Genomic DNA, 64,392 nt, shown 5'->3' on the forward strand with positions numbered 1-64,392 from the left:
CCAGCTGTAGAAAGATTTTCAGCATTCAACGTATAATCTTTTTTCTCATTGTAAATAACTCCAAGGTATTTATATTTGTCTGTAATTTGCAAAATGTTTCCTCCGATTCTGAACTGAAATTCACTTCGTTTTTTACGAGATGCTCTGAAATGTACAACTTTTGACTTGTCTGTATTTATTAAGACTCTCCATTTTTTGCACCAATCATGTAATTTATCTAGCATCTTTTGCATATCACATTCATTCTCGGTCATCAAAACAATATCGTCCGCATATGGAAGTAAAGACAATTTCGATTCTCCAATATTATATTGAACATGAAAATAATCGGTGCAGGAATTCCATGCGGAGCGAGGTAAAGTGTCGACTGCACCGTATGTACCACCAATAGTGCTATCGTAAAGTCATATCATGTAGAAAGAGTCAAACCCAGAAGATAGTCCGATTATATATTAATATCAGATGAACAATAGAGAGTTAATGTCTCTGGTAACTTGAGAACCTGAGACATTGTAACAATCGGCCAGCTTTCCATGGCGACCACAGAGGACTTGTGAAGTCCGAAATTTCATTTGTTATTAGTTTATTACGTTGACAGTATACCTGTGTTAGTGAAACCGCCATAATGAGAACATGTGAACATTTCATTGATCTATAAGATGTCAAATATATAAATAGTTTATAGCCTTCGCAATTTATTTCAGTAAGTTTTAAAGTTTTCTACCTTAAATTTTACGCTAATGGTAATGAATTGAAAATATTAATTTTCGTTCAAAATTCAATTTCTGACCTAGCTATGGAACCGTAGCTCAAATATCCTTATGATATTTTTGACAATTTGTTGAGCTACGGTTTCGCAGCTATCTCTGACCTTGAATCTGCCAAAATTGAGTCGCTATTTATAAGTCGATTATGAAAAACGAAAAAAGTAAAAAAAACATATATCGAACTCTCTATAAATGCTACTTTCAGAGCAAAGGTAAGGATATAACAAGCCTGTCACGTTTACGTAGGGTTGTACACTTCTCTTCACATTTGTTCGACTTTCGGATTACTCGAAGCTGAGACTTGAAGTCACTAAGTAACCATGATATAACTTAAAATTTCTACTGAGGAACTAATAAATTAATAATATAGGCCAAATTTACGTCCATTTTATTATGAAAGTTTTCGGTGAAGTTTTTTTTCTATTAATCAAAGTTTCCTTGTGATATATAGAAAAAGTCATTTGTGTTCCTCAATATATAACCATGGAAGTATTATACTACTTCCATGGTATAACTGAACAAGTTCAAATCAATTGCAGAGTATATATATATATATGAGTTCGAATCCCGACAAGGGAAGAACAATAATTTGCTTCCGCAAATTTGCAGATTTAACATTGTTGTGCTGATATTTGAGTAGTTATGTAAATATAAATATTGTAAATCATAGGTTTGAACGTTGTTTTCAATTTAGACTCGTTTATATTTTTTCGTTTGGGCTTGTATTATATTTGCCATACTGATGTTCTTAAACCCTCTGGCTGCCATTGGCGATTGCCAAATAAACGGATCACCAGATGTAACAAAATGGATCTTATAATAATTTATTACCAAACAGAAAACAATAAACTTGCGGAAAAGATGGTATACCGCAAACATGAGGTACAAAACTTTTTACACCATATCCGGATTTCGACAATTAATGTATCTTCAGTGATGTTAGGAATCGAAACGGTATTTGGAAGGACATATAATTTACCTCAATTTAGGATAGTCTCTTGAATTTGGAAGAGTCGAAATAGGATGAACGGATCATATAAACCCGAAGGCAAATATAATACAAGCCCAAACGAAAAAATTTAAATAAGTCTAAATTGAAAACAACGTTCAAACCTATGATTAACAATATATATATTTACATAACTACTCTAAATATCAGTTCAAACCTATGATTGCGTTGGATAAAAACCGCAATTTTTATACGTGTGCATATTTTTTCGTTTGGACTTGTATTATATTTGCCTTCGGGTTTATATGATCCGTTCATCCTATTTCGACTCTTCAAAATTCAAGAGTCTATCCTAAATTGAGGTTAATTATATGGCCTTCCAAATACCGTTTCGATATCTAACATCACTGAAGATACATTGATTGTCGAAATCCGGATATGGTGTACAAATTTTTGCACCTGATGTTTGCGGTATACCATCTTTTCCGCAAGTTTATTGTTTTCTGTTTGGTATCAAATTAATAATAAAGATCCATTTTGTTACATCTTGTGATCCGTTTATTTGGCAATCGCCAATGGCAGTCAGCAGGGTTTAAGAACATCCGTTGTCAGACCTGTTAGTCAAATGCGTTTTGTTCTAATATACTTTTTCACTTTTGTTGGTCTTTTGGAAAATGTTGTTTGTGCTGTATTTAGACCCCTCTACCAAGAAATTTGTTTTGCATGCACACGTATAAAAATTGCGGTTTTTATCCAACGCAATCATAGGTTTGAACGTTGTTTTCAATTTAGATATATATATATATAGCGTAAAAACACTGTTTCCCAAGTGTGAATTGCAAAGAAGAATATGTGAACTTTTCTTTCAGGTTAAAAAAAAACTAATTGAGAAACTTTCGAGACACAAATTCAGCACATAAAATAGAATGAAATTTCTGGAATTCGATAAGACTGATTAAGATTTTGAACACCTATTTCAGAGTTGATGTTTTTCTACAGTTTAGGCACCAACAGTATTGTATGTACATCATACAAACCCTCGACTATATATTTCCTTTTCCATATTGCAATCAAAAAATTTAAATCGGAAACGACTTTCTGACCATTACATCTGCATGTTACGTCGGGAATGTAGATTTCATGCAGCAGTTGTTGTTTTTAACAGTTTGTTAGACATAACATTCATGCCCACGAAGATTTTCGCTGTCTGAATCATAGGGCTATTCGTTGACTGTGACGACTTGGCGTATCTGTATATGCTAAAAATAAAATAAACAGAACTTAGATAAGGTAAATAGACTGTACAAGTTTTTAACCCAGATTTTAATAGGGATTTGACAGATACTAAAATAAAATGATTAACAGGACAAGCATTGCAATATCCGATCAAATATAAAGAATTTTGAATAATTGTGCAAGCAGTGTAAACAAATATTGACCATTTCACAATAACCATAATAATTTATCAAAGCGGTTTTCAATAAACAAACACTTATTTGGAGTACCTGAGATATATAGTCTCCATTCTTGTGTCAATTTTTAGATATCAATCACTATTAGACCTTTCATTTCGTTTTATACTCTGGCCATGCGTGTCAAATATCAATTATTCGATTAACCTGTTACTTCTTTAGAAAGAACAAAACAACAATGATAGATTTTTTTTAAAGAAGTCAATAAAGTATTTTTTTTTAAACTTTCAACACTGCCAGTACATTTCGTTTTAACTATCTCCAGTTTTTTTATTACAGAGGTAAAAAGGAGCATACGGCTTTATGTATATTTTAGTTGTGTTTTTATCACAGATTGTGAGTTCTTCCATATGAAATAGAAATGCACTATTGAGGGCTTTTTAATTTAAACATATTTTATTTGCAAAAAAATACAAGTTAGTTCTCGTATCAAACATAAGCTACAAGAACTCGTCAATGAATTTGTTTTTGTCCCGGCTGATAAGGCTGCTCATAATATCATTATTGTTTGACGTAAATTTTACATTGAGGTTCTGCAAAAGGAAATCACGAATTCACCAACATTCCAACTGACTCCATTTTCGGAAAATGACATCTGTAACAAACATAAACTTTTAGCTACCTCTTTACAAGCAGAACCAAATACAATGAAAGTTCCAACTATGTATTGGCTTCCGAAGCTGCACAAAACACCTTACAAATATAGGATTATTTCGTCTTCAAGCCATTATTCCTCTACTAAACTGTCTATTCTACTTATTAGTACACTTGGTACAATCAAAAACCTGGTAATAAATTGTTCAAATAAGGCCTTTGAAAATAATGGAATAAATTACTTTGGAATGTCAAAAATTCGTTGGAAGTACTTGATACATTGCATGCTTATATTGGTGATTTCGAATCTGTTAAAAGTTTTGATTTTTCTACCCTATATACCACTTTGCCTCATAATCTTATTAAGAAAAAATTCACACACCTAATTAAATGGGCATTTTGAAAAGTCAGAATGCGAATATATATGTTCAAACTCTTTATGTCATTTGTTAGTAACAACAAACAAAAGAACTATGTCAATTGGACCTGCTTTGATACGATAACTGCCCTTGAATTTTTACTAGATAACATTTTTGTTCGATATGGAGATTCCGTATATCGTCAAGTTATCGGAATTCCAATGGGGACTAACTGTGCACCACTTATTGCGGACCTGTTTTTGTATTGTTATGAGTTACAATTTATGACTGATGTGGCGTGGTCAATTACATCAAAGAGTTGATGGTCAATACTTAATCAGTTTAATGATCTTTCATCTTGATTAATGTGACAGTTTATACGGTACATGGGTTGCACAGTAGAGTTGTAATAACATTGATAAGTTTATCAAAATATTTTAAGACCATAAACAATGTTTAGCCTAAATTAAGAACAGTTGTAAATAGCACGATCTTGTGAGAAGCTTTATATTGGTCAGTTGTATTACAGATGAAATTGAAGTAACAAGTTGTTTTATAGAGTTTGAAGTAACAAGTTGTATGCACGAATATTACACAATGTAATTGGAAATTATAATTGTGAACCTTTTATTTATATTATACATGTACTGTTATATGAAGATCTATAAACATTAAACATGTGAACATATTTCACATGGAAAGATAGTTCAAGTGATATGATGTTACAAACAAAAAATTCTTTTTTAAAATGATCTTTTTCTCATATTCACTCCCAATTGAATAGTTACAAAGTGTTTTTATAGTTTGTTCTTATGTTGTACTGTTACACCACTGTTCCAGGTTAGGGGGAGGGTTGAGCGCTCACAAACATGTTTAACCCCGCCACATTCTTTATGTGCCTGTCCCAAGTCAGGAGCCTGTAATTCAGTGGTTGTCGTTGGTTCATGTCTGTCCTATTTGTTTTTCGTAAATTGTTTTTTTTTTTTATAAATTAGGCCATTAGTTTTCTCAATTGAAATGTTTCATATTTTTCATGTCGGGGCCTTTTATAGCCGACCATACGGTATGGGTTTTTCTCATTGTTGAAGGCCGCCGTACGGTTGCCTATAATTGCTTACATCCACTTCATTTGAACTTTAGTTGATAGTTTTTAAAAGTGTTCTGTCCGCTGAAAATGATTTTATTATATCATGGAAATATTATATTGGTGATAATACTTACAGCATTATATCTAGAATGTCTCATTTATAATAATTGAGAAAAGATTTCTAAGATAAAATTTTAATAACTTGTGAAAATGTCGAAGTATTAATAGTGCTTGCCAGTTCAATAAATAGCTATTTATCCACGAAAACCTACATGTATTACAAATTATGAAAATTTTTATAAATAAATGTTTTGAATTGAGAAAATTTCTCTATAATACAGAAATATTTACCGAACGGAGGTGAGACCATGTATGCCAACGGACTTAAAATGTCCTTTTATCCATCATTTTCTTAATTCATAACATTCAGTTTGTTCTTATGTTGTCCTTTTACACAACTGTCCCACGTAAGAGGACGCAATGGGCGCCAAAAAAAACATGTACAACCCCGACACATTATGTTTGTGACTGTCTCGAGCCTGGATCTAAGTGGTTGATGTTTGTTTCAGTATATCATATATGTTTTCCGTTTGTTGTTTTATACATTAATCAGGCTGTTGTCTTTTTTTGGTTTGAATAGTTTTACATTTTGACATGTCGGGGCCTTTTTTGCTTGCTATGCGGCGTGGATTTTGCTCATCGTTGAAGATATATAGTTTCTAACAATTTGTCATTTGATCTCTGGTGGATCTAGTTAGTTGTCTCATTGGCAAAATACTAAATGCTCTTTGCACGTTAAAGAACCCGCGCAGCAACCTTTTCAGGGGTTCGTATAGTACTAGTTTGGTCAACAGAATTTATCAGAGTCGGCAACCCATGCCCAATAAAGGTGCAAAATGTATACATTCCTTCGGAATTGGTACATTAAATCCGATGCGTCGTGTAGAGCGTGCCACGCCCTCTGCACACTACGTAACCCTTGTAACTACTCTTTGAAGCGCCCGTAGTTGGTCTATTGCAAGGTTAAACCAGCTGAAACTGCGCCTATCAAACATATCATTATAGTTTCCATGCAGCGGCGTCATAAATCGCCACCCTTTGTCCAGCTCGACTCACTTTGTAGAACCCATATATCTATTGTATTAACTGTTTATTTGTTTTCGTCCAGGTTATGCATGAAACATTTGCCATTTGGCGTCAAGAAAGCAACATTCAACCTTAAGAACATATATAATAATAACTTTTTACAAGTTAGATTAAATGATAAACTAACAGATAAACTTAAAGCAAACATTGGAGTTAGACAAGGGGATCATCTAAGTCCCAATCTTTTCAATATATTTGTCAATGATTTGCCGTGTATTTTTATGATTACTGTGTACCAGCTGAAATAGGAAGTACAAAACTTAATTGTTTAATGTATGCCGATGATGTTGTGCTTCTTTCTACTTGTCAATCAGGATTGAGTAGATGTTTAAATAGATTAGAAGAATATTTTAAAAGTTGGTGTATTCAGGTTAATCTTAAGAAAACAAAAATTGTAATTTTTAACAAAGGTGGTAAAATGATCAAATGTAACTTTTATTTTGATGGTGAACCAATTGAAAATGTTAGAAATTATAAATATCTAGGTGTTATTTTTTCTGCTTTTGGAAGTTTTTCTACGGCTCGATATGATTTGTATCAAAGGGGGTTGAAAGCTTTCTTCAAGTTAAAAAGTACTTTCGGTGAAAACATCCCGAAAATTGATAGTTGTTTACATATCTTTGACCACACAATAAAGCCGATTTTAACATATAGCTCAGAAATTTGGGGAACTTGTACTTTTAATTTTTCGAAATGTCAAACAAACAAATAGAGAAAACAATTAGTAAGTTTGATTGCGAGAAATTAACTTTAAAGTTCTACAAATACATTCTCGGAGTAAATAAACAGTCATGTAATTTAGCTGTTATGGAAGAACTAGGTCGTGCTGCATTGCATATTGACATTATTTGTTTTATTCTTAATTTTTTACAAATAATTAATGGTTCAGAGGAGGATCATTTGTTAAAACAAGCCCTGGTCACGAGTGTGGATACTCACAAATGTAATAAGTCATCTTGGTATTCTATTATTGTTTATATTTTAAGATGTATTGATGTTGATATGAAAAGTTTTGACATTGAAAAGGTTAAAAATATTTTGATTAGTAGATATAAGATTTACTGGAAAATACTATAGACGATAATGCAAATGTTAAAAAAGGAAAATTGCGTACTTATTTCAAATTTAAAAAACATCTTCAAAAGGGAAGCATATTTATGTCAAGTTAATAAATTTCAGTTTCGAAAAAGCTTAACTCAATTTAGAATCAGTGCTCATCAGTTAGCTATTGTGAAAGGTCGATATAAAAAAATCGAAAAAAATAACAGATTTTGTGGGCAGTGTAAAAATATGCAAGTTGAAGACGAGTTTCATTTTTAATGGAATGCACTGCATACGAAAAGGAAAGGAATTATTCTTAATGAAGCATGCATTCAATGTAAAAACGTCCCTTAAATTTCAAAGTACGAACAGTTTATTTGGTTGATGTCCTGTGAGTCTGAAAATGTTAATATGTCAATGTCAAGATTTATTAGGACTTGTTTTGGAATAAAAGAAAATTTGCATTCCATAAACTAAATATACATGCAGTAATGGTGTAGTTTATTTTTTATGTATTAGAGAGGGTTAATATTCTATTTTATTTATTTTCAAACACCATCTGGTATGGAGTATAGTTATTTAATCATTTATTTTAAATGTAATATATCTTAAAAATTACTGTATAATTAATACTATATATATATGTTTTTGCTCGGAAACGGGCCCTTTAATTGGATTCAATAAATATTCATATTCTTATTCTTATTCTATGAATAGGATGTGACTAAGGCAATCTGAATTATGTAAATGTATCACAGAAACGTTTTTTGATGACCAGAATGAGACGTACGTCAGAGATATTTTCTATACATTATTGGCATGTAACACGGGAGGCGATCTATTCTTCCTGGCTTTTGTGTTTTTTTTTTCTATGACAGTGTTCTATGTATATACTTGATAACTTCTTATCATAAATAAATTTCTAACACTTTTATTTAGGAAGACTTCCTGCAGAAAGTTTTCAGTTGTGTACATGAACTTTCACATTTTGAATTGTATTTTAACAAAATAAATGTCTATTCACTATCTGTAGATAATAAATAACATGTTTCCTTGTCAAACCTTAAATTATTACACCCATTCAATCTGTGATCTAGTAGACCTATCTTAAAACCTTATAGTTAGAATTAGATATAGACAATGTAGATAATCTCAGATGGTTGTTTTGTTCGACACGATGTACAGTTTACATGCAGTATTTGTAATGTTGCTATAAACATTGTCTTCACAAATTTGAAAATGTAACCTTATATTCAAACCTGCTTTTGGGATTATATTTGATGACTTAATACTGTTATCAATATAGATTTTAGAGGTATCTATATTGAATAAATGAACTTGAAATAAAGTATAATTCTCAAAGGTTTCGTTAAATACAAAATCAGTGCATAATTGATTGTTTATAGATGTAATGGCGATTCTTCCTCACATTTATTAATAACTATTGCTCATATATTATACTTTCCTTATTTGTAGTATAATATATAGTGTCCTTAATCTGCAGTCATTGATAGGGAAATCTTAAACTTTTTATCTGATATACTGTAACGAAGAAATGTGAAAAAGTTATTATATTACATTTGAATCCTGATAATCATAAATTTATTTTATAAACTAATTTGAAATTTTAAGAAAAAAAATATAAGAACGTAGTGATCGATTGGTATATACTATAATTAAGTTGAAAGCGAAAAACAAGAGACACACTGCCAATAAAACAGTTATCCGTCAAATACTTCATCAGTTGCTTTGAATAACGTTGCACTGTTGGATTACTGATATTTACGTCTTTTAAAAACGCACTTTATGCGCTTCAGTCGACGCGACCGTATTGATTTGTAGTGTACAAAGTGAAATATTAGCCCGTCTGTTTACCTTGTTCACGTCCCAAACAACATTAACGATGAAGTATAGAAGTTTAAGATACTTGTATACGAGTACTTGTCATGATTAGAGATATATAAAAGAAAAGGAAAACAACATTTTATAAATTTCATGCGTCCGAGGCGCTTTTCTGGAATAGCGTTTATCAGGAACGCCCATAGCCGAATACATTTGTATTTGAAGGCCAAGGATGTATAAGAACCGAAAGAGTTGAAGAGTTTTATGACTATAAACTTTACATAATTATTCTTTTCCCGATGATTACTCAATTGATTCATTGGTTGAGTTACAGCAACAGCAATGAATAAGCACGTGATAGAAATAAGTTGCGTGATATAAAATGAACATGAAGAAAAACGGGCTTGGTATGGTTTGGCAACTCTGTGGTTGACGCTGTTTCTAAATGTGTTTGCCTAATTACGATGGTGGTTGCAGGTGTTTTGTTGTTTTGAACGAACTTAATAACAGTTTAACATATGATAAGGAAATGTATCTGCAACTTAAATTTGTATGTTTTACTTGTTGTTGTGTCATTGTAGTGTTGGGTTGGTGTCCCATTGATTACTCACCTTATATATCCTTTTCTCGTGAACTTTTAATTATTTTGGTTGTCAGTAGCAGACTTTTTTTTAAATATTCTATGCTTGAAAGTAGCTCTAAATTTCGATTATTCTATTGAAATTTAAAAAGTAATATTTCACAACTTTTCTTCAAAATGTTCGTTTTGTACAGTAAATTATATATTTTAAGGACTTAAAATGTTGAACAAACAATCAATTAAATCGCTGTTCTGTGCAAGATTTGTACCAGGAACCACTAAAAAACGTTGTTCATTATTCTATTAATCGTCATACTGAAAACATAAAGGAACTATTTGCAGTATTTTCAAAAATATATAAGAGGGTCTGGATGACTTTCTATTCTACATTCTTTAATGTTTTTCTATTCTTTATAAATATTGCCCATTTTTCTCTATTCTTTATGTATGAGCACCCCCATTATTCTGTTTCCATTATTCTATTGGTATATTTTTCTTTATTCTATTGGTATATTTTTCTGTATTCTATTGGTATATTTTTCTTTATTCTATTGATATATTTTTCTGTATTCTATTGGTATATTTTTCTTTATTCTGTTGGTATATTTTTCTTTATTCTATTGGTATATTTTTCTTTATTTCTATTGGTATATTTTTCTTTATTCTATTGATACATTTTTCTTTATTCTTTATTGTTTGTTTGGCTCCTTTTTTGCAATATTACCACTTTGTTCTCTATTCTGTAAACTCCATCTAGACCCTCGTATGTAAATTCAACGTTTTAACTATATGGTTGCTAATGCTAATTGTTTACACTTGACACACTATAATTAGGACCTATATATATACATTCGTGTCAATCGGCAATTACTTGGTTTTTATCTTCGACAAAGGTCATGTTTGAATACCCACCAACAAAAAACATGTATTAGGTTTTTACCAAAAGAATTCAGCAAGTGGGTTTTTTAAAGTTCAAGATTAAATTTATTTATTACTGGGAACTTTATATAAAGATAGTTGACTGCATAATAACGTCCAATTTACAAGTGCAGTCAACAATGTAAATATACAATATATGTACATTGTCGGAAAATATAAAATTTATTTGTATGAGCTTTAGAAACAGGACGAAAAGCGAGGCTCGCCGAGCTTTTCTCCTGTTTCGCAGCGAGTACAAATAAACTTTATATTTTCCGACAATGAACATATATTGTTTTTACCCTGAAATGTACACCCAACACTTGAAACTTTAGTTGTTAAAATCTAAATCATTGTCTCTAACTTTTCAAAGAAATCGACATAGTTTAAACGCGGACCGCGAAGAGGACCCCAAAATGAACTGGTACGCAAAAAGAAATATCCACATAACCGCTTGCTCAACATGGAAGAGGTGTAACAGGAGACTTTATTTGTACAAGTACAAATAAAGCAAACATTTATTTGTGTACCTGTTATTTGCACAATAGTTGGCTGATTGCAGGATAATATGAATTTTGCAGCGAAGTATTTCAAATAAAACAATAAACAGTAAAACCGAAATATTAATTCATTTCGCTAACAATTTGTTTTCTAACCTTTAAAAGTGGAACAATTAATTTACAGAAATTCATATTTACATTAATCTGAATGGAATTTTGGTAAAGCTATATCTAACATTGTTGAAGTAGCTTAATTGCTGTGTCTTGCATTTGAGCTATTTTAATATGATTTAAGTATCCCCCTGGTTTCCGTAATAACTTGAACGTTGACAAAGTGGTTTTCTAATTTGACAACTATTACTCCGATTTTTCACCTTCAATCTTGAGTGATCTTGAATAATTTTAATTTTCAAAAATGTAGGCATTGTATATTAATAAAGAGCAAGTTGACGACTATTGAAATACAAAATTTGCTTTAATTTGTGAAATGAAACACTTTTTTTCTCGCAAAAATACCCCACAATATTCATTCTAATCTTGATTTTCATACAATATGAACACATTATTACAAAGAAACATGCGCTGAAGTATGTTATATCTGGTTCGTTAATGTAATTATACAGAATGCGTTCGTCCTTGCAAATATAAAAAAAAAATGGAATAAATTGTGTCTATGGTAAGAACCATTCCTCGTGACCCTTCAGTTCTGAATAAAAAATATTCAGATGCTCGATAGACATAATTTCACTTATATACTTAGTTACTCCATGGAATAGTGTCGTCTGTTGATTTATCATGATTGTTTTTGTGCAAAACCAGATATGTCATCTAAATAAAAAGAGCAGGTGCTTGTACATTGTGCAAGCTTTTTAAAAAAAAAGGAGACAGAAGACAGTGCATGTACCAATGGGACAATCTAAAACCATAAGCTGAAGAAAAACGACAAAAAATGCAAACAACAGTCAACAAAAGGCTTCCCAGAAAATTTAAGATTAAGCAACACTTACCCACCAAAACCAAAAATAGGGTAAGCAGTTACAGCTCCACAAGTGACAGATAAATGACTTTTGACGATTATAATTTAATGTGCATACACAATCATTGCAAATTAAAACTAAATGTAAATGTTCTTGGCTTTAAATTACTGAATTCGTATTATCATGGATATATCAAGATATAGCTATCTCCATTTTTATCAAAAGTGGATACATAAAACTATAAGATTCACACGACGATATGTTAAAGCTTATACGCAATTTTAATATTTTCCTTGTCTTATCTGAAAATGATATCACATAGGTTTGTTTTCTCATTGATTTCTAGATAAAAATTGGAAGAGGCACTATTGTATCATGTACTTTATGTTCTCATTTTTTCTTATATTGTGTTATCATGATGGATCGAGACAGACATGATGTTTGCAGAATTTGGCATCCATGTATGAAATTGATTTGAAGGAGATTGCATCTAACGATATTTTGACGACAGAGAAAAACATAAAGTAAAGAACATTTGCCTATCTTTGTTGAAGACCATGTGTTGACATCTAGTTGTCTTCGGGTTTTTTGGTGTTTTGTTGCTGTTTCATTGGCGTATACACCAAATCTCTCTTTTTTTTCATACCTCTAACGGTTCATGATATAGCCGTATGTTAATGTATAGTCGTTTATTAAACGTCTTCTGGCAAAATGTCAAAATGACCCTACAAAGAAAGATTTTATCTCTGACGAAATGTGTGCTCAACGTCACAACTATAGGTTTAAGTTAACGGCTAAGTTTGAAGAGCAGCTGGTCCAATTTCATATTAAAGGTTGCGCCATATTTCATAAAATATTTGAATAGTTTCGAGATCAGTGGTTTGAAACGAAAACCTATCTTTAGAAGATCAATACAAATGAACGTTATGTTTTCTTCTTTCATTGGGTTTCCCAATTTAGTTTGCGTGTACATTTCAATTGAATTTATAATTATCCTTGCGTCAGACTGCAAAATAAGGACGTGTTATCTTATATGTTTGTGTTGTTACTACAAACAATACTTATAGTAACTTAGGAACAACATAAGCAGATCCATGTTACTACAATAAAAAATATAAACATCAATTGTAAAACATTACCGCAAATCGTTTTTTATTATATTATAACAAAACAATTTTGAACTTATTGAAAAAAATGTATAGCCCTGTGCATAGAAACTGTTTGAATAGCCTGACCTGAAGTTGGAATGTATTATATTAAAGATCAGTCTCTGAATGAGAACACAGATAACAAAATAGAACTGGGCTGATATACATAAAACTACTTAACGGACGGATATTTATACATGTCCTACAAAAAATTAGTACTAGGATTAGATACTATCTCTAACTTAACTGGTTTTATGCATTTCAGCCCAGTTTTCTCTGGCACTATTGTGTAATCTTTACTGTACATTCATTTTGTAATACAACAGCAGCTGTGAGCAAACAATCAAATTCATTTCTTCAGATACATCTTCTTTCAAACTTATTTTCACTTGGCTTTTAGATATTTACTTTTCTTGCAAAATTATATATTACATGTTTAGCAAATGAGTTTTATTGTGGTACAGTGGTGGAAGGCATTGTTGTACAAATCAATATTTATATGGCAGTAGTTATATTAATTGAAATGTTGTTGCTCCTTTGCTAAATTCGTCTTTTATTTCTTTGGTGGAGACATTTGTCTGACGCACAGTTTCATCATGCGAAAAACCAAACATGAAATATGTATAATATTGGCTAAACGAAGTATACCATTGTAACCTCCAGGCGGTAATTACACCTCCAGTTATGTGTTTGCCACGGTCGTGCTCAATTTTTAGTTTCGTTTCGAAAACTTTTGTGTGTCTTTTCGTCGTTTTTCGTTTTGGCAGTGCTGTTGTCAGTTTTTCTACCGACTTATGGTTTTTGGTCATCCTTTTGTTAGAACCACTACCTCCTTTTTATAATTTTAAAAGTGTTTTGTCACAACCCCCCCCCCCTTTTTTTGAACGACTTGAATGCAGACCACATGCACACAGTATTGTCAGAAGGACTTTGAAACTAGACTGGTGATTGGAAAATTGCTCATCAAAAGTTTACAACATTATTCATAAGTATTTTTGACACGCAGGATCCACACACAAATATTTTACACGAAAGATTCATACACAAATCTTTTACACGCAGGATCCACACACAAATCTTTTACACGCAAGATTCACACACAAATCTTTTACACGCAGGATCCACACAAAAATCCCTAAATTCTTAATCGATATAAACATGGCTAAATCGTATCTTTGATAAAATATGAACCAATATCTGGAGCTTAGCAACCTTATCTCTTTTTTTAGGTTTTAGAACTTGGTATTAGGAGTTGTATAGTAAGACTACTATACAAATGCTTGGTTGATCATAATTATATGTATTTTGTCGTTTAGATTGTCGTGTTTCTTCGGTGTATACCGTAAATCTCCTTTTATTCATCTACATGTATATATGACAACTTGAAGAGGTCAACACTGAATACAAAAACGTACCGTATATCTCCGCGTGCAAGATCATTAGCCTAATATATATATACAAACTAATTGTAACTTGGATGGAGAGTTGTCTCATTGGCACTCATACCACATCTTCCTATATCTAAATTAATCTATTTGTCATGTTTATATATTAGGGAACGAGAATTGAATACAAATAAAGTAGGTAATTATGGACTATAAAATTCATGTTTAGTCAACTATTTAAAATACCCTAAACATACTTATTACTACGCGTTTGATATAAACCAAGGCTGGTAAGTATTTCCCGATTGTTTCCTTTTTTTTGTCTATGAACATCCTGTTATTTTATCAATTATACACATCCTGTAGTGTTACAATGTTTGTAACGCAGTTATTATAATCAGATTTACAAAAATTCCGTTTATATCTTCTAGGTATATACTTAGAAGCACTTTGATATAGTAATGTTTACTAAAGTCAAGTTTAAGTATATTTGCTTTACATTTTTCATTTTGGGATAAAATCATTGAAATTCTTGGCATTTTCTTGATATTGATTTGAGAAACCAAACCTGTTTTTTTCACAATTCTTTTTGTAAAAATTAATTTAAAACTAAAATCAAATTAAATGACCGTTACAAAGATTATAAAAGAGAGGCGAAAGATATCAAAGGGACATTCAAACTCATAAGACGAAACTAATCTGACAACGTCATGGCTAAAAAAGAAAATAACAAACAGACAAACAACAGTACACAAAACACAACATAGAAAACGAAAGACTGAGCAACACGAACCCCACCAAAAAACTAGAGGTGATCGCAGGTGCTCCGGAAGGGTAAGTTGTAAAATAACGCAAAGATAAACACAAGAAGAATGTTTATTACATGTATGCGTATCTGATGTTTCTATCATTTAATTAGGGCACACTGGTACCAAGTGTATATTGCATTTTATAAAAATTGACAAATTGTTTAAGGTAAAAGAAAAGGGTGATGGTTACTGACATTTCTTGCTTACACTACTAATCGAACTTATTCATTTTGTGTTGTAAGGAATTATATCTATCTGGTTCCAAATGATCCAGATCGTACATCAATGTGGGAGACCATGTTTACAGACGTTGCTACAACAATTGTAACCATACATAGTATACGTATACGTAATCTTCTACTGGTATCCATCCATGCAAATAGCCATTTCCATTATATGTTTTTTTCTTAGGTTACAATCATTCATGTGTCCTTTAATAGTTCAATTAGATGCAATATGATACTGTTTAGTTTATTTCTCAGTGGATGTGCTATTTTTGGGGTTATGTTAAATGACTGTCATAACATATTTTGCTGAATAATTAACATTTTATTCATTTTTTCTACTTGTATGAAGATCAGTTTTTGATCATTAAAGGAATTAGGTATTGATAAAAAAATTCGCATAGTCTGTTTTAAATGTGCAATGCTTTTTCAGATTGTGGGCAGTTTATAGAGATTGACATTGTTGAAACCGAATGTTGACCTCAAGATGTCGTTTCAGTTTGGTGTCGTTGGGTTGTTGTCTCATTGACAGATACCAATATTCCTTTTTATCAGGAAGATATTACAATAAAAAAAATTTAGCCTGTATATAGATTCATCCTTAGTAGTATTATTTTTGTTTTATTTCCATCTTTCTATCCTTTCTGTTGATATGTTTACTCTGCATTTAACAACAGGAACTGAAGAAAATGATTTACTTCAATTCCCCCTTTTTGTGTACTGTCCTCCAATTTGTTTCATGTGTATAGTTTAAGGAGCTATTTAAAGCCACTGAATTTAAGTTTAATATAAACGTTTACTGAAATATAGCAAATTTTATTACAAAAACAAAAACTTTAATTTGTAATTAATTACAAAATTAAAATCTATATAGTTAGAAATATAAAAATACTATAAATTTGAATGACGCATAGAGGAGTTCTTTATGGTGGTGTATAATCCATAAATGTCACTAAACAATCCCTTATAGAAAATGTAGTTGTTCTTCTAAAAGTAAAAATTAATTCCAAATTTAAATGAGTAAAAAGTCCAATAAAGTCCAATTCATAGAATACATAAAGAAATCGAGTAAAAATGTTTATATCACAGTTAAAGAATTCCTGATTCCATCCCGAAGTTCAATCAGTTCCACTTCTTCGTCTAAAGGATTGCAGTGCTGAAAAGAGAAAAATGAAACTGTTACTATCGAACGTTAGATAATGAACGCTTTTGTGTCCCTGCATTATCTATTCTGTATCATTGTAAACCATGGTCAACAATGTAAACTCTGTCATTACTGGTAAATCCTGCAAGAAAGAGAGAGAAAGAAGCATTTTAAGTATGCTTATTTGATCTTGTCGGAGAGGGAGAGAGATGATTCGACGACTGAGTCTTGTGTCTTGAGCAGCATTTATGTATGCTACGTACTGTGACCTATAATGGTTTACTTTTATAAATTTTGACTTGGATGGAGAGTTGTCTCATTGGCACTCAAACCACATCTTCTTATATCTATTATTTGATAGTGTAACTATCTAGTCTATTCGTTTTACTGGTGTTTGTATCAGTGAATTCGAATTTAAAAACGTCTTTTACAAGTGTACCTACATTTAAAATTACTATCATTCACAAAACCATCATACTGTAACAGATTTAACCAAGTAATTTTATCAGGTATTACAATGGTGTCTTGTGTACCATACATATCTCATGTACAAGTTTTTATGGATTCAATGAATCGAAAACCTTCACTTAGCCCAGCTTCATGCACAGATGAACAGTTACCAACTGTAACAAAATATTTATTGAATATGAGTCTTGTTGTCGTAGTCGTTCATGGCGACCCAGATGGGATGTTTATCAAGTTATTAAGAATAATATAAATGGATTTATTTTCATTTACGATCCTTTGATAAGAGTGTAGGGTGTTCTAAGAGTATATATATGTATTAAATTCTTCAACTTCTACATACAATATCTCAATACATTTTTTTACAAATTTTTCATTTTTTTTCCATTTTGAATCTTTCTTCCTCTAACATTTTAACACCCCCCCCCCCTTCCGTTTTTCCTCGAGTTTCCTCATGTCTCCATGAAAAGTTCACTCATCTAAAGGTCATTTAAAAGTCGAAGGTTAATGACCCGCCTTATACAATATCGTCTTTCATCTACTGTGTTTAAGTCCTAAACAATTTATACGTTCTCTATTCTGTAAATGTTGAATATTTGAATACTTTTTAAAAATCTATTTATCTATTTTACAGAAACCAATTTTTCGATTGAACGGATCAAATATACACTGAGTTTTTCATCCACATTGTTGTAAAATGATTGACTTAATGGTAAAAATGTTTAACTAGTTTATGACATGAAATAGTAATCGATTTCGAATAATAAAAATATTCTTTTGTTAAAAAATGCATCCTGTTAAATTGTAAATACATCAATGTTCAATGTAAAAACATAAACCAATTTGGGAAAACCTGCATACCAGAAAGGAAATTCACACCCTTACATCGGCATTTGGTACTGCATAGGCAACAGGTATCTCGGATCAAAAGCTGCTGTACATGGTGCAAATGCCATACACAACAGTAAATACAATTGTTTCCAGTGGTAATTGGTAAAAAAGGTCCAATCGTATCTGCCGTAATAATAGCCGCAGTAATAGGGTGTGATATTCCAAACTTTTGATATCGACCATATTAGATGGAGACTATCCCAGTTATAGGTCTTAAGCGAATACCAACCATATCTTACTTTTTAACACACTAATAAACATTCAGAGAATGCATTTTGTCGCCATTGGCAATAACATCACAAAACATGAAACCGAATGAGGATAACGGATTTTACAGAAAGTATGGTTAATTTGATGCAGATATCAAAACAAAAAACAAATTCAGATACAAAAATAAACCAATCATAATACTCTCTAATTGATATATTCATAGATTTTTCAAACAGTCAAACTACTATCTCTTTTTTTCTTAATTATTGTGGTCGCGCGTATTCAAGGCTAACATGTTTCAATAATTCCTCAATATTGTTTTGCTGTGCGTACCATCAACACGCGATTTAAAGTAACATTTAATCGAAAAATCAAGAAGCACATATTTAGATTATAATAACAATAGTCTAGATAGCCTAAAAGGCTGGGTTAAATCATGGAAAAAAATATGATTGATAACGCTAAAAGGTTTAAAAGCTAATTTTTTTCTAACCGTCACGTTTGCGCGGATTTGATGTATATTTGCAATGAAAAAACTTAATGTTTGCTCAGGAATTCACTTTTTGTATTTGCTATTTTTAAACAATTATAAATCAAAAACCTAGAGTAATGTTTGACATATACAGCTATAATTGAAAAATAATTTACAGGGCACCTGCAATGATCAAAGCATATCCTTCAAAATCAATAACGATCTGTCACTTGTTGACATTTGTTGTCCTTATTACTATTGGTAACTGTGTTATCTATTATTTGTTCAAATACCAGTAAACATCGCATCAAATGCTGCTTGCCTAACGTGTCTTGACACGAGGCTTAAAATCAAAATGCCGGGTTAATCACTTTATATGTAGAGGTTTGTTTGTATTATGTATAGGTTAGTATCTTATCAAGGAGATGTCAAGATATTAAAAGTATGATCATCCGTTATATGGGGTTTCAATTATTTATAACGTCCAAGGCTATGCAACCTAAGCAATCAAGAGCTACATATGTAGTTAATTGGTGTGCGTCATTATATTAATACTCTCAGCACATGTTATATAAAACTTCACATTTGCTAAATGCTATTTGTGCACACAAGTTATTGTTATTCAATATAGTGATGTATTTGGGTTGTTCATTCTTATTTATTGTGATACATTATTGTCAAGGGTATATCTTTCAAAATGTTAGTTTAATTGGCATTTGTTGTATTTATGATAAAGCGTTAACGTTGTTTCTGCTGTATGGAACATTATATTTTACACCAAGATGACGTTAAATGAAATTGGATACCCTGCATTTATCATGCTTTTCAAAAACATATGATAAATCGCTGCAAAACCCCCTCCTAAAATATTGAAAACATTAAAATCTTGGTGTAAATTAGATACACCCATTCGGGCTAACGCCCTCAAGGTGTGTCTAATACATATTACTGGTTTCTTATCGTTTGGTCATATAACTCCTTATGTATTCAAGAACTTGTACATCCTTGGCTTTCAAGTTTTTTTAGTAAGAACGTTCCTGATAACGGTATATCTGAAAAAGTGCTCCGGACGCACCATATTTATTTAGTACTATATTCATTTACAAATCTTGCCATGGTCAGTTTCACTGTCATGTGCATGTATATATATCATCTAAGAACTTGTGTAGATTTCAAGTAAAATTGAGAATGGAAATGGGGAATGTGTCAAAGAGACAACAACCCGACCATAGAACAGACAACAGCAGAAGGTCACCAACAGGTCTTCAATGCAGCGAGAAATTCCCGCACTCGGAGGCGTCCTTCAGCTGGCCCCTAAACAATTATATATACTAGTTCAGTGATAATGAACGCCATACTAAACTCCAAATTGTACACAAGAAACTAAAATTAAAAATAATACAAGACTAACAAAGGCTAGAGGCTCCTGACTTGGGACAGGCGCAAAAATGCGGCGGGGTTAAACATGTTTATGAGATCTCAACCCTCCCCCTATACCTCTAGCCAATGTAGAAAAGTAAACGCATAACAATACGCACATTAAAATTCAGTTCAAGAGAAGTCCGAGTCTGATGTCAGAAGATGTAACCAAAGAAAATAAACAAAATGACAATAATACATAAATAACAACAGACTACTAGCAGTTAACTGACATGCCAGCTCCAGACTTCAATTAAACTGATTGAAAGATTATGTCTTCATCATATGAATATCAGGCACAATCCTTCCCGTTAGGGGTTTAGTATCATACCATCATAACATATATGAGAAGAACATAACCCGTGTCATGCCAACAACTGGTTTTTAAATAAATGTGTTTAGTATCGATGCAAAGACCTTATAAGTGAATCAATATTAACGCCAAAATATGCAATCTTTAATGACCTGACAACAGTATCGTAACTATATCCCTTCTTAATAAGTCTATTTAAAGGTTTTGTTAGCTTCAGAGGTGAATACTGACATTTTTGTGCTTTATAAAGAATATTTCCATGAAAAATTGGATGTGAAATACCTGAACGTATAAGAAGTCTGCATGTTGAGCTATATTTACGAATGATGTCCTTATACCGATGATAAAATTTAGTAAATGTTTTGACTAGTTTGTGATATCGAAAACCCTGGTGTAATAATTTTTCAGTAATACATAAATTTCTCTCGTTAAAATCTAAAACATTGTTACATACACGAGCGAATCGTACAAGTTGAGATATATAAACACCGTAAGATGGTGACAAGGGAACGTCACCATCTAAAAATGGATAATTAACGATAGGAAATGAAAAATCATCTCTTTTATCATATATTTTAGTATTAAGCTTTCCATTAATGATATAGATATCAAGATCGAGGAAAGGGCAGTGGTCATTGTTAGTATTAGCTTTATTTAAAGTAAGTTCAACAGGATACATTTCTTTAGTATACATACTGAAGTCGTCATTATTGAGAGCCAAAATATCATCCAAATATCTAAAAGTATTATTAAATTTGTGTATCAGATGTTGTTTCGATGGGTCTTTGCTGATTTTTGTCATAAATTGTAACTCATAGCAATACAAAAAAAGGTCCGCAATAAGTGGTGCACAGTTAGTCCCCATTGGAATTCCGATAACCTGACGATATACGGAATCTCCAAAGCGAACAAAAATGTTATCTAGTAAAAATTAAAGGGCATATATAGTATCAAAGCATGTCCAATTGACATAGTTTTTTTGTTTATTGCTACTTAAAAATGACCTAAAAGAGTTTGAACATATATATTCACATTCTGACTTTTTAAATGCCCATTTAATTAGGTGTGTGAATTTTTTCTTAATGAGAATGTGAGGCAATGTGGTATATAGGGTAGAAAAATCAAAACTTTGAACAGATTCAAAATCACCAATATATGCATGTAATTTATCAAGTACTTCCAACGAGTTCTTGACACTCCAAAAGTAATTAATTCCACTATTTTCGAAGGCCTTATTTGAACAATTTATTATCAGGTTTTTGATTGTACCAAGTGTACTGGTAAGAAGAATAGACAATTTAGTAGTGGAACAATGGCTTGAAGACGAAATGAATCTATATTTGTAAGGTGTTTTGTGTAGCTTCGGAAGCCAATACATAGTTGGGACTTTCATTGTATTTGGTTCTGCTTGTAAAGCGGTAGCTAAAAGTTTATGTTTGTTACAGATGTCGTTTTCTGAAAATGGAGTCAGTTGGAATGTTGGTGAATTGGTGATTTCTTTTTTCAGAATCTCCATGTAAAATTTACGTCAAACAATAATAATATTATTAGCAGCTTTATCGGCCGGGACAAAAACAAATTCCTTGGCTAGTTCTTTTAGTTTATGTTTGATACGAGAAATAGGTTTATTGTGGTTATTGTTAAGAGTAAAATGTTCTTTAAAATGTTGAATACGTATATCAACTATGTTCATTACTGAATTAAAAAAAGAGTCCAAAGATTTTTTGTCAGCTTTTTCCCGTTTTATCCATTTCAAACAGTAAGTATGGAGTGAGTCGTGGATGATATTGCGACACTCATTCCAATTAATAATTGACGGGGGACGATATTTAGGTCCTTTACTGAGGAATGATTTTAACTCTCGGTCTTGAACGATGTTAAGATCTCCTGTTATAACATGGGAAATGGGTCCATAAATGTATTCGGAATTACTGCAATTACATGAAGTAGGTGTATTTTCACTGATATTAACATCTTTACACAATTGGCTATAATTAAACACAAATTTCCGGGTAGATTTCTTGTAAATATAACAAATAAGAGGGAGCTCAGTATTATCAAAATATCCCGGAATTTGTTCTTTAACAGAATGGTCGTTAAAAATACCGGCAATATTTACAAAATCAAAACCTTTATTGACATACTTTATTTTAATAAACTGTTTTTTATGATCTTCAGGGCGATCAATTTTGGGAAACAGTTTAGAATAACAATATGCCATTATAATTTGAACGATTTCATACTTAGGACTGCTATATGAAATTGTGTTGCAATCCTCTAAAATTTTATTTAACTTATTAACCGGTAATGAACAGAGCTTTGTTAACAGATAATGTCTGCCGTTGTTTTTTGAAATAGAAATTAGGTCCGAAATATTGGTATGATTGGTCCGAAATTTTCTTTATATGAAGTTGAGCGTATATTGGTACTTATACACATGTCATTATTGGTTTATATGTACCAAACATTATTTTTTGGTTGAAATTTCTAAAGGCAAAAAGTTTGTTTGAGTAATTTTCTGGGTTGATCGGTTGATGTCTTTTAAACAAAAAACTTGAGGAAAACCAGACCACAAGAGTAATTTATTATGAGTTAAAACCCATTCAGTGCAAGAGTACTGAAAAAGGGTATCAATCATTATTTCCAAATGTTTACTTGTTTATCAAAACTTGCCGCATATTTTAGACATTTTCAATATTAATATAGTACACATTTTTTTCTTATTAAACTTGTAATTCCCATGGACAAACTGGTTTTTGGGGCATTGGGAAGGTGTCTTCTACCACAAGTGACCCGTGTTTAGAAGATACCCGATATCTTTATATCAAATGACAAACATTTTAAATGATAATACACACTGACTCTTAACATACCAGCCTCGATATCACCCAGAGACTCCCACAACAGCTGGAAGCGTAGGCCGAGGATCTGGTATGTGGTCAAGGTATGACACCTGACATGATTAACACAATGCCGAATAATAATCTCTTTATCATACTTTACCCACTTTGTCACTTTATATACCGTATCTACGATAGGTAACAGGGAAATATGGTATAAATCTACCATAGATATCATAAGGAAATATTTACTTCACTTGAATATAGGTTTTATTGTTTGGTAAACGCGTTTTGACTTTGAAATCATTTGCGAAGGAATACTCCCCATGTAACAAACGTGAGCAAGATGGTGAAACTTGTAAGAGCGTCACCTGTCGTGACTTATTGAACCACACCGTTGCACGCAATGCGCCTTGTACGGACAAATTACCACAAATTTGTATAAATTTGAAGAGATGCACTTTCTACGTTTAAGTCAGGATTGTCGGTTAATATATAGATTAATCATCACGTTGTTGTTTGCTCTGTGGTTAAGATTAAAGACTGGTAGGTTAAAAAAAACAGGGTAATGTGTTCGGGGTTATAGTTGTCATGCCTTCCTGTCTACTACCGGTTTTACTATGCACTAGCACGTGAAGACTCACATCGACCAATTTCATAAACACATCAATATATCGTCCTAACAGGGATTGATATATGTAAAAATCCACTCTTCAATATGTTTCACATTATTAATTTCAATTGTCCGATCGATTCTTTAAAGAAGACACAGTATATATGCAAAAAGAAGAATTTCTCAACTCTTGAGTTCTTTTAAACAATAACGTTCTATTGATTTCCGATAGCATGATACAGTTTTTAAAAAATAATATCCTACCCCTAGCTTGAAGAAGGGGATGTTTTAACAATCTCCTATTACATATGTATTGTTTCAAATTGGAAAATTAACAAAAGTCTTTGTTCTATAACACAACAAATTAAACACAAAGAACGCAAAATCTATCGTTAAGATAACGAATTTGCATTTCTTCTCTACATGAAAACATCGGATAGGATTCTCTTTATACAGTGTTGATTTGGTTCACAATAATATCCAAACCGCAGTCTTTGGAATAATTCATAAAAAGTATAACATAAATCCCCAAGAGTACTGAACAGAGGAACAAAACACATCAAAATAGAAGACACTACTAAGTTGCAAAACTTGTTTCTGACCCATTTGTACTTTTGAACAATGAAATACGTCAAAACATAACTTTTTTTTTAAAGTTTGAAGTAAATATGTTTTTATTGCACATCTACTGTCTTAACGTCTTAACGCTGGTTTTCTAGTTTCCATTTTATTTTTAACATTATGTAATGCCGAGGCCTAAAACTGACTATTCGGTATGGGTTTTTAGTTGGTCTAATTTAACGATGAACGCACAGAAAAATAAATATTTTAACGTCGCCGTCATCTTGTTTACATTGGTTACAAAAAAAACGGTGACCGATAAATGTCATAGTTGCTTACATCCACGTTAATCGGGCTCTGGTTAGTAGTTGTCTAATTGGCAACCATACCACATCTACTTATTATATATATATATATTCAATGGAGTATTAAGTTGGCAACGTGTCTGTACTTAAGCAAAACAATGCTGAAGGAATAACTGCTCTGTCTTATAAAGACGACCATAGCTTTAACTTTAAAAATATAGAGACGATATACCCGTTTCAACTAAGATGTTTTCAATTTAACCTCAAGAAATATTTAATAAAAAATTAAGTTAATAAATCGTAAAAACACCAACGCATCTCAAGTGAAACACTAATATTCAATGAAAAGTTCACGATCTACGCCCAGATGTAATTGACCTCTTTTACCTTTTAAGTTGAGTGAATAGTTGGGAAAAACCGGTTTAGAATACTATTTTGTTAAAATTTCGATTGTACTACAGGAAATTAATATGCATGCAACATGTCAGTATGGAAATGTAGAGTATTCACTTTCACATAACTGTGATAAATCAACTACTATTAAAATTTACAATGCGTAACATGACTTTGCAAAGTGTTATTCTAAATAGTTACCAACCAGCGTCTCATAATTCGTGTTAAGAATAATTTGCTAATCAAATGCAACATAGTAATAGATTGCATAAAGAAATACCATTTTACTTTTTTGATAACAGGAAGTTTTAAACCAAACGCAGTTACCGCTACACTATGATAGCGCTCATCCACAGGCTTCATGTCATATTAAATCCTATTAAAACCCCAATTTCCAAAATACTCTTTAAAACAAAAGAAAGTTTTAAACGAAATTAAGAGATCTTTCTACAATTACCTGTAGACATTTATTTTACTCTCTCGCCATCAGTTGGCCTTCCTGATCCCAGCCAACCTCTTGGGCCTCCTGTACAAGAGCACAAATACCACAGCACCACCACATGATCAAGTCATTGAAGCAGCTGCCTTCTATTCCCCGTTTTTCTCGAATCAATCCTCGAACTTTTGTTACAGCGTAGAAATTAAGAAAGGGGACATATAAAGCTAAAGCACACATAATACAGCTTTCTCCAACTTTTTCTGCATTTTTTCCAAAGACATAACAAGGAACTATGTATGCAATGATGCAGGTTTTACAATCATCAAAGCATCCGAATAAACCGTGCTGCCATTCACCCATTTTGTTCAGTTAATAAATGTACACAGTCCCGTGTATGAAGCTTGCAAGACAGATGACACCTATCACCTAAAGACACCACCTTATTTATACCAGTAGTTTACGTGAAATTTGATTGGCTTAAAGAAGAAAGTCAATACTGATAAACTGAAATGTTTCCAGTCACATGATTAACCTGGTTAATGCAGATTGGGATAATATGTGGGAAATACCATAAATAAGATGAGTTTTACAGTAAACTGTATTATTAGTATCTACACAATTAGCCCTATTGCGATAAAAGGGAACAATGATTTTTTGACCTGATTATATGCCATGCTCAGTGTAATAAGGAAACGGATACCATAAAAGTTCATTGTTTATAGACGCCATTTTTTTACTGTAAAGTATATGTTATGCACTGAACAACGGTATGGTTATTTTTTTTATTTATTTGTAAATATGTAATGAAATCTTTGTTTTGCTGGTATGAAGATAAAAAAAAATCACTTGAAAGCATAAAGCTACCAAAATGGCGACAGGAATATAAATCTAACCACAATTCTACTTTATTTAACATAGCGCAAGAACAGCCACCCCAAATTCATATTTTTAGCATTGCGCAAGACTACATACTCCTACGTACAAAGTTTACAATTTTACTTATTGCGCAAGACTATGCAATAGATTGACTTGAAGTATAGACATTATTGAATCAAAGTTTTAAAATATAAGTAAATAGATTGCATTTGATAGATAGTAATTGACCCACCCGCCGTCAAAGGTTTTAAATAAAGCAGTTTTTGGTTCCTATTTAATTCTTTGTATTCGAATACTCAATTAAAAACAGCATGGTAAAACAAATAACAGTGGAGGATAAATCTTTGCACTTTACTCATTTTCTCCCTTAGCTTTTATTAAAAACCATATCTTTTTGTTCCTAGTTCAGTGAATACACAAAAGGAAAATAAGACGTATCTCAAGTATGTAATATAAATTTTAGATAATACTATAATAAAGGGCAAAAGTAGGTTAATATATACCTACAAAGTTATCATCATTTAAACTTTCAAGGGTGGTCATTATTATGACGGATCGTAAACCTTGACAATACCACGGTGTATTTATCAAGATAAAAGACACAATACTTATTTTAAGAAATGATGCATTGTAAAAATCCGCAAGATACAATTTCCAATTGCAAAATATATTTATATATAAAAATTAATCATATTGTGTTATACGATTTTTAAGAATTATGGCGTGAAAATAAATAGGTCTGGGAGACAGTTGGTAAATATCTTGTGCAGATATTGTTAAAATGTTATCAGTGTGTGTGTTAACCAACTAAATGACATGAATGGGCTTGGCTATAGCGTTATCTCTATAAGGCAAACGGACACTGGACTTATTGTCATCTTTGTACGTTACTATCTAATTTGATTAATCAACAGAAAGTTATAAACATAGTGTCAATCAAACTTTTCTGGATTAAACTCTCTACATCAAGGATCTCATCAAAACGTATTTAAAACTTTAAAAGACTTATTTTTTGATTTTTTTTCTCTAAAATTTGTGACACTATATCTAAACTGGACAATTTACTACATGTTACCTTTTTACCGGGCCGATGATACTATTCCTTCGACTTGCTTATCCCTCCCAGATTCTAATCAGACTCCACAACCTGAACACAAAACAACTGCTAGTAAATCATAATAACAGCTATATAACTCCTATTCCTTTTTTCCTCCTCTCAAAAACCCTCTCGTCTTCGGAATTTTTTATGTTTTCAAACAAAAATATGCTAAGAACACTGTAAAAAACCAATGGATATACCTGAGAGCTTTCTCCAAACTACCACCAAACAACTAAATCCTTAACAAAAGTCCTCCTATTTCTCTCTCTTATTAATCCTTTCACCTTTCCCAGATCCCGTAAAAGTAATCGTTAATTCACAAGTCCCGATAGGTGAAAATCCCGACTTTCCGTGAAAATAAAGGTCCAATCCCGAATTCCTGCAAAAATAAAGGCACAAATCCCGACGTCCCGAAAAAGGTCCTTCCGTCCCTCCGTAAATAACAAATGCATCTAGAATATTGCTTTCTCCGACTTTGGTGATATTTTTACCAAGCACAAAACACGATACTTTATATACAATAACGCATATGTAACAGTCATCAAAACAAACAAATAGACCATACAACCATGCGCTTAATTTGTTTAACACTGATTATCTAAGACATATATACAACTCAAGGAAAAGGATCTGCTCTGGACTATGCCGGGAGATGATATGATTTAGTTATGATCTAGGGCTCTTATTAAGGTAAAGAGACGATCTAGTTTTTTAAGGACAGAAAAGGTATTGGATTTAATGTTTTAGGTCGGGTATAAAGAACTGTCAGAAAATTTTCCAGTTGTTTCCGTTGCAAATGATGATGTAGATTCGACTTAATTTCGTCGTTCATTTTTTAAATTACAATATCAAACTTCCAACTTGTAATGAAGACTGTCCACAAGTGAAAGTGGTATAGCCACAAGTTGAAAAAGGATCCCTTACATTGTTTTCTCATTTTGTTAATTGCTTTTTAGAACACTTTCTTTAGTGGGTCAGATGAGGTTTTATTGTTTATATAGGATAGCGACCGCTATTGACATTAAGGACATTAAGAGCTCATCGGACCCATTAAACAAGCAACTGTGATTAGAATAAGGTTAGGTAAATCAAACCCCTTGATCGATTTCAAGGTATGACCGATTTCAAGGTATTTGACAAAAAAATGTTTTTTTATCTAATTGGAGGGCATTGCGATCATTTGTTTACATTGGATTCAGATAAAATGTGTTATCAGATTCTAAGTTGACGATTTCAAACAATTCTTCAATCATATCCCAAATAATGATTTAGATATTAATATTAAATTTATTTAATTAAATGAATTTTATTGATCTAAATTATTTCGCGTTTTAAAATATTATTTAAAGTTTTTATGATCTGATTAATTATACATGTAAGCACAAATGGTTGTTCCTCTTACTATACCAGTTTCCACGAGATTCTTATGTACATGATATAAAAAAAAAAACAAGTACCAAAAAAGGCTCCGTTACAACATCAGTCCACGTATTACTGACAAGAAATGTAAAGTGAGACCACGGTCTAGTTATGGCTATCCTTAATACGATCATGAACTTTCTGGGGGTTTATTTAAACGCGGTGTAAGATCAGGGAATGACCACGTCTAAACATAAAAGACTGTAGAAGTTTCCCTAATATTTCTGAAAACAGAAAACCTTTCACATGGAGAAAAGAATAAAACAAATTAACCAACTGAATAGATGAATATGAAATGAATTAATAAACAAGTAAGATATTACCTGATGACAATCTTTAAATACCCGAATTTGACGCTCCTTATTTCAAATTCCGTTAATAAGCAACTGGAAAATATGTGTGTTGGAAATGATAAGAATGTGCATCAAAAAGAGGTTTGATTTTTCAACACATTACATAATCAACCAGTGAACCTGGAACTAATAAACTGATATTTTAAATCAAAGCAATGATGCACGAGGGTCTGAATCGGGGATCTTCATTTCTGTCGTAGTTTTCATTTTTTCAAGTATTCTATATATATACTATATATTTTAAGCACCTCATTAATCTATCATATTTATTTGTGTGCCAATCATTTTAGATTCTGTAAAGCTAATCAAAATAAACTTAAAACATGAGTATACCATATAGAAATCAGCACCCAATTGCACATCTTGAACGTAAGCGAATGAAAAGGCAACCACTGTATTTTCATATCACATGTGGGATACATTCATGTGATATTTATCCGGCCACTAAAGCATAGTTAACTCTACAAATATTTTTTTTTACAATATAGATAATGATCGTATTTCCCTCTTTACCTATATTTTTACCGTCTCACCATTATCTGTCCCTCTTTAGCAGTATTTTTCTCGTCTCTACTCCCTTGCCATTATCTGCCCCTCTTTATCCCACTCAACCTCAGCCGCCTCTTGTAATAAAGCACAGAACCCACAAAGCCACCATATTATAAAATCATTAAAACAGCTTCCTTCGATTCCTCTCTTCTCGCGAATCAGCCCTCGGACTTTAGTTACAGCATACAGATTTAGTCCAGGGACGAATAATGCCAGTGCACACATGACGCAACTTTCTCCGACTTTCTCTGCATTTTTGCCAAACACAAAACATGGCGCGAAATAGGCAATGATACAGGTCCTACAATCTGCAAGACAGCCAAAAAGTCCTTGTTTCCATTCACCCATATCTATTTCTCTTTCACTAACTAATAGTTAAATTGGAATGATGACGCTACGAATGACCAGTCCTTTTATATGGTCAAACAAGTGAAGGTCAATGTTTCAAATGTGCAAATACTGGCTGGAATCGATGTCATATAGGCCAAACCAGTTTTTTTTTTAAATTTTTGAGTTTTTATCAGGTACAGAAAAAAACTTATTTCAATACGATTTTATAATTCTGCATTGTTATCATTGATCAGACTTTGATAACGTATTTTATTTCGGTTTTTCCAAATGCACATAGGTCTAATAAATGGTATGCTATGAATTAGTACTCTTTTTTATCAATTTTGTGGATAGGTAAAACAGTTATTAGAAACATTATAATAGTTTTCAGTTAACATATTCGATCAAAGTGAATCATTTTACAATATGATATTTAAATCATCTAATGCAAAAAGATAAACGTTAGACAAAAAAAAAACTAACCAGTCAGGTGATGGACATTTGGTTGGGTGAAACATTTTGAACAAGAAAGTGGGAATTTTATTGAAATGGCCTAGTTTGCTAATACTACATATGACTAAAACCATGCAAATATTTATAAGTTCAATACGCTAAACAATGTCTTATTTGTGGTCCACTTCTTCATCAAACAAAAGGTTATAAATTTTGTTTAAAAAAAGGATCAGTCTATAAGAATGAAATAGTAAATATTATCCTGTAGGACAGAAAATGACAATGAAAAGGCTTTAAATTTATTGTGTTCAAAATCTAATACGATGCGCATGGTTGAATTTATCGCTACATGTATTTAAAAAATAACCTATAAAATTGAGAATGGAAATGGGGATTGGAATGTGTCAAAGAGACAACAACCCGACCAAAGAGCAGAAAAAGGCTCAAGGCCACCAATGGGTCTTCATATATACTGTTGTAATATATAAAACAGTAACATGGGTACACGAGGACTTGACACATCAGATCGACTAGAAGCACAACAATTAAACAACACAAAGATAAGAGCACACACAAAATACCGACCTAAGAGTACTCGCAGTTACTGGCAGCTCGTACAAATTAATTTTTAAAAGTCAATTTCAACCATGTTTTCCAAGATTATAAGATTAATCAAAAGTAATTTTTAACCTTTTCCCGTTAGAAAACTTATTATATCTATGTGGATATAGATGACCCCATATCTCCTTTAATTCATACGAAGCCGGAAAAAGACGTTTTATGAAAGATCCAACCGTCTGAAAACTTGCTTGGTGAATGAAAATTATGTAAATTTTAACACATCTTGAACAATTTAAATTATATGAAGATCAGACTCACGATAAACTACAATATGTATTCGATAATGGATATAAATTTGAAAGCTGTTTTGTCGATCAGATGGTATGTTCCTGTTGTCAGTTTGAAAATATTGTCAAATGGAAAGTTTCACTGTACATTGTAAAGTAATAGAAATGTTGGTATATTGAGTAAAGGATCAACGAAACCATCTGAAGAAAAACAAGAAAACCTCGATCCTGAGTAATATTTTGTAATTTGTGAAGACTATCATACCATTCAATACTAAGTTACCTTTCATTATATTTTGTGTTTTATTCCCTGGCCATTAATTGTCCCTCTTGATCCCATCCAACTTCCTGGGCCTCTTGTACCAATGCACAAATTCCACAACACCACCACATTATAAGATCATTGATGCAGCTTCCCTCTATTCCCTTCTTCTCTCTGATAATTCCTCTGATTTTCGTGACAGCGTAGAAATTAAGGATAGGTACGAACAGAGCCAACCCACACATAACACAGCTCTCCCCAACTCTCTCGGCATTTTTACCGAAAACGTAACAGGGCACAAAATATGCTATTACACATGTTTTCAAATCATCAAAGCACCCAAACAAACCATGTTGCCACTCTCCCATTTTGTTCTGACTATAAGAAATGCAAAAAACAATCTACACTGATACTAGGGCAGCTTTCCTTTGTGGTGAAGATACTGATGACGCCGTTTTTATAATTATGTTAGACAACTGAACAACCACGGTCATTGGCTGTTTATAAGCAAAGCTTTAATATGTAAAAATTTTAAGTGCATAATAGATCAAGCATATTAAGACATCCTGTATAAGCGGACGTGAAAGATTAAAATACCACATCATATTTACAAATGACATGAAAGGTTATTATCAATAAACGTAGACGTGGAGTATATTTCAGAAATTAAAACAGCAAGCCAACAAGAAAAATAATCAAGAAATCTAGAGATCAACTACAGACAGGAGTCTATACAATATGCCATGCTATAAATGGTCCCGAGTTTATAAAACCAAAGATCTGTCATCTACATCAACCTCTCCTGACTCTTGATTAACATAAGTACAAAGATCTTTTGGTAACCTGTTAGTTCAAAGTGCTCTTGACAACTTGTTAGTGCAAAGTGTTTTTGGTAACTCTTTTCTCACGATTAGATGTATCTGTTTGTCGTACTTGATAGTCCAAAGTTCTATATTACTATACGATTGTATTAAACATAATTAAAAAAAAAATCTTAACCTAATTTATCATTACCGTAGCATTATCAATAGAATTACAATTCGCAGGCGATTAACGCAATCTTATTCACTCATATCCAATGTTGTTGTTTTTCTCACAAGTAACAACAATAACCATACAATAATGCTTTATCTAAACACTCTCTGTCACTGACATACACATGTGAAACAAGAGGTACACATATACAAAATACAGTCACGTTTTTACCCGAAGATCTTAGGAAGAAATAAAACAAATCTATAATGGAAAATATTAATAGTTTACTTTAACTAACTTTGAAACGAATAAGGATACATTTTATAGTACCTTAATTTTATATTACACAATGAAAGTAATCCTTTCGTTTTTGTTGTGCTGGGATATTTTACATAGTACTCTGGAATGTGTTGATTTCTGGTAGTTATTACTAAGATAAAAGTACATTCGAATAAGTATTGGTATTCATTACCAATAGCATTCGAATACATCTGATACCCTCTATTATTTCGGAATATTGTACCACCTACCCGGCTCTACCGGACTTTTCACATTACAGCATCATAATTTAGAGTTACAAAATGTATTATCACGTTTGAGAGGTGATAATTGTATAACCAAACATTGTTTTGAACAGAACGTAAAATTCACCTCTGGCAGAATTGTCAATTTGACCATGGAAGCATAATACTTCCATGATTTGACCGTGACCTCTTGGTTTGACCAAGGAATTGTATATTTAAAAGGACCATTATGGAAACGCGTCTCGAGATCAGTCGGGACATGTCTGTTTCGGTCGAAAGTATGATAAATAATACAAAGAATCATAACTGAAGTACGATTTTCCAAAATTTCAGTTTGGCATTTCATTATTGAGGGTAGGAATGCCCTTTACCGTCAGGCGTCAAACGGTAATTTTCGTCTACCGTTAGCGTCAAATTGGTTAAAATTTTACCGTGATTCGTCAAAATATCCTAATCGTGACTCGTCAGAGGTCTCAAATAATTATTGTTACCGTTATTTTTGGAAAAAAATTAGCGTGATTTGTCAAAATCAGTCGATTTTTTTTATCGTCTAAAAGAAAGTGTACATTTTATCGTCATGCACCAAAAATTACCGATAACGTCATTTGGTAAGAATTTTTACCGTTATTCGTCATGAAGGTACCCCCATTAACACCCTCATTATTCTGTCATTCAATCTGGCAGTTTAGTACGAATTTTCATAATGTTGAAAGTTTTAAGTAGTGCCTAGGATTTGTATAGTACTTTACAAATCCTTGGTAGTACGTAAAAAAATACACCCACATGCTATATTCTGGTAAAGATTAAATAACAACTTGAACTAGACATGTAAATGAAATAACAATTCAAAGTCTTAACCTTTGTTCTATAACATCGTGTTGGTTTTATGAAAATGGTAGATAACAATGAATGTTCTGTGATTTTTCAAAAACATGTTTTTAGGTGTAATACCAACAAATCATAGTACGAAAATAGGTCGAAAAAAAATATTCCCTTGAATTTGACAGTTGTAGGTAATTAATCCTACATTTCATTGCAGTAAAACATTTCTGGGTATATCTTGGGTATTTAAAAGCACCATTATTTTTTATTTGGGGTTTCTATAGAATATTTTGCAAACTTGAGGTTACATGGTTACTAAAGCTTGTACACAGGTTAATAAAAGGGGAAAATTTGATTGGTTAACTTCCAGTGATGGTTATTTTCTTATATGCAATGAAATGTTATGTGAATTTTTTTCTATAGTACTGGATAGGATATAACTTTACTCATGCCAAGTATTTCTTTATTTGAAACAAAGATAAATTCTGCATAATTATTTGAAAAGTGCAAATTTAACAAAGACTAATACGGGAAAATCAATGGTGGTATTACACCTATAGTTTACATTGACGCCATTTTGTTCAGTCAAGTTCTACATCGACGAATTCTGAAAGTACAGACAAAATATATAAATATAATAGATTTTCCTTTTGGAATTCATGGTTTTTTTTATTTAAAACACGATTTAATTCTTTTTTTATAAATACTTTTTTTAGAAATCAATCATTATTTGATATTGCAGATTCAATGATGTCACAGTTAAGCATTGCTGTAAAATTACCGCAAGACAGCATAGTCTATAGGTCCGTAAATTAATTCCTAAGTGTTAAAAAAAGTCAAATGTGTGAATGTGTGATATTTTAAACTGTTTCTGATGAAAATGTTTATTGCACCAAGGCATTAGTTAATAGTTGCGCTCGTCGCAATTCGTTTTTCAAATCTTAAATATACGACACGAATTAGCATATCATTGATACCTTTCTCCCGTAAAGTTTTTCGTATACACTGTAAAAATTGTGCTTGGAATTTAAACATGTTGCAAGACTTATGTGCTTAGGAAAGTGTTTAATTTCTAAACATAAAAAAATAAACATGTTTTGGCTCTCAGCACTTCGCAATAAACATGTTTTGGCTCTCAGCACTTTTCAATAAACATGTTGCTGTGCTAAACATGTTTAGCTACTTTGTCAAGTATATAAAGCTAAACGTGTTTAAATTCTAAGCACTTTCAATATTTAGACACTTTCCTAAACACGTTTAGAATTACAACACATTTAGGCCGAATACGGCATTCATATCACGTGCTAATTTTTGAGCGGGAAGAAGAAACAAAGAACCCGAAGTCAAAGGCCACGCTGTTTACTTCTGACCATAACTGACCGTAGCTTGACTGTTTCAGAAAGGTAAGGAGTTATGATTATACTGTCTTTTATTTTGTACTGCCAATTTTGAATGATTATTGACAGTTATAAGCATTATTTACAAGTACACTACCGTACAGTCAATGCAGGAGAGAAAAGGGGGTACCATCCCACGAAACAAGTGCTTGTAAGAGCTTTAAGTGTTCAAACTATCTTGTGTATAGATGATAAGAGTTGTTTAATGTTCTATCATGCAAGTTTGCATTTATTTTTTTATTTATATATGTTCTTGGAAAGGAGTTTGTGAGGATAATTTTCCGACGTTCGGTACTCCTCGGCAGATTATTATGGAACATGAAGGGTAGCGGAATCTGCCGAGTCTTATCAGTATGAGGTGCATCATTCGCAAATTCAGTGTCATATCGAGTTCATTGTTTTCGTAAGCACTTCCGATATGCACAATCAACATTTCCTCAAAATAGAAAGATGCTTGTTTATTTCAATAGTTATAAGCGGTAACCGTTGTGATTTTTTTTATAATTTTATTGATATGTATTGTTTTATTCTAGATGAGAGAAGTGCAGAGGAAATCATCACCTGTCTTGGCATGCTTAAAGAGGAGATAAAGAACAGTAGCAAATATGCTGCTAGGTAAGAATCAAAAGTGTATTTGATTTTAAAAATGCCAATATATATTTGATCAAATGAATAATATTAAGCATGAAAAGAAGTTTTATATTAAAAAATATCAATTTATTCATCAGTAAATTTATGTTTTTATACCACGGTCCTAATGTTGTTATCTGGACCTTAAATCATGCTTTTACTTTTTGGTATTGTAGTTCGTATTCTTATATTTTTAGATTAATTCTACTTAGTTGCTTATCAATATTTTTCTATATTTCAGGCCATTGACCAGCAGTTGGGTACTAAAAAGGAGAAGCTCTTATTGACCTGTAAAATGAAAACAGGACATTTTCAAATTGTTTTGTTGTAGGGATAGGGTACAAGTAGAAGATTGGTCAATATTATGTACATGTACCTTGATGTGAATTTATTTTTGATTGTGTTCAATGATAAACTGGAAATAAATGATAACATAAATTCCTTTGTTTTATATGTTGTAATTTTGTTTTTAAAGCTAGAATTAGTGTAATGATAATTTCATTTCAAAAGTTCTAGACTGTTTTACGAATATTTGAAATGAAGAAAAAATACAATAGTCCAATGACGTGAATTTAATTAAAGAAAAAACTCATTGAGATTGAAAAGGTATTGGTCACATTCAATTTGATATGCAAATTCCAGTTTCTTAGTTTGATGCATTGTCTCCTTTTTGTGATGGTATGAAAACCTGTTTTATTGAGAGCTATCATACGTTTTACAGTCAAGCCTTCCGGAATATTAGTTTAATTTGGGGCCTAATGAAGTAACGGCTTCTCACAATAAAATGATAAACATGTTTCTTCACGACCCTTTATGGTCTAAACATGTTTACATTCAAAACACTTCACAGCTAAACGTGTTTCCAGACAAAACACTTCTCAGCTAAACATGTTTCCAGATACAACAATTCACAGCTAAACATGTTTACAGTCTAAGCACTTTTTAGCTAAACGTGTTTCTAGTCTAAACGCTTTACAGCTAAACATGTTTACAGTCTAAGCACTTTATAGCTTGACACGTTTAGGCTGTTAGCACATTAAATATTAAACATGTTTAGATTTAAAACATGTCAAAAATCGGTTTCATAAATGTGTTTAGGAAAGTGTTTAGGCTCTAAACACATTTTTTAGAGTGTAAATGTTAGATTATACCTACAAATTGGAATAACCCATACCGTTGTTTATTATAAAACCTCTGTACTCTAAGTCCTTTTATCTAGAATACTACATATGTTTACGATCATCTTCTTTTCAACTGATGAACTACTTTTTTACACCAGTCATATGCCAAAATATACAATTCCTTGATTTTACTATACCATTTTTGAATGTATTCATCTTTAAGGTTTTGTTTCAAACTGTTTACAATTGATTTAATCTAATGGCAAATGCTGAGTCCTTAACATAGTTAAATAGAATAGTCTAAACCGATTTAAGATAGTCAATCCACTTGAACGTATAATCATCTTTTAAGTTGAACATGGTTTGATACAGGATACTGCTTAGTTTGTTTTCATTGGCGTAAAGTTAATTCCAAAAACACATCATTCTAACTTTTATCATAATATGTTTTGGGATTCGACCAAGTTTTTTCATATGTCATAAAATTTGGCGTCGAGGATCTTACTTTTAACACCGACATTTCGACAAAACTAGCCGGATTTATTTCCAGCATGTAATCGTTTCCGAATCCCCATATTTCACAGCCATGGGAAGTATGAGTGTATCAAACAGTTGTAATTGCAAGTAGACACGTATTGAGAGGTTACGTATCTTTGTATAAAGGTTAAATAGTGCTTTCTGTGCTTGTTCGCTTAAAAGTGTTTTTGCTTTAGCGAATGAACCATTGTAACTAAAAGTTAGTCCTAAATATGAATAAGAATCTGGGATTTCAATAGATTGGTTAAATAGTTGAAATTTGGGTAATTTTTGTGATTTTCGTTTGCAGAACAAATCAACCTTACAACATAATATTGCGTTATCTCAGGAAATTTCAAAAACTAAGAAGCAATCCTTTTTTTCTATTATGAGCCGTGTATCAACAGATCTCAAATTCCTAGTCATAAAAACCACGTGATTAACACCGAGTTATTTAGGAATCTCCAAACAAAATAATGGTTATATGTTGCAAAACCGAAATAGTTGAGGGTCTGGATTGGGTTCCCAGGATTGAGAATCATGGACAAAAAGTGCAAAATAAAGGGTAAAAAAATAAAGAATAGAGAAAAATAGGTAAAAAAATAAAGAATAGAATAATGCCTTTAATGGGGTGTTTAAATATAGAGAATAGAGTGTAATGGGCAGAATAGATTAAGAATAAAGAAAATCGTCTATAAAATTAAAAAAAAAAAAAGAAAACTTATTTCTGGAATGAGCTTCACCGTGTTAGTTCGGAAGTTTGTAAAGTTCAACAGTGTAGGTGCAAACTTGGTTTATGTAAAATATCATTATATAAACGAACAGGAAATTTACAAACAAAATGTATCATTTGAATTAATGTAAAATATATGATATCCTATATCCTTTGTTTTTCTATTCTAAAAGATCGAATAACACTGGCTGCTTGTGGCGGGTGGATTCTCGGAGATTGCTATTCCGAATGTACCATCGACCCAATAGTAGTCAAAACAAATGACGGTAAAATGTTACTTCCGTTCCCACAACAAATTAATGTTTCTATAACAATATTCATCGGATATGTTCGTATTAAAGGCTGTTGAGTGTTCCGTTTTCCAATTTGATTTGAAATATTGTTTATTTATCATTATTATGTTATATTGCCATCAATTGTAATTAAAAACTGTAAGTTATTTGATTTCATTTTTTTTTTCTAAATTGAAAGTAAGAAAGTAATCATACACTTACAGAGAAAATCTCATTGTTATCAATGTACTTATGATTGCTATTTTAGACAGTAAGTCATGAAAACACCATTTTGAAAGTTGATTATAACGTTTTCATTAAAGTTTCAAAAGATAACTTATAAATTAACGATTGTGCAACACGACCCCCCCCCCCCCCCAAAAAAAAAAAAAAAAAAAAAAAATAACTATAAGAACTGGATAAGTTGTAATTGATTATAATTACAGTTTACAAATTTATGGATTTACGTCCAACATATGTATATTTTAAATCTATCAATGTTGAAACAAAGTCTTCAAATTGGCTGTTGTCATTGACAACCCCGGGATAACGACCCTGTGCGCATGATATTTGTATCTTATTAGACACAATCGAGACGAAATCTCGGACGATAACATGGGAAGCGAAAAACAATAATGACGTAATAAAAATGATGATAATACTAATTGTAAAAATTATTATTTTTTCTTTAAAAAAACGTTTTAGAGTATCGTCTATAAGAATCATTGGTGTCAGTTTTTATGTATTAATAAAATGGCTAGATAAGCAAAAATAAACCTATATATTTGGTCTCTAACGGAAAGTTGTCTCAATTGCAATTATACCAGATCTTCTTCTTTTAAAAAGTGTAAGAGACCAGGTGAAGAGCCATCCGACAATTGCTTTGTTCTTTACAAAATACCCATTCCGCTGATTGCACTCATACAGAAAATAGATTGTTTAAATACTCTACGCTAGTATATTGTATTGATTGTAACAATTTTCTTTTTTACATGTATTGATTTGTATTAATATCTTCCTTACTCCATGGTTCATGTACATGTATGATTATTTATGCGTTATTTCCCCTTATTGTTTCCCGCCTCTCGATCATTAATAAATGTGTCTTCATAGCGATTACTTGTGTTTTTATTCTCTCTTCTTATTGGCGTTGACCGATTTAAAAAAATCATACATCAAAAGGGGATGTGAGGTAAATGCCACAGAAACCCAGCGACACGATATCTGTTTTCTGGTAGTTCCATGTATGTAGAATTCGGTGGCTGCCAGAGGCATTCATCGGCTGTTTATAAAATCTTACAGATCGTATTTCATAAATTAGACCTACCAATCTTTAATCACACATACATGTACGTATGTTCTTGTTTTACAAATATACTCATTATAGATTACCAGGATTAAAATTGTGTACGTCAGACGCGCGTTTCGTCTACAAAGGACTCCCAGATTTCATGAGATAATCTGTCGATTGACCATCGTCAGGAAGACTGTACTTAAACAATGTATACAGCTAATGATGTAGATCTACTGGAATACTTGAAAAGCTATATAACCTAAGGAACCTTATCAAAGATAATAGCAAAACCAACCTTAGGTGAGGGTCGTAAAGGGGGGTATCTGCACGGAAGAACGCGAAATAAAATTGCCATTTCACGATGAACGAACAATTAAAAATTTCTTGCACGTTGATCTTTTTACCGATTTCACGAAACACTGTGAATAACGAACCTTTTTCACGGTTGCACGTGAAATAAAAATGGCAAAACACGTTGCACGAAATTAACCATTTACCACCCTCTTAGGTCAACGCTGCCTGAGGGAGCTGGAATCTTAGCTTCTTTACAATTCTTGATTTTATTAACGAAGAATTTAAGAAAGTTTCAAAATATATTAGCCACTCAATGACGTTAAATTCATATCAAATGCAACTAACATTTTTCTTTACCAATTCTAATATGAAATGGTTTAAATTCTAAGGATTAAACAACATAACATTACCAAGAAGAAAGTATTTCACAATGAATGTCTGACATTAAATTCGAACATACCGAGAAACAAACAGGCATACAAATGTAAAATTTATGCCATTTATTCTGCACGTTTTGTCCTTTATTCTCTATTCTGTAAACCCCATCCAGACCCTCATGTAACACTAGAACCATTTTCCCTTTTAAATTAAAAGTCGTTTGATATTAAGAAATATTGAATTTAGTTTGTATTAAAACGAATTGAAATTAAAACTGCATTTAAATACAATTCCAAATATCTTATGGACATGAATGGAGTACAAATTCTATGTATCAAATGTCCATGTTATGTCCATGAAATAATTATTAGATTTACCTTTTATCCTACTCCCGGGCCATTGTTTGACCATCATTCATCGATCCAACCTCTTGGGCTTCTTGTATCAAAGCACATAAACCACAGAACCACCAGATCAAGAGATCATTACAACAGCTCCCTTCTATACCTTTTTGCTCTCTTATTAGTCCCCCGGATTTTTGTCACAGCAAAAATGTTAAGACCGGGTACATATAAGGCTAATGCGCACATGATGCAACTTTCGCCAACCTTTTCGGCATTCTTTCCAAACACGAAACAAGGCACAAAATATGCAATGACGCAGGTTTTGATATCATCAAAACATCCAAAAAGACCATGTTGGAATTCGCCCATGATTGATTTACGCTATTCGGAGAGCTCTGAACTAATCTAGTAAAGCCTTCAAAACTAAATGCACCTTGATAAAATAATTAAATCATATTGGCTTGTCTAAAACAAATATCAGAATTTGCATTGGATGTTCTCATTGGCGTATCGATAGAAGCTTAAATGTGATTCGCCAGAAGAACCTATTCGTGTTAAACAACCGGATCCAAACCGTTATAATAGACATGCCATGGACAAATTACTATGTGTAATTTAATTAGGAACAACTAGCGATCTCCACCAGATAGAGGACATTTTAACTTAAGGTAGACTATCGTTTTACAATGAAAATGAAAAAAAAAAACACATGTTTAGCAACACTTATCCATTAAATTTCTAAATAATGTCTTTTTCGTCATTTTTATGAATAAAGTCTTTTCTGGTTTTAGTGTATTTGTGGATTTTGTCTCCTTGACGTATATTCCATGGACACGCCTTTATTTATTCTTAAACAACCAAACCAATCAGTATATTAGTATATATAGTAAAATAAAGTACCATAAAAAAAACTAACAGCAGAGAGGAACCCTTTACTATCTTATTTCGCGACGATATAGCCATTACGTGCACACTTGGCGTGAAAGGGCTATAAATCAATCAAACAATCTTTATGTTAAATCGTCAAATCATTTATTCAAATATTGGAATTTGCCTTCATATTGCATACATAGACACGTGTCGTTTGTTGAAGACGTAAGTTGACATGTAGATGGTTTTTTGTTTGTTTGGTCGCTGTCTCGTTGATGTATTCTACACATTCACGAATCACTGAATTTTTAAAAGAATAGTGCTTCCTTCCATCACTATTATCTACCTTATCACTTGCTAGACGTACTTCTATAATTAACTGAAATATTTAAAACAAGAAGCTGAACTGAGGTTACTCAAACTTAAAGGTTTCCTTCTATGATAAAAATCTAAGTTTTTGACTCAAAATAGTAATTTTTGGTCATTAAATGTCAGTTTCCGTATAAAATCATCCTGTCATCTCTAAAAATGAAGATACTAAAGACCTTATGTAAACCTAAACTTAACGGTTTCCATTTTTCTGAGATTTTATGATAAAATCTTAGTTTTTGTCTCAAAACACTATTTCTGGTCATGAAATTTTGTCAGTTTCCTTATTCAATCATTTTTGTGAAGTTTCAACTTGAAAACTAAATATTCCAGTTTCCTGGATACAAATTTTATTTTTTTGCCTCAACATACTAATTTCCGGTTACGAAATTTTGTCAGTTTCCGTATACAATCGTGTTTGTGATGTTTCAAATAGAGTTAAATTGCTATAAAAGATTCTGCCCCATTTACGATTTCCCAGTTTTCATTGGATTTGTTTTTATAAAATGATTGTAACAAAAACCCATCTGTTTGCTATAATATTAACTTGGTAGACTTTTAGTATATCAAATATGATGATATCCTGGACACAAAAAAACCCACTCATGACAAGTATTTGCAATTTTACTAATGTTTAAGACTTTCCTTTATAGATTAACGGACTATAAGCCACCAGTCACCGATTGAAAAATATTTTTTCTATGGATTTTCCCTTTAAATTGACCTGATCTCAAACTTTAACATGTAAACTAAGCAAAATTTTCAAAGTCAATAGAATATGACCGAGGGGGGGGGGGGGGGGGGGGGGGGGGGGGGGGGGGGGGGGGGGGGGGGGGGTTGCTAGGTCAAATGATCTCCATTGAAATGATATTTGCCAATGATAAAACAAATGCATACCAAATATCTTTGACTTATCATAAGTTGTTCCCCTTAAATTGACCTGATCTCAAACTTTAACATTTAAACTAAGAAAAAGTTTCGAAGTCGATAGAGCATGACTGAGGGGTAGGGCCAAATAACCTCCATGGAAATGATATGTGCAATGATAAAATAAATGCATGCTAAATATCATTGACCTACATGTACCACTAGTAGTTTCCCTTAAACGGACCTTATAACAAACTTTTAAGAAATTGTTGACACCGCCGACGCCGGAAACAGCACACCCAAGTCTCGCCTCCACTTCTTCGCCATGTAGAGGCGAGACAAAAACTATTATTACATTGTTTGCAATGAATTATCGTGATTTCCCAGTGAAATAAAAACCGATAATTTCACATGTGAAATAAACTCGATAATTTCACTCCTCTGACGTCATACAATAATAGGGTTGTCAAGACGTTGTCGATGACATTACATCAAAACAAATTGTGAATGTGTAGAAAAAGATATAGTCCCTTGCATTTTCTATTCTATTTCTATTAAAAAGCTCATTGTCAATGTAACAAAAAGAATAACTAATCAAAAAATTCAAATATCGAACAACACTGATTATAAACGCATGCGCATTCGTGAATTGATGTGTTGTTCGGTCACTCGTTGAATATTTTTCTATATTTGAATTCTTCGATTATTTATTCTATAATTACTCGTAATTAAGTTTTGTTATTTTAAAAAAAAGTATTTTATACAATTATTAACTTTTGATGAGGTTGATACAATGATTTATCGACCCCAGATATATGATATTCGACCCCAGATATATGATATTCACCGAGGCCAACGGCCGAGGGTGAATTTCATATCTCTGGGGTTGATAAATCATTGTATCAACAAAAATCAAAAGTCAACAATTGTTTTATTATATGACTTTTTATCCTTCTCCAATTTTCTAGTATTTGCTCAAGATACTTTTAAACTGCAGCCTGTTTTTATACTAAATATATCAACTGCTTTTGCAGTTGCTAACCTTCATAAGTTGAAATAGTCACTGAAGTTTACTACAAATACACCGAAAATCAAAAGAAAAAGAAAAAACGAGAATTTGCATGACGTCATAAACCTACGTCATTGACGTTGCCTTGGAATATCTATATTTAGGTACACGGACGCTGTTTTAATCTTATATTAACCTCTCGTGATTTTTTCCGCGGTGAATATAATGTTTTATCAAAGAGGATTCCCTAAGCTTTTAGCCAATGAAAAAACAGAAAATTTATAGTCATATAATAATATAATATATTATAGACTATGTGGTCTCGATTGTTGCACTGTTGCACTTTGATGTGTGGTTTCCTTGATTTATCAGTCAAATGAAATGTTTATGTCCGAATAATGTCCGTTTTATCTCGCTTGAGAAACTTTAATTAAGAACAGTAGACTGATCATCGCTGCTTTAACATTCTACTTGTGGTGACGTTTTATTCCTTAACTTCTCTATTATGCCTTCATTAATTATCAATTATGGACTTTTGATGAGGTCAATACGTTATATATGGACCAGTTCAGATTATATTGACCGAGGACGTAGTCCGAGGTTCAATAAAATCTAATAGGTCCATATATAACGTATTGACTGAGTGAAAGTCCTTAATCTATATATTACATCTGTAAATAATGTAAGTTTGAAAATGATATTGACTCAATGTTACTATTTTTGGAAATGATATTGATTCGATGTTACTATTTTTAGTTACATGGAGTCAATATCCTTTTTAAAAATGGTAACGTCGAGTCAATATTATACAATTACTGTCTTTTGATGAGGTAAATGTGTGGTTTTATTGACTTTTGAAAAACTGATATTCACTGAGGCCAACGGCCGAAGTGAATGTCACTAGGTTTTTCAAAAGTCAATTAAACCACATATTTACCGAAACAAAAGACAGTAATTGTTTTATTCCATGTTCCGAGAGAGAAAAATATGTTTAAAATAACAGTTATTTACCAAAACCAACTAAACGTCATACATTGTATCGTTATTATACACGTAAAAGCACGCGACGTTTTCGGCGCGGTGAATATACTTTTTCCGCAGGTGAATATGCTTATTCATTCAAAATCCCATTCATATAGTAAAACCTACTAAAGTTCTTTCAATATGGAATAAGTCAAAATAGTGAAAAAATACAAATTATATATTGGGCACACGTGATCAAATAAACCAATGAGAAACAAGAAACATCAAACCATATGTAGTATTTTAAGATACAACAGTTTTTCAGTGGACCGTCAGTATATTAACTGCACTTAGTATTATTGTCCAAGAAATAAGTGTTGTGCGCATGATAATCTTTTATATTATTAACACTTGCTCGGTGTTTCGCTGCTTGTGTAATGTCACGAAGTCTTTAAGTCGAGGTTACTAACCGTCCAGTAGCCAGTATTTTGGTACTGGCATAAATTTAATGATTATATTGACTTTTAAACGGTTTTGTCTATTATTAAGACAAACAAAAGGAGATGTGGTATGATTTTCAATGAGAACACTATCCACCAGAGACAACCTAAGAACGTATATGGATATTCTACTCAGAATGTTGAAATTTACCGTTTCAAATCTTGTAAAAAACACGGAACATAATTTACACTTTTTATGACATGTAGGTTACAAAAAAATATAATTATAGAATAACTAATCGAAGAATTCAAATAGAGAAAAATATTCAACGAGTGACCGAACAACACATTAATTCACGAATGCGCGTAGCGCATGAGTTAATTATCAGTGTTGTGCGGTCACGAGTTGAATATTTTTCGATATTTGAATTCTTTGATTAGTTATTCTTTTTATTACATTGGCAAAAGGCTTTTTTTAATGAAATTAATGTAGAAAATGTAAGGAACTATATATTTTTTCTACACATTCACAATTTGTTTTGATCCGACGTTATCGACGTCTTGACAACGCCTATTGTTGTATGACGTCAGAGAGTGAAGTAACCACGTTTATTTCACATGTGAAATTATCGGTTTTTATTTGACTGGATATGTTATCAAGTTAGTTGGGGTGTATAACATTTGCAACGGAAGAGAAGATCCTGTATTAGCCTTTTGGTCAGTGCTTTTGGTCAATACGTTTTTTCCCTGTTAAGGCTAATATGATCATACCATTTAATAAAGAAAGCTTTAAAAAGCCCCGGTATTTCAAAGTGTGAAGCAATTCAAAAGAGAAAAGCTAAGCAATGATATTAATGTAGAAAATAGAGAAGGTTTTGATTGTACTGTTGAAATGAAGATGGAAAACATGTTTTATTAGATTGTCCTGTATATGCAGATGTTCGTAAAGCTAGTTTTAATCATGCTGGTGTTGTTAATGAGATTTTTTTTTATAAATGCCTGATACTGAAAAGTTGATGTTTCTTTTTGCAAAATTTAATGAAAAAATCGTGTTTCATACAGCCAAAATATGCAATGAAAACGTATTTTATACCATGATAGTTGACTTGTATTTGCTTATAAAATGTGTATGGCCTCTCATAACTCTTTATAGAATGGATTTTGTTTTTTTAAGTTGTGTGTTTATCGTGTTGTATATTTTATCTGTAAAAAGTGGCGAGACTTGAATAACTTATTTGTCTTGCCTTATCTCGCATATCATGTTTAAATGGTTGTAAAAGAAAATTAACCAACAGTGAGAGGTAAGATGAAACTTACCTTTTCAAACGATGACAGATTATCAATTATTTTTAAAAGTTAAATCATCATTTAACCACTTGAAACTAAATAAAATCTTATAAGAGGGTATGGATGGTAGAGTCTTCATTTCTGTGATCTTAGGGCCATTTTTCTCTATTCTTTATTAGTTTTCGTCATTATTTTATATCCTGTATGTTTAAACATTCCATTATTCTTTTTTATTTCTTGGCCCCATTTTTCTTTATTCTATATTTGTTTGCCCATTATTGCCTATTCTGTAAACTCCATCCTGATCTTCGATAGGTCATGTCAATTTCAAGACCTCGTGAATAATATAACTCCTCTGCAGCAAACAATATCATTGAAAGATTTTATTTTGTCTGGAGATGAATTTTTAGTTCCACCTTAATTCGTTGAATTTTACGATGTTAAATGAAGATCGTATAAGGAGTACAGATGGTCACTTAACGACTTTTGAGGTCACAAAAAGTAACCGTCTAATAAGATATAACTATAATCTTCGGATTATAAAGTCTCTCAAACGAAGATCGGACTTTGAAAACAAAATACAAAATTGGAATAAAATTCTTTTAAACATAATTGCGTCGTGTAAAAGCTTAGGTCACAACGTTTAAATAAATGTATGGCTACTACAGATATCTTTCTTCAAAACTTGTGTATTTGAGAGTATATTTCAAGAAATTTACCTAAGATTGGAAACGCAAGACATTTTCCGTATAAAAGTTTGTGCCAAAATGTTTCCAAAAATATATTGTTGCCTATAGTACCTTTCAGAAATTGTTTGTGTGTATGAAATTCTTTCCGGAAATTTTCCCCTATTGGTATTGCAAGAAATTGTTCCATATAATAGCTTGGGTCAAAATGTTTCCAAAAAAATATAGTTTTCTTCAATAATTGACGGTATAAGAGTATTTCAGGAAATTAACAAAAATTGGAATTACATCCTTCTGAAATTCAATTGTTCCATGTTTAAGTTTAAGTCATAACTTTCCCAGAGATACATGGTTGCTAGGTGGTTTTCCATATCATTCTTGTTCTGAGAGACTTCCAGGAAATCTACCAAAATTAGATTTGTACTCTTTTAAAACTCAGCTATTCCATATGAAAGTTTGGGTGAAATTGTACCGATTGCTGCGCTCGATGTCCGTTTCTTGATTTATCACAAAACGCAAAAATGTTGAGACACCCAGAAGTGTATAAATGCATGAAGAGCTATTATGAACGACAACTACTGATTTACAGATCTCTAGCCTGGATCAGGAACAAAATGAATGTGGTGGGAGGCAAACAAGCGTAAGCGATCATTTGTCCTAACCTGGAATAGTGGCATAACCAAAAAATAAAAATAACAACAAAAAATTCCAATTTGAAAAAAAAAAATCACTTCAAACGGACTCAAATCGGTACTAAGCACAAAAACAACTAACAAACTATAAGTATTAACATGATGAAGGACCATGATAAATAATACATGGACATTTATTTTTATACCTGTTTAGTTGAACTATTTTAAACTATGAAAAATGGCATTTGACCATGTCTTTGCAATCTACTTATAATGGTTCAAATACTCAAATAAACGTCTACATAATATATTTTCTGTATAATAATAATTTTCATGCTAGTAAAAATTAAAATTTTCGCCTTCCAAAAACAATTTTAAGTATCTGATTTGTACATTAGAAAACTACAAAACATTCTGTTATATAAGGGCGTATCCACGTATGATATAGATACTTTTATTCAATTCATTTTAAGCCGACATTCTTAGCATGCTTTAAAGATAAGATACTTACACTTACAACAGTAATCTAGTATAATCTCCAAAAATAACTATCCGTTTTAATAAGGGATTGTTAATTGTAAAACAGGAAAGAATATACAAAAAAAAGTAAAATAACAAAAATACCGAAGTCCAAGGAAAATTCAAAACGGAAAGTTCTTTATCAAATGGCCAAATTAAAAGCTCAAATTTATGAAAAAAAATTTAATCACTAACTAGAAATCGGTTTTGCCTCCATTACTATTTAAACACAACCTATGACAGCGGTATTACCGCCAACATAAACATAAGAAGTTGTGGTATAATTGCCAATGAGACAACTCTCCATGACATAGAAATTAACAACTATAGGTCATCGTACGGTCTTCAACAATGAGCAAAACTCATACCGCATAGTCAGCTATAAAAGGCCTCGAAATGACAAATGTAAAACAATTCAAACGAGAAAACTAACGGCCTGATTTAAGTACAAAATAAGGAACGAAAATCAAATATGATATACAGCAACAAACGACAACTAAAACGACAAATCTTTGAAAACACGAATTAGACAAAATTTTGCCTCATATAATTTTTAAACACTAATTAGACAACAGTTTTGCCTCATCGACTTTTAAACACTAATTAAACAACAGTTTTGCCTCATAGACTTTTTAAACACTAATTAGACAACAGTTTTGCCTCATAGTATTTTTAAACACTAATTAGACAACAGTTTTGCCTCATAGACTTTTTAAACACTAATTAGACAACAGTTTTGCCTCATAGACTTTTAAACACTAATTAAACAACAGTTTTAACCCATAGACTTTTAAAACACTAATTAAACAACAGTTTTGCCTCATATACTTTTTAAACACTAATTAGACAACAGTTTTGCCTCATAGACTTTTAAACACTAATTAAACAACCGTTTTGCCTCATAGACTTTTTAAACACTAATTAGACAACAGTTTTGCCTCATAGACTTTTTAAACACTAATTAGACAACAGTTTTGCCTCATAGACTTTTTAAACACTAATTAGACAACAGTTTTGCCTCATAGACTTTTAAACACTAATTAAACAACAGTTTTGCCTCATAGACTTTTAAAACACTAATTAAACAACAGTTTTGCCTCATAGACTTTTAAACACTAGGTAGACAATGGTACCGTACCGTCTCCAAAATTTAGACTAAGCAATTAGATTCAACTTACTGGTGTTATTCTCTGACCATGAGTTGTCCTTCTTTATCCCATTCGGTCTCTTGGGCCTCTTGTACCAAAGCACACAGACCACAGAACCACCAAAGGAGAAGATCATTTAAACAGCTCCCTTCGATACCTTTTTTCTCTCTAATTAATCCTCGGACTTTTGTTACAGCCCAGAGGTTAAGACCTGGTACAAACAGAGCTAAGGCACACATAATGCAACTTTCTCCAACCTTTTCGGCATTTTTACCATAAACGTAACAGGGTACGAAATATGAAATGATGCAAGTTTTAACGTCATCAAAACACCCAAAAAGTCCATGATTCCATTCACCCATTTTTATCTTAATCCGAAACAACTAGCTACACAAAGAAGCTATGTCCAGTACTGATTTTGGAATGGAAAAATTAAAGAGAAAAATGAAATATGTTTGACCATACATAAAATAAGCTATCACTTATTTTGATTGGCTGATCCAATTTCAATTTTTCTTCTATTAGTTCAATTCTGTTCGTGGTTAAATTTGAACAAAACCACGATTTGCCATAATCGAGCTAATTTTTAATAACAAAGAAATTGTTTGTTTGAAGTGTTGGTTTAATGTTTGTATGTGATCAGTTCTGTGTATACCTAAACATCAGAAAGCTAATTATATCTTAATAAGTATGGCTATGCCAGCGATAATGAGTATGGTTACAGGGGTGTTTCTAGGATATTTGAAAGAGGGGGCGTAGAATAAAATCTGAAATTTTTTTTGGACCTTTTTTTTGCTAAATAACATAAAATAATTGTGAAATGCACTAATGTAACAATATTAGCAGATTACGATAGTTTTTCTTTTTTTTTGGAAAAGGGGGGGGGGGGGCGTACGCCCATAACGCCCTCACCTGGACCCGCCCCTGGGTTATGCCAGCGATGTGCAGTGTAATGTATAAGGTCACCTATACATTTTCTGTTTTATATTTGATGGAAGAATACATTTTTGTTTAAAAACAAATTTGTGAAAGAATTTATGGTTTGAATTTTTCATACCATAATTTGAAAGACACAGCATTGTTTGCAGTTTACTTTATTTGGTCATATTTTTGTCCTGATGTGAAAATGTATAATTCTTTTGTACAATTTAATTTAGTTAAGATATATAGCAAATTTCTGGACAAAAAAAATAATACTTTTGTATATATCATCAGAAAATGAGAACGCTTCACAAAAAATATTTAGCCAATATAAACAAATGAATAATACATATGACTTGTAACAATTCTGCTTCTATTGATACCAAGTTGTTTAAAATTAAGCCAGAAATGACCTCAAAATAATTTTTGAAAAAAAACACACAATTGTATGAAATAAATAGAAACACATTGTAGGTATTACCAAAAGTAATATAGTTATTGGCATAACACTGTACTTTTGAATAAACAATAATATAAAAAATACATTGTTCGCCCTGAATGAGGTTATGGGGATTTCAAAAGTTTAATTCCAAATTTACCTGCATACCGTACTGACAAGATATTATAATATGGAACAATTTTGTATTTATGTAGATGATATTTGTTGAAAAGGATTTTCATTATAATCATTTAAGCCAGCATTCATGTTCATATAAACAATTTTCGGGTATTTTTTCAGCCAACGGTCTGATATTAACTATCTATAATTCTGGTACTCAACAGAAATCAATGAAATCAGTACCATAAATGGCCTGAATCGGGCTTGACTACGGAGCCGTAAATGATTTTATGATTATTCTTTTATCCGGTTTTTCTGTCAGCCAGAATGGTCATTTACCGGATCGCGTGGGATAGTATACACCTATTGACTGGTTATGAGGGTAATAGCAAGTTTGTTGTCCCTGAGATACCAACTATTGCTCGAGGCGATGCTATTACACTCATAACCAGTCATTAAGTGTTTTATTATACCGAACAAAACAACTTTCTAAAAAGTCTACATACACCACTTGGAAAAAAAAACAAATAGTCACATAAACATGCACAAGATGAACTATTAGGTTTTTTTTTTACCGTGTGGTATTTGCCAATATTTTATTTACTGTAATCAAGACCAGGAATCCTTGTGAAAAAAAATTCCGGTGCATATAATAAACGCTTAGTTAGCTAAAATATTTTACGGTACACCAAAGCAATCCCAGATTATGAAGACGACGACAGACCCATATCATACATTTGTTATGTTTTAGTTCTTCAAAAATGTCACGTAGATTTTCTTTTTCTTGTTTTAATTGCTTCTGGTAAGTAATATATTCATTTGAAACAGTCGGAAAGCAAGCCCTTAGAAACGACCGTTGTTGCTACTTTCTTAAGACAACAATGGGACTGATGTTAAAGCCCGCCATTCTGAAATTGCGTTAATTTCGCGGAAAAAAATAAATTGGCGGCAATTTGGAAAATTTTCTATTTTCTGTTTTTACTTGCCATTGGAGTCAGAAATAGATGTCTTTCTATCTTTTAAGCATGTGTCTGATTATTAAAGAAAACTGAGACTACTATAACACATGTGTTGTAGTAGTCTCGGAAGAAAATAATACCCAAATTGGCCGTCCTTTAACAAATACGGTAAAATGTAGTCTGTTAGTTTTTTCTTCTTTTTTTTCACAGATAAACAAAGATTATAACGTTATATATAATCTTTAATAAAAATAATACGTATCTCATAGTTATAAAAATATTCATGTCACCACTTAGGAAACCCCGTTTGAACTAAATTCCGAAAGAAATACATTTTTTGACATTGTAGTTTTTTGGTCTTACACATCGATGTCAACATGCATCTGAACAGAATGTACACACATTTAGTGTGTTTGTTTGAAAAAGCAATGGCAAGTTCAGCTTTGAATTTGACTGGATTAATTATTCTCTTTAACTAAGTGAAATGTTTGACGTTACCTAAAACTATAAGGTAAGGAAATTTTATACTGTCTGTGCAACCTTGAATTTAAAATGACTAGAAAAATATTATTCATTGTTGATTTTATTTTTTTATGATGAAGGAATCCTGTAAAAATAAATGCAAATATTACATGTACAATGGAAACATAAAAGTCTTGTCCTTTAAACTTAAAGCAATCTCTTTCAGACTTGCATTTTAATCACCCTTATTCAAAGCATTTTCATCATTACATGAAGTGTAACTTACTTGTGTTCTAAAACATATACTATTGACTTAGCACTCAGAATTTCAAACTGCACTGAAATACTTTTAATATGCAGTTTTTTTTTAATAGAAGAAGAAAATATGAGATTAAATCTTTCGTTGTTATTTATTCGCAGGTTCATGATTATAAACCTTTAAATAATTATCCATTGGTTTAGGCTCTTTTTATAAGTTGAGTCCATTCAGTAGAACCTGTAATCTGTATGGAATCCAGGAGACAAAATTTATTGTTATATTTATAATTCAATATAATTATACATAGATTTTAAACCAATCTCCTTTTATTTCAAATTATGAATAATTTATATTGAGAATACTTTGATTCTTATTTCTTTTTAATGAATAAATTGTATATGAAAAAGGTAGGGTCAGGTATCAGTATTGAAAGAGAATTCAACATTTCAAGACAACCCTGTCTAGATCCAGTTTTATGCATATTTAGGCTAGGCCTGGCCTTTAAGTAGTAAAAATTTATTTCTTTGTTGATATTATTTGGTTACAGCAGTAAAAATATTTACCAGAATACTAAAGTAACTCATGGAATAATGTATTTTGAAATTTACTGTAATGATTAAAGCCCTATTTCAGTTCTGAAACTTTCAAAAATGATAAAATGTGTTAATCTAATTCTTCTTCCATATACTGCCCACATTCAACATGATGAATATTCTGATTTCTAATTGTTTTACATATGTCTGTAGTATCTCTGATTTCTAATTGTTTTACATATGTCTGTAGTATCAAAATATATTTAGTAAAAATATAATTAATTATTTTAATAATATTCACTTGTAAATAACAGCATATATGGTGCTTAATATATGAAAAGTACAAATAAGTTTGTTCATGAAAAAGTGTCAACAAAGGGACGTAACTCGTAAATTACTATCGGAACCGCTTCGTCAGAAATATTGACACATCGAAGTGGCACATTTGCGTATTACAGCGTATTAAGTGGCACAAATTTGACACGGGCTAGTTCATAAAAAGCCCCATCACATATTTTAAATTCAGCATAGGTTCCCCAGAAGTTAAGAAAGAAATTTCAACTGATGTGTTGAAAAAAATTGACACGACGAGTGACGACCTGGGGTTTGAAGGCTTCGTTTTCTAATTCAGTACGCTTAATCAAAATAAATTATATGTTAGAACTTTTAAAAAGTATACACAATTCGCATTTGTAACGTACAGCATGCTTCGATTTAATTTAATATGACGTTTTGGAGGAAACAGACTCGTTTCAGTTGAAGAAAAAATGACCCAAAAAATGCCCAAATATGGTAGTCACATGACTTCCATTGTTGCTTTAAGAAATGGGGTCAAACCGGGGTCAGCTTTCCGACTGAAAGTACGGTGACAGACACATACAGATTATACCGTTTACGATATTTCAGAGTTTTAACGTTGCCAAGCGCACAAATCCAAGCAGAATAGTCAATGACGTCATGGTTGTCCAATGAAAAATAAGTATGAAAAAGTGCGGGAAATATGTTTATAAAACTGTTGAAACTATTGACTGGCAAATAGTCTGTGGAATGAAATAGCACAAATATTTCATTCTTTTTTATATAGAAAAAACATACTGAGGTATAATAAAAAAAAACTATTTCATGTGAGTAATTTCTAATCTTGAAATGATTGCTTTAGTAGAATAAGTGGGTGTTTAATCATCGCGTGTAAGTATTAGATACACCTTGAGGGTGTTATCCCGAATGGGTGCATCTAATTTACACCAAGATATTATTTGTCAATGCAGAATGATAGTTTTCAATAATTTAAGAGGGGGTCTTTCGGTTATTTTACCATATGTTATTGATTAGCATGATAAATGCAGGATATCCAATTTCATTTAACGACATCTTGGTGTAAATCCTAATAGAACAATATTAAAACTTTCAAAGAATCTATATGATATTCTACCATTCTTCGTTCTACATAGAAAGATCGTCTACATCTTATTATTATTATTCCTCTGGAATTCCGTTTGTTCTTATGATGTAAGATGTCCTTATGATGTACTTGTTACACCACTGTGTTTCAGTTGTGCCATTTGTTGCTGTATATCATATTTGTTTTTCATTTGTTGTTTTGAACATAAATGGGAGCGTTGCTTTTCTCGCTTGAATTGATTTACATTTTGACATTTTGACATGTCGGGGCCTTTTTTGAACTTGCTATGCGGTATATGAGTTTTGCTCGTTGATGAAAATCGTATTGTGACCTATAACATCTACGGCATTTGATATCTGATGGATAGTTGTCTCATTGGCAATCATACCAAATCTGTCTTATAAATAATAAGTCAAACAAAGGTTGTCTCATCTTATGTTTTAAAAAATCGTACTTCATTATAAAGAACATTGATTTTTAATAATCAGCCGGTATTCCAATAGGTACTATTTTGCGCCTCTACTAGTAGACTTATTCTTGTGTAAAGATGAAACAAAATATACACATAAAACCTTCAAAATCAGTGACAAACATGCGCAAGCGTTTATCAATTACTTCTGCCATAAAATAACAAATATGTTTTCCACAAAAACAAAAGTCCGACCTGATTCTCTCACACACGATATATGGAATAACGGAACTTTTCAGAATGAATTAAACTTGCTGTTAATGGAGTACTATTTTCTCTGCCAAAAACATGAATATAGATTTCAGCTTCAAACGAGTAAAAGTGTTGTAAAGGGCATACAAAACCTGTGTAGTAATGCAAGAAGATGTGAAAAGACAATTTCAGTGTGTATTCACAGTATATACTATTAGATTCAAGTCATCAATACATTTTCTTTTTCACAATACAGTTTTAGTACCGAAGCATTATATGTGTTTCATGACGAACTTCACGAGCTTCTTGGGCTAAAGCACACGGTGCACAGAATAACGTCAATATACAGTCGTCACTTCCGGTTCCATCAATATTCAAATGTTTGCGTATAAGATTGCGGACTTTACCAAACGCATACATATTAACAAACGGTATCAGTAGTAATATTCCACAAAATATGCAGTTACGATTCACTGTATCGGCTGTTTTTCCAAATATGTAGCACGGACAGAAAATGGTCAGAGCACATATCTTCATATCCTCAAAACATCCAAATAGACTGTAGTTCCACGCAACCATTTCAAATTAATTGAGTAGATACTTTTGTTACAGAGTTGATAGTAAGTTAACTTTGAACACGCATACTACAAATACTCTAAGACTCATTATGAAACATGATTGCACCATTAAAGGATATTTGTCATGACCAGAAGTAAGCATAGATTGTCTTTATAAATTTCAATCATGGTATCTATGATGAGTTTATTTACTAACTTTTGTTTGTTGTCCTTCACATACACAGGAAGACGTAGTCACACATTTTTAAATCTTAACAATTGAAAACAATATAATGATTTAGAATTATGCAAGCGTTTCATTGGTTTTGAAAAGAAATCTTTGAAGTAATTTGACGAACGTAAGCCGAGAAAAAGCATATCAAATTCATTAAACTGCAGTGAAGACTGAAGAATATAACTCCAAGATCCGAAGCATAACAGGTCTTTATATCTGGGTGAATTCAACAGCGAAAAATGTAAATATGCCAGACAGGGACAGACCGTAACAACAAAAAGTGACCAAGAGACATGCACAAACAGCATACAACTATCAAGACAACGTATAAGTGCATACAATTAACTAACAAATGAACAGAAAATTTGGCAATATGAATTCTTTTAAGCGTATTTGTGATGAAAAGGAAAGATTAGCACATATTTTCAAAAACTACGTCTGTCCTATTTTTGCAACAACAAAATAAAACATATCGGGAAAATTATCACTAGCCATCCCGAAAATGTTCACGCTATCTTAGTCACCAAACTCGTGACAGACCATAATACTCTATTGGTGATACCAGCCTGGACTAAATAGCTCTAAGTAGTTTCTGGTATCATTTCGAAAATTAAACATCAACGCATGTGTCAGGGATTTATTACCAATCAAACATAGGAAATTTACTATTGAAAGTTGAAAACGTTACGATAAAGTTTAGTTACATAGTTTTTGTTCAACTGTTCATCCCTATGTATGAAGCAGAATTGGCAGTGTTAGTTGTTTTGGTTGGCTAGTTGCATGTTTCAGTACGTTCGTAATCTCCTACATGAACTAACTTTAAACCAATATAAACCTTGGACTGGAATTCAAAATGAGATTTGCTTTCCCATCAATGTTTGTAAAATCCTTTTTCTTCGAATGAACTTTCTTTTCTGATTTGAATGGTATCTCATATATTATTCCATTTTAAAGCAGAAATATATACCTTTTATCTATAATTAATGATTATAATGTCGTTGTGTATACTTCTATCCTCTATGCAACAAATTTATAGTACCATTGGCGAGACTACTGCATGGAAGAAAAACAAAATTTCAAAAGAGTGATTTGATGCCCCGGAAAGCCAAGACCATAAAACAGTATTGAAAAGATGAAGATTGTAAATAAAGATAGTCAGAAGAAGCATGTGATTGGTTGTGGAGATTTTTTTTGTTCAGATACCATCAAACCGAAAAGATGAAGATTTTTTGATAAAGATAGTGAGGCATATGATTGGCTGTGGCGGTCAGTTCAAATATCAACTTTAGATACATTCAAACAAACATATGAGTGATAACATACAGATGGATGAAGCTTGCAGTCCAAACGTAGAGATCACAATAGCATAACAGTTCAATAGTTAGCTGCTTCAAAGTTAAACATAATCTACAGAAAACTGCAGATTGCACTGAATTTAGATACGCATAGCTTCGTATATATTGGGTATATTGCCTACATGCAACAGCTCATGAATTTGAATAAATTGTCTTTTCCGAAATTTTTATTCAAGTGGAATGCACTGTTAACCAACATGAAATTTACAGACAATTATAAACACTTTTGCAATGATATTAAGATTGGTCTATTTTTTCAGAAATAAGTTATTCCAACGGAAAACAGTGAGTAATGCTTACGAAGAGAGCTTAAAAGTGTCAGTGTTTTTGCGTGTACGCTTTCAAATATATTGGTACTAGAGATTGTTTGTCAATAATCGGATACAAACGATGTTTTTTTGATAATAAAGTTTACATTTATTCTTTGAAAACTGTTTAAAGCACATTAACGTTGATTTACCTCTGTAATAAAAGGTCATATTTTATATCAAAAGATGAAAGATTCGTAAATAAATGAACAACCCAATGTTCAATTTCTTCACATATTCCTTCACAATGTTTTTATGTATTAACATAATTGTTGATATTTGCATATATAACACTCTAATATCGAGGCATAGCATGTCCTTCATGTCTTACTTCACGTGCTTCTTGGGCTAAAGCACATGGCCCACAGCACATTGCCAGTATACAGTCGTCACTTCCGGTTCCATCTATTCGTAGATGCTTTCGTATGAGAAAACGGACTTTTGCAAAAGCATAAATATTTACAAATGGAATAAGAACTAATAATCCACAAAGAATACAGTTTCTATCTATTCTATGTGCAGTTTTTCCAAATAAGTAGCATGGACAGAAAATTGTAAGAGCACATATATGTCCATCTTCACAACAGGAGTAAAGGTCATGTGTCCATTCGACCATTTTGACAAATAGTAGTTCAAAAACTAAACAGTAATTAAATTATTCTATAAATGGATTGACCTTTCATTCAAGCAAACACAAGAAAATTGAAGAGATAATTTATTTAAAACTAAGAATTTATTTTTTAAACAATAGAAAGTAGATAATGTATTATGTGTTAAGTTTCTGTGAGTACAATAGAATACCGAACGTTTATTAACGTCTCACCATAAATAGTACAAAAAAAACAAAAACAAAAAAACATGAAATATGAATACATATATCATGATCAAGGATTTGCATAGTTACTATATAAATCCCTGTAACGATAAACTAAATTCTAAAGCTATTCTAAAAAGAATTGTGACAAACGGGATACTCATCAATATGGTTTTGTTTTCAGAGATATTCAATTTGAAATGATATGTTTAAATCTTTGTTTTTGACCAATGAATCGAATAATAATAACACATTATTTGAATTCTTTACCACTGTCGAGTTTTGTTTTGCATTTGTATGAACTTCAATTTACATTATATATGTGACAAAGACTTTAGGTGCTATCAGTCCACGATATAATCATCTTATGTAATTGACATTTTTTCTAATAAATTGGACCATTTCAGAATTTAATCTTTCAACGTAAAAGTCAGTTATGGATGAAGTTTAATTATTATCAAAATGACCTGGTCAATTAAAAAAAAATTCTTGTTTGATAGTACATTCTCCCAAAGTTTAATTGCAATAATTTCATACAATTCGGTAGAATGATTTACTAATTTTCTGTCATATAATATTCTTATATCATTAGTAGAAATTATAAGTGCCGGCATTTGGTTTTCTAATCATAAATCGTAAAAGATGATCATAAGTGTATAAATTCTGAAAGTTCGGTAGTAGCTGTATGTCCTTTGTCAACTAATTACCATAATTTAGTCAAACTAGTATTAAGAAAAAGAACATATTAAGGCAATATATCAAATGGAGTTATCTTATTTTGTCCATAATTGCAGGTAGCACTAATAGATTAATTTTTCATGGACTTCTTACTGCAGCTTGAGCAATTGTTTTATGGAATGGTTTTCTTGACAAGTATGTTAATACACATACAAATCATTTTGTAAAATTCAAATCTAAGCATAAAAAAATCTTAACATGGGCATGGATAGGATCCAGAGAATGCTTACCTCACTGCACTATGTTGTGTGTACTCACGAATCCATGACAAATCGCCCCACACATAATCGCCCCACTTTTTCACCAGCTCGCCCCACTTTCTTAAAAATCGCCCCACTTTTGTTAACCAACTCGCCCCACTTATGAAAAGGATAAAATCCCATTGAAAATAGGTTGGATATATTGCTCCATTTATGAAAAGGGAAAAAAATCCCTCTGATATAAGGTCTGCCAACTCGCCCCACTTGTGAAAAATAAATAAATCCTGATGAATTTAGTAATGCCAACTCGCCCCACTTATGAAAAAAGATGCAATCCCGTTGTATATCTATGTTCCTGCCCCACTTATAAATAAAATCAATACCTATTAAAACCTTAGATACACATGTTTTTCCCGTTTGAATGGTTTTACACTAGTCATTTTTGGGGCTCTTTATAGCTTACCGTTCGATGTGAGCCAAGCTAGGCTCCGTGTTGAAGACAGTACTTTGATCTATACATAATGGTTTTTCTTTTACAAATTGTGACTTGGATGGAGAGTTGTCTCATTGGCACTCATACCACATCTTCTTATGTCTATTTTGTAGTTCTTCTCTTTTTGTTGAAATAAAGCATAAAGAAGTGAGTATCAGTATTTTCTGTGACGTGAATGCCAACTAGCCCAACCAGTGGAAAATAGAAAAATCATGATGAATTGAGTAATGCCAACTCGACCCACTTATGAAAAATAGAAAATACCTGATGAATCAATTTGAGTCATGCCAACTCAATGTCGATAATAATGATTTAGTAAATTTTCGTTTTTCGTTTTTTTTTTTTGTATTCTGTGTATAAGATTTTTTTTAGTTAAGTGGGGCGAGTTGGCAGACCTGAAATTATATATTCATCTAGGTTTACATTATTTCATTAAGTGGGGCGAGTTGGCAGGAGAAAAATTAACGGGATTTAACCCTTTTCACTAGTGGGGCGATTTTTATAAAAGTGGGGCGAGTTGGTAAACCAGTTTGGTGCGATTTTTCAAAAGTGGGGCGAGTTGGTGAAAAAGTGGGGCGATTTGGTGGGAAGGTCTATTAACAGGACAGATAAAACCAGGACAGTTATTTTCGATACGTTTTCATCTGTAACTTTTGTTTTAACCAACATATTGTTAAAATTTAAACTGTATAATAAAGAACAGGGTATATACTTACATTATTTGTAAAAAAAATTAAAATAAAAAATTAATAAGTTAAAAAAAATCTGCCAGGACAGTTAAATTTTAAGAAAAAAATGGCTGAAATTGCCGAGAAAAATTTACTTATAATTGAAATAATTTCTCCAAAACAACTGTCTGGCATAATATTTTTGTACGATTATAAAGTTTAGGGAATACTCATTCTAAAAATCTAGAATTTAACATTTTTTTCGATTTTTAAAGGTAAAAAAATCTGCCAGGACAGTAGCCTATTACGTTAGAAATTTTGTTGAAATCAGCTCAAAATCAAAATATAAAGTTAAATATCTTCTTCAAAATGAATGTCTGGTAAGCAAATTATGGTTCATTGGAAAGTTTGGAATATAAGCTTTATGAAAATATAAAATTATATGAACTTTTATTTCATTAACACAAAAAAAATCTGCCAGGACAGTAGCCTACTCCTTTAAATTTCTGTTTAAATGGCGGAAATTAACAACGCAATTTATAACTATAAATGAAATAGTTTCTGTATTGCAACTGTCTGGCATACTATTTTGTTACTGTTATAAAGTAACAGACCCAATTATCGAATAAAATAAAGAAATTGAACAATTTTCATTTTTAAAGTAAACAAAAATCTGCCAGGACAGTAGCCTATTAAGTTAGAAATTTTGTTGAAATCAGCTCAAAATCCAAATATAAAGTTAAATATCTTCTTCAAAATGAATGTCTGGTAAGCAAATTTTGGTTCATTGGAAAGTTTGAAATATAAGCTTTAAGAAAATATAAAAAAATATGGACTTTTATTTCATTAACACAAAAAAAATCTGCCAGGACAGTAGCCTTTTGCGTCAGAAATTTTGTTGAAATTCGCTTAAAATCAATGGATAAATTTGAATATTTTGTTCAAAATGCATGTCTGCCAAGAAAATGTGTGTTCATTGGAAAGTTTGTATTATCAGCTTTATGAAAATATAAAATTTTATGAACTTTTATTTTGTAGACATAAAAAAAATCTGCCAGGACAGTAGCCAACTATGTTAAATGTGGAATAAATAGCGGAAATCAACGTAATTTTTTAATTATAAATGAAATAGTATTTTTATTACCATTGTCTGGCATACTTTTTTGATATTATTAGGACCAAATCATTCAAAAAATCTATAAATTTATTTTTTAATCATTTCTTAAAGTAAAACAAATATGCTAGGACAGTACCTTATTACATTGGAACTAGTGAAGAAATTTGTTTTAAATTTAAAATAATTCTCAAAGATTTTTTTGTTTTATTCTATTCAAAGTTTGCAGTTTAAGCTTTATCAGTGATATATTCATTAAAGTGAACATATTTAGAAAATATAATTATTGGTGTGTTCATTAAAAAATTATTTACTTATTTTGTTATGTTGATTAATTTGATCTCTTTTCAGTTTATCAAAGGTAGCAGACAGATCATTGAAAGGGCATGGGCTTATATTTTATTAATCAAAAACATTTCATACACATACATACATGCATATATATAAATAATCATACAATACAAAAAAAAAACACAAAAATTAAAAACTGTAAAATCTCTTTTATATCGGAAGCAAACTCTTAACAAATTAAATTAAGTTTTGACAGTAATAAAAACTTCAAAGTCACTGATTGGTGTCAAATCCTCATAGGTGTTTATTCACTAATTAGTAATGTGTTTAGAGCACAGGAATATGTCACCTTGTTTTATCCCCGTACACGAAACGTGTTTCCAAATGTTGCATTTTTTAACTCCTTTCTGCCATTCACACCCTAACATGTCTTCTACTGAATCACATTTGCCACACTGACAGTTACATTCCACCACACTAGTTTTATATTTCGGTTTACCTTTCATGCCAATTTTTTTCTTTGGAAATGGAATAAATTCACCTTTTTCTAAACAAATCACAAGATGTTCTCTAAAAATTTCTGTGTCAAATTCTACATGTATTCCACCTGAAAAACTTGTAAAACAAAATTCTACAGCATTTGCAATTGCAAACAACCCAAAATCTATGGAATTAGTTTGTTTCTGAACTCCTGGTATCTTGACCAACAGACGTTTTTTACCATGTGAATATATTTGTGAAAGTTGTATTTCTGAAGATGTTGTAAGTGTGTCGTACATGCTGTCCAAAATATAAACTTCATTTGATTGTTTGGTTAAAGAAGTAACCCAGTGTGAATGTCCTGTATGATGAATTTGTACAGCCGGACCCTGTGTAGGTGTAAAACTTGTCTCAGAAAGCCATTTTTTTTGTTGATTACAGAAAACTGGAGCATAACATGTGTTCTGGAAACCCTGGATTAACGGAAACTGTTTTAAAAGAATGTTTTGTGCATAATTAACAATGTCGGAAGTTAAACACTTTCTATCTGAAATTATTTTTTTGTCTACTTGTGTAAGTGTACCTACCCATGGTTTTTTTTCCTGTTCAATTTCAATCGAAATCGGCGGAGTTGGGAGTTCAAGTTTCATTTTTTTACTTGGTGGTGTCTCATCTAATGTAACTATGTTATCTTTTTTTTCGTCTGGTGAGATATGACATGAATCATTATCGTCCTCGTTAACGGTCTCCAAATTGAAGTGTAGTTTCTTTTTAGAATGTGGTGTTTTTGATTTTGTTTTTAATGCGGATTTTTGTAGTGATTTTTGTGTTGAATGTCCTTGTGACGGTGTTTTTGGTGTGTTGACTAAATAAGCCGAGTCTGGTGCTGGTTCTACAACAGGATCGTAATCGTTCTGTCTAGGTTGTTTTTTACCTGATTTTTTGTCAACTCTCTTTCTATTGTTTTTTGTTAAAAGTCTGAGATTTACTACTGTTCTTTTTTCAATGGGTTCTTGGCCAATGCTCATTTTTGCTGCAAGGATATGAAAGCATGTAGTAGTAGATGGACACTGACAACTTTCCTTCGGGAATAAGGTGACACAATACTTACCATTTCGACCTTGAACAATGAAAGCACCTTGAGATGGAACAAGTGTGATTAGGTTGTTGTCAACTATATACTTTGCCAAAGCGTGTTGACTACTTACGAAAGCAGGAAAGTCAAACATAGTATTAATGAT

At 31.8% G+C, this 64,392-nt stretch overlaps 1 long non-coding RNA gene across 1 annotated transcript; it reads right to left on the reverse strand.

The window, feature by feature from the left end:
• Positions 1-16,593: 16,593 nt before the first annotated feature.
• On the reverse strand, positions 16,594-41,800 carry LOC127719897 (uncharacterized). Its single transcript, XR_007990533.1, has 2 exons — positions 41,386-41,800; positions 16,594-16,954 (listed from the first exon to the last, which is right to left on the reverse strand). It is a non-coding gene; the product is annotated as an uncharacterized LOC127719897 (long non-coding RNA).
• Between the last annotated feature and the right edge of the window lie 22,592 nt (positions 41,801-64,392).

This window comes from Mytilus californianus, unplaced genomic scaffold (assembly GCF_021869535.1).
Source record: "Mytilus californianus isolate M0D057914Y unplaced genomic scaffold, xbMytCali1.0.p SCAF_11, whole genome shotgun sequence".
NCBI lineage: Eukaryota > Metazoa > Mollusca > Bivalvia > Mytilida > Mytilidae > Mytilus > Mytilus californianus.